Here is a 72,089-nt window from a genome sequence, read left to right as displayed (position 1 = left end):
TGAATCAAGATAAACAGAATGAGATGACAAGTAAACTAATTAAACTATTATTGATAATAAGACAGCAGTTCATCCAAGTCCAAATACAAATACATCATTATATAACAAATCTATTTTGAGTTCACACCACCCTTACCAATGATTGCTCCAGCCATGGAAGCTTCCACACTGATATTGGCAGTGGCACCAAAAGTGATGCGACCAAATGGGCAACCAGAAGTGCTGAAAAAACAAAACTTCAAGCAATCCCTATTTTTCTTTATTACTTGCCAAAATTCTTATTGAAAACACTTGGCCCAACCTTACACAAAACCTGCCACAAAAAAACCAGTCCCTGCAACATTCATAAACCAAGTCTACATGTTATCAAAGACACTTCGAACCATTAAACCAAAACAATCATGTCCAAATTGCTACTATCACCTATATCCCAAACCATACTTATCAATTATACATAATCAACCATACGGACCACATTCATAAACATACCAAAAACCAAGTGCCGCAGTGGAGTCGCCCGTCCCCTATATACCTTAGAACAGTCATACATTCAAACAGTCTCTCCGGAATGATTATTAATTCAAACATCTAGCAATTGAATTTTAAATTACCTTCCAAATTAGAACCAAAAATAAATGAGTGGAATAGATGTTGCTCCAAATCAAACTGGAACAGGTATCCGTGAAAGGGTTAAAAACCAATCATTATTCAGCGTTTTGATTTTTTCAAATGCATTTCAGATCCGACCACCATCACCTCCAGTGTTCGGTATCGTCCAGTTCAGCACGAGGAACCCTCTCTAATACTTGGCGCTTCCTGTTTATCTGTAGTCGACCTAACTTTATTCCTGATAGCCTGTTGTCTTGACTGTCCTTGCAAAATCATAATATTTACCATTATAAAACCAATGTTGATTGATTTAAAAGCTTCATTCATAGCACATTCGTTCAAAGAAATTATGTAATAAGCAATTGTGAGAGTGTACAAAAGTGCGAAAGAGTTATACCAATATCCAGACAAAGAAGCTATTGCATGCCAAACAACCGGTTGAATTTACAGCATCAACACAAAAAACCGGTAAATGAAGATCCTTCTCAAACGTTTCCATCACCCGTTCCCTATATACATTTTTTTCACCGACAATTACGACAACCTGCACAACAGAAATACACATGGAACAGAACTATCAAAGTTGAGAAATATTGTATCATAAAAACTGACAAAACTAATATACCATAAAGACCGACAAAAATAAAATTATTGTATCAATAAGGTTTTTTCTCAGAAATGTCTATGTCCACCAATATGTCTTCACTATATTAACAAAGCAATCAGATTAACAGAGCAAATTAGGAAAAAAATAAGGTTGAAACCTAACTTATTTTTTAATTAATCACCGGCGGCCACCATGATCGAACACATAAGATAAATCCATCACCAAATGAGTGATTTTTGAGATCTATAATAATAATATCAGATCTATAATAATTAGTTCAGATCCTGCACTTTCTACAAAAGAAAGTTAATAACGAAACCTAAATTGAAAATGTCATACATAAACCTTTTCGAATCAGACCACCACCACACTCGTCGTCGGAAACCCATTTCCACCACCACCACCACACTAATCGTCGGTAACCCGTTGATGCCGCTATAGATCTGAATGTTAAAACTTAAAAGCAACCGGTGAAAACCCTATTCATATTTTTGTTAGCAAGATGAAAAGAACAATATACCTTACTGCAGAAACAGAAAGAGAAGAAAGAAACAATCTCCTTTTTCGCGCATCTTCCCCCTTTCCGCGTGAGCCAACAGAATCAAACCTGAAACAACAAACACTAAATCAGAAGAAATTAGAAAAAGTAGATGAAACCCTAAATCACTATCCAATTTATTCGCACACCATAAATCAATTTGCACAACATTCTTATTTCGGTGTCATACGAATATACCAAAAGAAGGAGAAAATGATGGTGTTGATGTTGTTACAGAATGAAGGTGAGGAAGAGGAAGAAGATGGGAAGGTTGAGGAAGATGACATGTTGGAGTAAAGCAAACAGTAAAGTTGGGTTTTCAAGAAAGATAGCAAATGAAAAAGATTTGGGTTTGTTCAAGAGTGCAAGTAAGATAAAAAAGAAAAAAGGAAAAGAAATGGTGGAAGTCGTTTCCTGTGGCATAGAAAGAGTAGGTATCAAAGAATTGCAAAGAACCCATCCACGTGGCTCACCATCTAAGCAAAGGGGCATTCTGGTCCTTTCCAGCACATCAAACTTTCTTATATTGTAGATTTAAAAAGTGATATCATAAAATAATCTATTTATATTGTTTTTATAATAAAAAATTATACTATCAATGAATACGAATTTGTTTGGAATTTTCTTATAAATTCTATACTATGCATTATCTATGTCAACATTGTATTTTTTTGGCTACACTGCCGCGCCATAGTAAATGATTATTGGAAAATAAGTTAACACAAGAATTTCTTTTAGTTTGCAGGGAAGTTATTTGTATCAAAAGTTATCATTTACACAACTTACTTTTTATTTTACGGGTCATTATTAAATTATTACTATTATTTGATGAAAAAAATTTATTTTCAAATGTTAATTTTTTTTTCTTTTTCAAGACACAAGTTTTTTAAATTATTTCATAACAATTGAGTTTATATAATAATAATTTATTTTACAATTATATAATTCAATTTAAATTCACATATGTATTTAAATACATTATTTGTCAAATTTATCATTATACTTTGTATAATCATATTATTTGTTATAATATTTTAATTTTATAATTTGTTATTATACTATCTCAATAAAAATGAATTTTTTATTTATATATCTAAAAGAAATTATTTCGTCAATATTATAATAAATTCACCCGTGCGGGAGCACGGGTATCTTACTAGTAATGTTAATAAATAGTAAAGTAACAATTGGGCTCGGTCGGATTCGGTCACCAATGGGCCTAATATTTCCAACCGAACCGAACCAAAATAGCCCATTAAAAGCCGAAGCAATCACCTGTTTGACCCGGTAACCCGAAGCGGCCCGACCCAAACAATATATTTAGCTTCGGACCGGTCGGATTTTCTCGGATCGGCTTCTTTTGTCCAGCCCTAATACGGGGCGTGTAGGATTTGGAAAACAAGACACTCTCCGCCTATATAAAGTTGAAGGACAATATATTTGTAAGACCTACTGCGACGAGAATTTAGGAGACCCTTGATATCCAAGGAAATGTTGGAGTGGAAGAAAACATCATACTTGTTGGGTTTTTGGAAGAGAGCGGCGAAAATGAGCGCGTGATCCATTGTTGTGATGGACATTTTGCATTTTCAAAAGTATAGAATTTTAGAGAGCTAATCAATTTATATATATAAAATGGATCCATGATTATCTATAAATATATAAAATGGATCCATGATTATCTCAACAAATCTCAAAAAAAATTATATTGATTACTAATTCTTAAATATTATCTCTCAAATATTAGTTACAAGTTCTTAAATATTATCTCTAAAATAGGAATAATATATATATATATATATATATATATATATATATATATATATATATATATATATATATATATATATATATATATATATATATATATATATATATATATATATATCTTTTAATATTAATTTTTAAAACTATTTAAATTTTGAACTTTACATACATATCTTAAACTACAACAAACTTCAGTAAGATATACATTTTTAAATATTATCTTTCAATTGGTTTTCACTTCTTTATCTATTAGTTTTACAATATTTTAAAACTATTTGTTATTATTTAATTTAGCATAAATATCTCAACAAAATAAAATAAATTACAAAAATTTAATTTTTAAATTTTTTTTTGAGCAAATAAAGAATATATATTCTAAAAAAGACATGAGAGTACAAGCTGATCCAAGGATCCAAGCCTCAAGATGACAAAAAAGAAACAAACAAAAACAATCTAAAGATGATTACAATATCCCCATAGCTTTCTATCTAATTTAGCACGTTCAAGAACCACGTCTTTTCTCGCAAGGAAGTCCAACTCTTGTTCATTGTGAGGTTGAAAGGCTTTCATATTCCTCAAGAGCCACACATGATACGTCGTTTCAGCAAGACAAAGCTTCAGCAGTTTAGCACGATAGCTTTTGCCCCTAGTGGCATCAATGATCCAATTTAACTCAACTTTCCAGTCCTGCGGAGTGTGCACTATATGCATCCACACTAATAATTGCATTCAAATCCGGCTTATATCCCTGCACACAAAAAATAAGTGATCACAGGATTTAGGCTCACCGCAAAAGAGGCACTTGCCATCCGTCACAGTACCGAATCTGTTTAATTTGTCCTTGGTGAGCAAGCGATTTTGGCAAGTCTTCCAAAGCACAAAAATGGTGTAAGGTCTCACAAGACCCCCCCTTATCAGATTCTTCCAGGGCACAATAGGTCTATCACCCCTAAGCTCCAAATACATAGTCCTTGTCTTGTACCTTCCCGTGACACTAAAGCTCTGCCACGCTGCAGTATTAAGAAGAATATCCTTGTGTTTGAACATGGCTTTGATGGTCCAAGACGCAGTTTACTTTGGCATATATGTACTGATGTTATCCTTCTTCATATAAAAATGATTAACTCAATTAATCCACAAACGGTCCTTCTTGTGACAGAGATCCCACAACATTTTACCTAAGGTAGCACGATTCCAAACACCTAGGGCAATGACATTAAGCCCACAACATGCTCCCAGGAGATAGGGGCTTTCCTACTATCCGTATCCTGACTAGTCTACAAAAATCTCCTACAAAAGCTCTCCACATGGGTAAGAATATTGTTAGGCAAGGGAAAATTTGGGGCCAATAGTTAGCAATAGCAAACAATATACTTTTCACTAATTGAAGCCTACCAGCATAGGATAACAACTTAGTGCACCAGTGAGAAAGTCTGCAAATCATCTTATCTATCAAAGGTTGGCAGTTAGCAATAGTAAGTTTTTTACTATCCAACGGTACACCAAGATACTTGAAGGGAAATTTGACTATTTGGAAGCCCGTCTCCTGCATCAATAAGTTCTGATTAGGGATATCCACTCCGCCAAAGTACAGTTTACTCTTAGGTTGACAAAGGCCTGTGGCTTGAGTGAAATCTCTCATTTTACTCATGATAAGCTTAATAGATGGAACATCAGCCCTGAAAAACAACAAAATTTCGTCAACAAAACATATATTAATAATCCTCAACTTAGCATACTTGGGGTGGAATCTTAAATCAGAGGAATCTTTTAGGGTTTGAAGAAACCTGTACAAATATTCCATGATCATCACAAAAAGCAGAGGGGATATAGGATCCCCCTGCCTCAGCCCTCTCTTAGCTTTAAGAACATCACTAGGTTCACCATTGAGGGAGAACCGGTAGGACACAGAAGTAACACAGGCCATGGTCCAATTCACAAAAATATGGGGAAACCCGAGGGAACACATAATTTGACTCAGAGCTGGCCACTCAACAATATCATAGGCTTTTTGTATATCCATTTGGATCATACACCTAGGATAAATATACTTCCTACCATACCCTATAATCAACTCCTGAGCTAGCATGATATTGTCGTGAATTAATCTACTAGGGATAAAAGCAAATTGGTTCTCATTGATAGTGGAATTTATGATCTTTCCCAACCTCTTAGTCATGATCTTAGAGAGGATTTTATATAAAGTACTCCAGCAAGAAATTGGTCTCCAATCCTTAATGGTTATAGCCTCTCCAGATTTTGAGATCAGAGTAATCAGGGAGCAATTAAGAGCTTTATGCATTCTACCAGTCCTGAAAAACTTCTGAATAGCTTCAATAACATCAATCTTCACAATCTGTCAAGACTCCTTAAAAAAGAAGGAATTAAAATCATCCAAACTAGGGGCTTTAGTGTTACCTATGCCATCAAGGGCTTCCTAAATTTCCTTCTCAGAAATTGGCTTGATCAGGTCAAGGCCATCCTCTCTGGACAAGATTTTACCACTCACAACACAGGGTCTATTAATGCCTTTCAGGTCCATGGAAGCAGTTCCCACTAAGATTGTGTAGAAATCCAAAATCTCCTTAGCTATAGCCTCCTTATTACTAAGAATGCCTCCATTGAGAGAGGTAAGAGTCACCATGCTATTGTATTTGTTCTTCTCTTTAATAGAGTTTTGGCCTTCTGCTTGAGAATGCTCTCATCCATTTGGTTCAGCTCTAAAACTCTACATGTGCAACTCTTCAACTTCTCAATAGCTCCACTATCAAACATATCAGCCAACAGCACACGATGTGCCTCATTCATCTCATGTCTAGCTTGTTGGATTTTGTTCACTTATATATCCCTTATTTATCTCTTAGTATCACAATTAGATTCAAATTTTAACTATAAATAAATAATTCTTCCTATACAATTCATAGTATATATTTAAAGTAAAATTTTATATACTCTGTGTCACTTTGAAGTTTATTCTTATTAATATTTTTTTAATTTTATAAATGTGACAATTTTTTATTTAACATAATTTTTTTTTTTAATCAAAGTAAAATTTATCATTTTCAAATAATAAGAAAAACTGACCCTAGCAAATTCAGGTAGAATTCTCTATCCCTATAATTTAGTTTTATTATATTATAAATTATTTTATTGTTATATTTTATTTAATTTAATTTTTTAAATGAATTTTGGATGGAATTTGAAATTTGAGTTACATATCATTTTCGAGTAGCAATTTTTCAAAACTTTCAAAATTATAATTCTTTTATTATACACATAACAATTCACTCATAAAGAAAAAGTTTTTTTTTGTAACCTTATCTATTTTTTCGAGAATAAAGATCTCAACAAACTATGCATATTGATCTCCAAACTATTTTATTTATTTATCTTTATTAATGTATAACTTAGACGGATATTTTTTTTTTAGTTTTCTTTTAACATAATTTTCTTAGTAATTTTAATTATTTAATTATTAAAAAATTATTTCCAAGTGTCACTTTCAAATTAAATTTTTCTTATATTAATTTTTATTTGACATAAATATCTTAATAATTTGTACAAGAATTTAAAGGTAGTGCACTGTAGTGTAAAATAGTTTTACACGGCCATCCAATAGACAATCATTAAAGTTTTTTTAAAATAAAAGAATACTTTAATTGGATACATGGTGCTGATTGGTTGACAGTAGAAAAATATTTTACACTGCCAGTGCATGACCCATTTTCTCTATGTACATGTCGACAATGACTATATCTATTAAATACTTTATTCATTTTTTTATTAACTTCTAAGTTTATTTAAATTAATTCTTTAAGAAGTAATTTTTTTTATAATTTTACTTTCGATCTACTTATTTTTTTAATGCACATATATATATCATTGCTCATATTGTTTTTAAATTAAGGGGGTGTTTGTTTTAAGAATTCCTAAATGATTTTAAAATATAAATTATATATAAATAAAAATATTAAAATATAATTTCTAAATATATATTTTTTAAATATTTGACAGATGATATATATATATATATATATATATATATATATATATATATATATATATATATATATATATATATATATATATATATATATATATATGACGTTTCATAGGATAATGACATTTTTATATGAGAACATGAGAATGAATCTGAATTATTGGATTTTAAAATAAATGGTGAAGATTATTTGTCAATTTTTTTCTCTCCTCCCTGATTTATTTTAATAATTGAGGATAGAGAAGAAAATTTGTCAAATAATCTCCCCCATTTATTATAAAATCTAATGGTTCAAATTCATTCTCATATTTTCATATAAAAATGTCATTCTTATATAATACGTTCTCATATATATATATATATATATATATATATATATATATATATATATATATATATATATATATATATATATATATATATATATATATATATATATATATATATATATATATATATATATATATATATATATATATATATATATATATATATATATATATATATATATATATGGGGACGACTCAAGTGAGAACACTTGGTTATCATGAGAAATGAGAACAATAAATCACGACCATTAAATTTTGATTTTGTTGATTTTAATGGATTGGATTGATTTTTTTATGTTGATTTAAAATAAATATTAAAGATCATAGAAAGAGAAATCAATCCAGTCAATTTCTTATAAATTTTGATTTGTTAATCTTTATCATTTTAACAACCAAATGAGAATCTGAAAGTTATTGAAGGCTATTTTATTCTCATGAATCTTTATAACTAGGTGTATTTTTTTTCTAACATTCTAACAAATATTAGTATAATTAATTCCAAGTTATTTTTCATTGGAAATATAATTTTATAATTAAAACAAACGCCCCTAATAGTTGCTTTATTTAACAATATTATTTGTATTATCTTGCTTAAATATCTCAGTGATATATATATATATATATATATATATATATATATATATATATATATATATATATATATATATATATATATATGGGGACGACTCAAGTGAGAACACTTGGTTATTATGAGAAATGAGAAACCAATCTAGTCCATTAAAATCAACAAAATCAAAATTTAATGGTCGTAATTCATTGTTCTCATTTCTCATAATAACCAAGTGTTCTCAGTTGAGTCGTCCCCATATATATATATATATATATATATATATATATATATATATATATATATATATATATATATATATATATATATATATATATATATATATATATATATATATATATATATATATATATATATATATATATTTTATGATGTTGTTAGACACAATTTAGCATTTTTTAGAATAAAATACCTTCATGGAATTAAATTCTAAATCTAAATAAATTATACAAAAAGATAGATTGCGAAAGGCTCTTAAAGCTCAAAAGCTAGACAATCCAATCCAATCCAACGACAAATAAATAAGCGAAACAAATTACAAATCTATCATAATACCAAAAAAAAAAAAAAGAAAAACAAAAAAACTTCAACCTTTATCCTACTCAAACCATTATAATAAAAAATTTAAAAAAAAAAAAAAAACTTCAACCATTATCCTACACAAACTAGACTAAACATAAAAGTAGATTCATCCTAAAGCTAAATGATTAGACAATTTTATGCATGCCAATTGTAAGAAGTACTTAAAAAAATGATGACTAAGGATATCGATACTGCAAGTCATATTCTAAGACAATTTCTTTGTAGACCATTTATGGGAAGAATTCTTGTCGAAAATTTTAAAATACTCTTGTTTTGGATATGCATCTTCGAAATATTTTTTTTTCTTTAGATTTTTTCAGAATTCGGAGATGCATCTCCGAAAATATTCTTTTTGTGGTGTTTTCATATACATTTTTTGTTGATTTTTAACGTTGATAACGTCGCTTAACTCTCTTTTGCAATACCCGGAAAATCGGAAGGTTGTCAAGCTTGAGTATCGCTCGCCTTCGCTTAACGACGAGGGAGACGTTCAGTTCACCCCATTTGAAGTCAAGAACGACGAAGATTTAGCGGTTTTGTGGACAACTTTCGATCGATTTTCTTCGAAGGGTATAATCGAATGGGATGCGAACTTCAAAGATCGAGAGCCGACGTTATCAAAATGTTGACTCATCCTCAACTACCCGTGTTTAACAATATGTAACTTTAATTTCATGTTATGTGATGTTTGTAATTCTGATGCTTTATAATAAATCGAAGCGTTGTTCGTCTGTTTTATGAATTCTGAATCATATAAGATTTCGGAAATATATCTCCGAATTATTCCAAGGGGGTGAATTTAGAAGGCATCACCGAAGTCACCTTTTTTTGGAAAAAAAACTTTATTTCGGATATACATCTTCGAAATCACCTTCTTTGTGGTGTTTTCGGAGATGCATCTCCGAAACCAGCTTTTTTTCATAAAAAGATGACTTCGAAGATGCATTTCTGAAATATGGGGGCAATTTAAAAATTTCGTCGCGGGTGACCAAGAAGGGTCTATAAAGAAATTGTCTATTTTAAAACTTTCTATTCATGCAGGGCCGGCCCTAGCCCTAGGGGTGGGCCACTAAAGCTACCGCCTAAAACCTCAAAATTTTAATTTTAATTTCTATGATTTTAATAAATTGATTTTTTTTAAAGTAATTTTTTTTAAAATTGTTTTATATATAAATTTAATAATAACACCAATCTGAAATATATAATAATAATAATAATTATTATTATTATTATTTGTAATGTGTATTATTTTATTTGTTAATTTAAAAATTAAGTATATAGATAATAAACTTTTGAATTCTTAAGAGGATATTATTTAGTATCTAAGTATTTTTTTTTTAAGAATTTAGTACTGTTTATTGTAATTTTTTTAAAATAATGAGAAGAGTATTTAGATATTAATTTTATTATTAATTAAAAACAAAATATTAAATGAAATTAACTATAATAATTTAATGCTTTTACATTCTAAAAAATCTTAAATATATTAATTTTAAAAAAAATATATAATATATTAAAAAAATTAATTTTAAATATTGTAAGCCTGTATTGGACCGGCGCTAATCTAGTGTTATAATACATCAGATAATAAAATGATTTGAACGAGTTGATCCGCAAGCACCCATAAATTTATAGAACAAACTCACCTTATTTAAAAAAAAAATTCTTTGAAATATTTTTGGACAAAAAATATCACATGCAACTACCTAGAATAAAGTTATAAAACAAACTGACCTTATTTTTTTTTAAAAAAAAATCTTTGAAATATTTTTGGACAAAAAATATCACATGCAACTACCTAAAAGGGATTACACATTTATCTAATTTTTCCAAAATCATTTAAAATCTTGGTCTAATATAATTTTTTTGGCAAAATATTCTTTTTTGTCCTTTAATTATACCCTAAGGTTTATTCTGGTCTCTTATCTCTAAAAAGTATTAAAGTGGTCCTTTAATTATTCAAAAAGAACCACGTTTGTCCTTTCTGTCAGCTCCGTTAGTTAAAGTCTCTTAAAAGTCTATGTGGCAGTGACATATGGATCTGACCAAGTACTGTGACGGATTTAGCGTCAGAAAAACGGACGCTGAAAGCTATTACTCGATTTTAATTATTTTTGTTCATCTTCTTTCCCAAAAATTTTATTTAAAAAACCCAAAAATTTGGTGATAACAACAAAAATAACAGGTTCACAATTTCCTTTCCACAAACACAATAAGCATATAACAAAACATGAAACATCAAGAAACTTCATGTTTTTTCACTTCTGCAGTAAGCACTTCTGCAATAAGCACTTCTGGGATAAGCTTAATGCTGCATAGATTGAAATGGAAATTACAAGAATGTTAGTACTATATAAAAAAGAGAAAAAAAAAGTGAAATTTCCCGCTTGTGAAAATCGAAATGAAAGAGACAAAAAGGAAAATTCAAATTGTTATTATTCCAAAAACGTTGTCTATGAAAGTAGAAACTGACATTGCTGTATAAAAGAAAGAGCTTTTTGCAGTGGTAGTGTTTTTTTTCTACTATAAGTAAGTATATAATTTAAAAAATTAGGTTAAAATTAAAAAAAATTAAAAAAAAACACGTTTGAATTTCAGCTTTTTGGTGTTTATTTATTGAGTAAAGTGAAAAATATCGATGAAATTCAAATTTTGTATGAAGAAAAGTGCTGGTACTTACTTACTTTGGTTGTTTGAAAATGTAGATCTGAGTTAAAGAATGTGAGAGAATGAAGAGATGAAAAAGTGAGAAAAGTGGGTTTTTATGGTGGTGAGTTTTAACAATGGTTGTTAAGTTTACGGTATTATTTGGTGTGGTGGTTGTAACGGTGTTGGAGAATCGGAAGAGATGGAAATAACTGGTTGAGTAGTAGTAGTGGTTGAGTAATTGGGTTTAAGAAAAATTTTGGGGAAGAAGATGAACAAAAATAAATAAAATCTAGAAATTGCTTTTAGCGTTCGTTTTTCCGACGCTAAATCCGTCACAGTACTTCAGATCTACATGTCACTGTCACGTAGACTTTTAATAGACTTTGACCAACGGAGCTGACAGAAAGGACAAACGTGGTCCTTTTGAACAATTAAAGGACCACTTTGACACTTTTTAGAGATAAGGGACCAGAATGAAACTTGAGGTATAGTTAAGGGAAAAAAAATTATTTTGTCAATTTTTTTCTCAAACTAAGATTTTTTGTTTATAAAAAAAATTAAGTATATACGTCAAAATTCCTCAATTCGTATTCCTTTTACACAATATTGCTCTTTTTTTCAAAGATATCTTCTAAAATTTTCTTCAAACTCTTAAACAAACTATAAATATAATATTTGCATATTTTATTTTTTGTTTTTATTTTTTTCAGGTATTACTAACATTTATTCTCTTTCTCTTTACATAAATTAGTTAAAAATTTGTGTCTATAAAATTTAAAATCAATCAGAAATTATCTGACATGTCAACGAGATACATAAAAATTAATGTCTTACAAAATTTTATGAAAACCATTCATTTTTATCATTCTCTTTAACATTTCAAATGATTTTTTATTGATGTCAAATTTTATAGGTGTGGTCTATATGATAATAGTTTTTAATCCAACAATGAATTTTATTATACGGACATGGAGTGAAGAGTTATCAAAGATGTCATATTGTTAAGTTTGACTCTTTGATGTCATTTGGCTAGACAAAGCCAAGTCCGCTTTTGCACCCAGAACGACCCTATAGTACCGGCCCGACAGCTGAGGGCAAAGGGAAGCACTTTTCCTCCTGCCCCTTTGTCGAGGATGTATCCTCACTTGGCCAGAGGCCTAGAAAACCATCGTTATCCTCGGTCAAGCCCCCACCTACGCCAACACCAAGACATCCATTCAGCCTGTTGTCGAGGACAAATAGTCACATGTTTGTGGGTGTTCAATTACGGTCAATGTGGTTGCAAGGATGCACATTGCAGTTGTTGGAGTGTGGATTTTAATTGAAATGTTTGAAACATACTGCCAAAAAGTACTTAATATTAAGATTGAAACATATTGCCAAAAAGTATTTAATATTAAGTTTTTTTATATTTCAGAGTGTTAAGAGTCTCACATTGAACAATATATGGCATGAGCCCGTGCTTATAAGTTGTATTAAAGTATGATGTAACTCTTCTTTACAAAATCTACTTGTAAGGTGTAGGGTGTCACTCTATATAAACTCTTAAATTGCGGGACTTAAGATTTTCTCAATACCCCCTATGCTCAATATTCTTTTTTGGGCTTGGTGTGTGGATATAAAAGGTGGACGACACATGGTCCGATCGATAGACTCGGATACCATATCTACCATATAAGAAAGTTAATGGCTCTGGAAAATACCATTATACCCTTGCTTCTTTCACAATGAGACATGTCTACAAATTCCTAAACTTTTCATATCCACACTTCTGTTCTACCTACTTTTATTCTGACCCATCTTTCTCTTTTTCTTTTTCAAATATGTCTACCTCAAATTTTCTTCCTTCTTTCTCTTTTTCATCCGCCTTCTACGTTTTCTTCTTCTTTCTTGCTTTTCTTATTGAGGAAGAACACGGTTATGTGTTGTTTAAGAGAGCTGACTTGAATCTCGCGAGAAGACTTGACCCGTCGCTTTTGTGAACCGACATCCACCGTTTGGGTTATAAATAATCCACAACTGTTGGTACAATGGTAGGTTTGAAAGTTATGAAATTTTAACTTTAGGGTTTTCTTTCTTTTTGGTATTTGAATCAAGGATTATTCGTAGGTTTTTGCGGAGAGGTTGTCCGAGGAAGAAATGGATGGTTTGAAAGACTAGGTTCTGCACTACGTCGGTGTTGGCTCATGGCGGGTGACGATTACTATTTCAAAACAGAATTAGTTTCAACTTTCTCTTTATTTTCTTCTAATGTTATTTATATGTGCAGATTTCAAATTTGGAGTGGTATGTCCTTTTAATTCATAACTCAAACACCAGGTAATGGTTAGTTTGGAGTGACTTTGTAATTTCTAATTTTAACCTATATTTGATTTTTGAAATGAACATATTATTGAATATGTACTGTTATTAAGAATTTATAAGATACATAAATAGAACTCATAATTTTTTCTGCAATATATCATTTAAATCTATATTTCATATTATGTTTCTTCAAACTTTATGAGGTCTAGATGGGTCAGTTTCTGGTGTGGTGTTATCGCCTTTGTCGATCTTGTCTTCAGGTCCTTTTTATAGCGAGTTTTCATCACAATAGCAAGGGTAGGGGTGGGAATAGGCTAGGCTAGGCTAGGCTTTATAAGGCATGGGCCTGGCCTACGATAAACTTATAAGGCCTGAGTCTGGCCTATGGCCTACTATAGGCTCGTTTTTTCAGCCTGGCCTGGCCTTTTTAAAAGTCTGGCCTGGTCTGAAAGCCTGTTTAAAAGCCTCTTTCTTATTAGTGTTTTCAATTAATTCATATTACTTAAGAAGTCTTATAGGCCGCATATATATGAACATTTAGACCAACCTATTTAGCATTTTTTTTCTAATATATATGTATATATAGACCAATCTATTTAACACTTTTTCTAATATATATGCATATATAGGCCAACCTATTTAGACTAATTTTAATATATATGAAAATATAGGCCGGCCTACAAGGCTTTATAGGCTTTTTTAATAGCCTGAGCCTGACCTATTTTATTAAATAGGCTTTTAAAAAAGCCCAAGCCTAGCCTTTTTATCAAATAGGCCTGGCCTGGCCTGACCTTAAGTAGGCTAGGCTATAGGCCCCTGTAGGCCGGCCTGGACTATTCCCACCCCTAAGCAAGGGAAACCGAAGGGGATTGAGTTCAAGCAGGCGATAAAAGTTGGAGAAGAGGGAAACAAATGCCAAATTGAAGAGTCAAACCTGAAAACAAACATATACTTAGTCACTATTGGAAGATGTTGAAGTTTTATCTTTTTATAATGAGTAGAAGTGATTCAATTTATGGTGGCCAATGGCCGGGACTGTATGGAAGCAGATTGGTAAATATGGTTCAAAATTTATGTTTTAGTAAAAAAAGATTATTTTGCAATTTTCTATTTATAGCTTATCCTATTTAAAAAGTTAGTTTGCAAAAAGTAAAAACTCTTAATCTGCTGTAGGAATTCAAACTGGCGATGCACCAATACATTGTATCTAACATTGAGAGAAAACGTAACAAACTCTCAATGGTGAAAATTTTAGTTATGAAAGTTATGAAAATCTGTTACACCAAAGTGTTTAAATACACCAATGAAACATCTCACGTAGGCAAAGTTAAGGAAGCTAAAACAAAGCTAAACTCTCACGTAGACATATCGAACTTTTACTAAGACTTCGAAGCTAACAACAACTTCTGACTAACAACAACTTCTGGAACAACACAGTTTTTGAGCATGGATTACTTCTAACACCATCCTTAATTCATATTCAGCTTACTAAAACCTACAACACAAATTTCATCTCTTAAATGGATAAAGTGTTCAGTCTTGACAGCTTTAGTTATCACATTTGCAAGTTGCTTCTGAGTATTATAGTGCATAACTTCTAGCATTTTATTCTGAACTTGATTCCTCAGAAAATGATACTTTCTGTTAATGTGCTTGGTCCTTTCATGTAGCACTGGATTCTTGGCAAGCCTTATAACTGATTTGTTATCAATCATCAACCTCACAGGCTTGCTCACCTTAATCTTCAGATCCTGAAATAACTTCATAAGTCAGACAGCTTGACATGCGACAAAGCACCTGCAATGTACTAAGCTTCACTAGTTGACAAGGCAACCACATGTTGCTTTTTGGAGCACCAAGAAATGAAACTTCCCAGATACATGAAAAATATCCAGAAGTACTTCTTCTAACAATTCTATCTCCACACCAATCAGAGTTTGAATAACATATCATTTCTGAGTCAAATTTAACACAAGAAGGCAAAAACTCTCCATACCTCGGAGTCCCTTTAATGTACCTCAATATCCTGACAGCAGCTTGTTAATGTGACCATTTTGGTTTATTCATAAACCTACTCACCATTCCAAATGCATATCAAATATCAGGTATAGTGTTACAAAGATATCTCAATGAGCCAACCAAATGTTTAAAAGTTGTAGCATCTACATCATCACCCTCAACATCTGAATCCAACTTGTGATTTGTCTCAGTAGGTGTGATTGGTTGTATTTGATGCGGTTGTGGGTGCAGTTTCCGCGATGCGCATTGTGGTCGTTGCGGTTCATGGACGAAGTTGTCTGATGCAGTTTATATTGCAGCTAGACGCGAGATTTTAAATCATGCTGCAATTGCGGTCCAATGTTGTTGTAGAAGCTAATGCATCAGTCCAATGTTGTTACTAACGCATCAGCGGTCCAATGTTGTTGCAGAAGTTAACGCATCAGCAATATTGTAATCGTTGTTGTGATTCATGGACAAAGTTATTTTATGCAGTTCATAATGCTGATGGACACATGATTTTAAACCACACTGCAATTACGATCCAAACCACATCAAAAATACAGTATTGCGGTTCATAATGCAATCGGACACGTGATTTTAAATTACGCTACAATTGTAATCAGAACTACATAAAAAAAATTATTGTAACCAACCGCAATTTAAAATCTTAATCTCTTTACTCATATTTTTTATGAAGAAAAATGTGTCATGTGAATATACATAACAACTATTTAACTAGTAACAACATTCAAATAGAAAACCAAGACCATAAATATTATGTGACAACAAACATGATTGATGATTGATTGAACTCTACAAAACATCCCTCCACTATCTTTTCTACCAAATACATCTTTCTTCCATTCTTATTATCATCTTCTCTTTTTCGTTTATATTTTTGTTTATTGAGTGAAAAGTACTTTGTCTCTCTAACCTCTTTTAGATTGATTATTTATTAAATTGAAATTTTTTCAATAACTCAATTATACTTATTTTAATCTTCTCTTTTATTAGAAAAGATTGTTTAAAAAAACATGATTTTTTTAAGTTATCTATCATTGAAAATGACATTTTTGTCTCCATTCTTTATAGAAGATTAAAATACACTTGTTTTGTAGTTGTTGATATTGATCAATGAAGTGTGCATAACATTATTAATTTGTTTTTTATATTATTATTGCATAGTTCTTGCAGACATGAATGTCTATAAGAGATTTTCAACTTCTTTATTTAAACTCTTGAGATTTTATGTCTTCTTTGATAATGTGGTGTTATATACTATCAAATATTAAAATGATTTTGAATAAGTAGATCCCAAACACCAAGAAACTCTCAAAATAAACTCAGCTAGTATGCTAGAAAATTTTATTATACCTTACCTTTTTATAAAATCGTGTAAAGTTTTTTAACATCAAACTAGTCAGAGACCCGTGCTGTCGCACGGGTGTATTATTTATGATGTAATATTTTTTGAATGATATGAGAAAAAATATGAAATAAAAGTTGGACCAAATTATATATATAAAATAGAAATTAACCATTAGAAAAAAATTTATTAATAAGATTTTCATAGTCAATTTCACAATGTTTTGCAATTTCAACAACATATATTTTGAGGATGGATAATTTAATTATGATATTGTGTAAATAACTAAAAAAATATGTAGTAATTTAGAATCTTCAAATATTAATCATGAATATATTTTGGGGCGACCGTTGTTGAACTATCGCAAATTTCTTTTAAGGGCAGTTGGGCCTACAACCGTCGTAAAATGTTTCAGATTTTTAAAAAATTATGTCGCAACCTATATGTCGCAATTTTTTTTTCTTGTAGTGTGAGATGGAGAAAAAGTTAATATTTAAAAATAAAGATTTTGTCTCTTGAATTAAAATAATGATTGATTAACTAAAATAAATATTGTCTTGTTAGTGACCCGTGAGATAAATACATTTTTCATCATGCTAATTAAATTAAAAAAATAAATTATACAAATAAATCTAAAATGAATTACTTAATTATTCAATAATTGTACAAAGAAAAAAATGATTCATGAGACGGAAAGAGAATAAAAAGAATTTTAACATTTAAAAAAATAAATAAAATATGTATTATGTTGATAGTGACCCGTAAACTACAACATAATATCATGTAAATTTATTTAATATTATATCATATATATTTAAAAACATGTAAATTTAAAATGAATGATTCAATTATAAATGAATAATAATCATAAATATGCAACTATATTATATTTTCAATTGAAATTGTACTTTATAAAGAGAAAGGAAATGAGGTAGTGTATTATGTATTTAAAATTAAAAAAATACATTATACAAATAAATTTAAAATGAATTACTTAATTATTAAATAATTAATCAAAGAAAAAAATTGACCCATGAGACGAAAAAAGAATAAAAAGAATTTTAACATTTAAAAAAATAAACAAAATATGTATTATGTTGATAGTGACCCGTAAACTACAGCCTAATATCATATAAATTTATTTAATATTGTATAAAATATATTTAAAAATATGTAAATTTAAAATGAATGATTCAATTTTAAATGAATAATAATCATAAATATGCAACTATATTATATTTTCAATTGAAATTGTACTTTATAAGGAGAGAGAAAATGAGGTAGTGTATTATGTTGTAGAAAGTTGGTGGACCAATGAGAGTGAAACACTTGTGCAAAACATAAAAAAGGTGAAGGGTTATTTTGTTAATTACCAAAATGTCCATTTTGTAGTGTAAATTTATTTTGAGAAAAGGGCAATTTAGGGAGTTTGGTCAATCTTTTAATATATGTTAGATAGTAGATAGTAGATAGTAGATAGTAGATATCACATATGCACCTACAATTGACTATAGATTTATCTCAGTATTCTAAAATCTTTCAAACTTCTTCTCTAATACCGTTTTTTAATTCACCAAACAAAATATTTTTGTATTGAGAACTATTATATACATTGGGTCTGTTTGGTAAAAATAGCGATTGACTGATAAGCTAGCTGATAGCTTATAGCTTATGACTGATGGCTGATGACTGATGACTTATAGCTTATAGCGGATGGTTGAGACTGATACCTTATAAGCTAATTGAAGTGTTTGGTAAAATTATCGGTTCAATTAACTTATAAATTTAAAATGACATAAAAGATATTTAATATATATTTATTTTATTTTAGATTAAAATAAATTATAAGGGTTAAAAATGAATTTTAATTAAAATAATAAGGTTAAAAAAGGAAGAAAAAATATAAGCTATAAGACATAAGCTAACGTTATTTGAAATAACGTCTGGAAAATAAGCTATAAGCTAGTAAAATAAGCTATAAGCTCGTGATGAAAAGATCGTTACTAAACGGGTCTATATTATCATATGAGCTTATAAGACATAAGACATAAGTTATAAGTTCGAAAACATGGCTTACCAAACAGAGCCATTATATACGTAGGAATACTTTAAATACAAAATAAAAGAACACTAGATTTAGATTAAAAGTTGGACTAAATAGGAAATAATAATAATAATAATAATAATAATAATAATAATACATAATAATAATAATAATAATAATAATAATAATAATAATAATAATAATAATAATAATAATAATAATAATAATAATAATAATAATAATCTTTCTCTTTTAAAAAGACTTTCTTGTTATTTACTTTGAAAAAGTGTTGTTGCAAATCACTATAGCCACCTACGGCCTAAGACATACGGAATCCGTCCTTAATAAAAATGATGAATTGGATAGAGAATTAGAAGGTTGAATTAACATGCGAAGAAATATCTTCTAGAATTAAAGAAGATAGTTTTGTTAAAAAACTAAAATTAAATGTCTTCTAAAATTAAAGAAGATAGTTTAGTTAAAAAATTAGAATTAAATAAGTAATCTTTCTCCAATAAAGAATTCTAAAGTTGATCAATTTGTAAAACAATAAACTTAGGGTCTGTTTGGTTCAAATGAAGGGGAGGGGAAGGGAGGGATTTTAATGGAGGGAAGGGGAGGGGAGGGGAGGGATTTTAATGGAGGGAAGGGAAGGGGAGGAATTTTTTGTAATTATATATATGTTTGGTTCAAACCAGGGGAGGGGAGGGAAGAGATTTAGTTTAAAAATATGTTTGGTTCACGAGGGGAGGGGAGGGGAGGGATTTTAATAATAATTTACAATTTTACCCTTGTGATTTTATATAAGTGATATGATATTCAATTGTAAAAATTTCATAAATATTTTCTTGGAAATAATATTTGTATAACTGAGTGATTAAAAAGTCATAACTTATAGCATAATATTAAAAAAATTGAGTGCACTTGATTCGTATTATAACGCTCGACACAAAATAAACTATGCGTTGATAACAACTCTTGGATACATAAAATAAATTATAATAAAAAACAAAAAACTATAGTAGTTATAATTGTTATTAAATATAAAAAATAAAAAATAATTTGAAGGTGCAGAATAATTATAATAAGTTAATGGAAGACTTGGAAGGAATAGAGAAAAAATTACAAAAAGAAAAGTAGGAGCATGAAAGAAAATAATATTTTTAAAATAATAAAATAAAATTGAGGATATTTTAGTAAATATATTAATTTAATTAATATTAAAACTCAGATCCCCTCCCCTCCCCTCCGAATCCCCCCGATTCGGGGGAACGTAAAAAGTGTCATTTGGAGGGATTTTGCTCCCCTCCCCTCCTCTCCCCTCCTAAAAATTGAACCAAACACATTTCATTTTAAATATTCCCTCCCCTCCCCTCCCATCGCTTTACCTCGAACCAAACACACCCTTATTAGATAAACAAAAATAGATAGAAATTAGAAGATTAAAAATAATCAATGTCAATAACAAGTTAATTATTTTTAGTTACTCCTTTTAACTTTTTATTTATATTTTTTATAGCATGTCTAATTTTAGCTTTTTTTTATAGTGGATTATAAATACATCTAGATGCTTATAGAGTTAAAGAAGATAATTTAGTTCAAAAACTAGAATTAAAGAAGTAATCCTTCTCCAATTAAGAATTCTAAAGTTGATCCATTGATAAAAAAAATAAACTTATTAGAAAAACAGATAAATATAAGTTATAACATTAAAAATAATCAGTCAATAACAAATTATTTTTAGTTACTTCTTTTTACTTTTTATTTATATTTTTTTATAGCATGTCTAATTTTAGCTTTTTTTATAGCGGATTATAGATACATCTAGGTGAAGGTCTCTTTGAAAAAAGTTGACAAATGCGTTTATATATGTGTGTGTTTGTGTGTGTGTGTGTTTGAGATGAAGTACAAAAAAATTGAAAAATGTTGGTTGAATTTGAATCAAAGTCAATGCATGTAATGAGTCAAATGAGCAAGTGAATGAAATAAAAGAGGTTTAGAATTTTTGATCCATTTGCAGTTGATTCGAATCAAGTGCAGTGTGTGATTCGAATCATTGCCTTCGTGATTTGAATCATGTGTAAATATTGATTTGAATCAAATGCTCCAGGGATTAAATGAAAGTTCAGAAAAAGTTGCATGATTCAAATCATGTGCAGAGTATGATTTGAATCATGTGCAAAGTATGATTCGAATCAATTTGGATAGAGGTGAAAATAAAATGTATGATTCGAATCATGTGAAGACCCTAATTCGAATCAAATGGTTTTAGAAAGATTTTGGTCACTCCTGTTTGATTTGATTCGAATCAAATTTCATGTGCAAATGATTGATTCGAATCAAATACCTCAAAATCTATTTTTCATGTTTTTAAAGCTTTTTCTTGCACGTGATTTAAAAAGAGGATGCAAAGCTTTTACTCCACAAACTTATACACTTGACTGATATCATTTTGAGTAAATTCGAATATAACCAAGATTTATGCATGCTAAAAGATATATGAATCATGTGTGTGTAATCTATGAGGGAGACTTAATAAATATAAAAGATGAAAGCAATAGGCCAAGCAACAAAACAAAACATAACTATATCGGAATTTCTCCCCTACATATGATAAGGGTGTGTAACAACAACTCCCCCTAGGGATATGCAGCTACAGACTCCTTATGCATGAAATCTTCTTAAACGACTATTTAAGAAGCTGAATATTTAAAGAAAACTAAAACACTACACCTTGACAATTAAAGAGTTGTTACTCTATCAAAACAATAACACAAGCTTAAATTGGGATTTCTTAACACTTGTATATTTTAGAAATTCCTAAGTCTTAGAGTCTTTCTGTGTTTTATTTTGTTTACACGTCTGATTGTATATAAAGTATAATACTCAAACAATCTTTTTTTATAAGTTAGATTGTAGAAGTCTTTTGCTTTTATGCTTGAGCATCTGGAAGACGCTTGCCTGTGTGCTTGAGCATTAGACATCTCTTGAGGGTTTGAGCATTAGAAGTTTCTTTCTTGTGTGCTTGATCATCTGAAAGTCTCTTGCTTTTATGCTTGAGCATTAGAAGTCTCTTACTTGAGGATTTGAGCATTGGAAGTCTCTTTCTTATGTGTTTTAGCATTGAAAGTCTCTTGATTGTGTGCTTGAGCATTTGTAATTAAATTTGGTTATAGTGAAAATCCCTTGGAAGTACAAGGGAAATAGACTACTCCTGATTTGTGGGAAGAACAATGATAACTACTTATGTCTCTTTTTCTTTCTTCTCTTCCTCTGAACTGTTTTAATCCACTGCTAGACACTTAACTCTGATTCAGATTCTTGACCTTATGTTCAGAATCTGATAAGAGATCTTTGAAAAGAAAGAAAAAGTTAACACAATTCAACCACCCTTCTTGTTTTTTTCTCACCTTCAGTCTGAGTATTAATCCCGGAGCTTATAAAATGTATAAAGACCTTAAGAAGATGTTTTGGTGGCTAGTTATGAAGAAGGATATTTCATATTTTGTGTATTCTTGTTTTACTTGTCAGAAGTCAAATATTCAACATCAAAACTCGTCTGGACTGATGCTACCGTTGAGCATTCTTGAGTGGAAGTGGGACAGAATTTCGATAGATTTTGTGACGAGCTTGCCTAAGACTTCTAAAGGAAGTGATTCATTTTGGGTTATTGTAGATAGATTGACTAAGTCGGCTTATTTTATCTTGATAAAGATTAGTTATTCTTCATAGAAGCTAGCTGAAGTTTATATTGAGAAGATTGTTAGTTTGCATGGTATTCCTTCCAATATGTTTCAGATGGACATTCGAGGTTCATGTCAAGATTCTGGGAGAGTTTGCAAGAAGCCTCGGGAACCAAGTTGAGGTTGATTTATGCTTACCATCCACATACGGTCGCTCAGAATGAGAGGATTATCTAGTATTTAGAGAATTTATTGAGAACTTGCGTTATGAGGCAGTGGGCAACTAGGAAACACGATAATATTTATCAATAGAAAAAGTGGATATGAGAATATTTTGTGCTTTCCAATCGTAATCCTATTGTGATTATTGTCATCTCATTGTGCTTCTGATTTAGGTATGATGACGCCATTACCATCGACCATGGTAACTTGAGTTGGACCATGCATAATGGCATCCCATACACCCTTATCATATGAATTGATATGAATGTGCATAAAATCTTTCCAATAACTATTGTTTTCACCAGTGAAAACAGGCGCTCTATTGTACGTCCCTTTAGGTTCGGTAGCCATTATCTAATAAGTGTTTGAAGCAGGGAATGAACCATAGCTCTTGATGCCACTTGGTATATGTTGTTTGTATGTATGCATAGATACAAGGTTAAAGATGATCAACAATCTTAGTATGTGTTTATAGTTTCATCGTGTTTGAAATGATGCATGTATGAGTATTTATAGTAATGCAAGTTGGAGTCAAAAGGGAAACCTAGAAATGTGAAAAAGAATGCAAATTTTCAAAAAAATAGCAGCATGTGTCAACACATTTAAGTCATGTGTCGACCTATGGTAATGCATGTGTCAACCTATATCAGGCCATGGGTCGACACATTCAAACAGAAGCTACAGGCTTTAAAACTGCAACACATGTGTCAACCTGAAAATCGTATGTATCAATACATAGAAGTAATTTCTTCAGTATGTGTCAACCTAAAATGTTGTATGTGTCGACACATGGAAACGAGAGTTACATGCTTTATTATTGCAGTACATGTGTCGAATTATGAAAGGTATGTGTCAACACATACACTTGTATTTCGAGCAAAAAGTGATTTTTAAAGCTTGCAACTGATTTTTAATGCTATGTAATTCATTTTTGATGTATGATACATTTTTCAATCATGTTCTAGGTGCGTTATAAGATCCCTAATGCAAAGCTGCACAAGATGAATCCGATATATCATTCAATGTACATAAATGCTAAAGTTTTCCTAGTTTTGACATCATTCAAAACATCTATGGGCAAGTGCACTCACAATTTGGAGCGAGAACTACTATGATTTCCTTATGTGTTGTGGTATATGGTTTAAAGTGAAACTAGTGGTGTCATCGCACCTGTATGTTGTTGTATAAGTCATGCATCATGTGTAACGTGTTGAGAAATGACGAGTCGTTGGTTAAAAAGAGGGCATCAGTGGTGAGTTTGGGTTTGAAAAGGAAATGTGTTCGAAGAGGAACCACAATGAATGGTTGAATTTCATTAACATAACTCTAATGCCCATAAAATGGTACCACGTGCACCGAATCAAGATGTTATTTGCATTACATACATAAAAGCATTGTGATTTGATTGTTGATGTGAATGAATTGTGTGTTTGATGACTGTAATGAATATGCTACCCTTGCTATGTTTTGCACCCATAATATATTTGAGCGTATTTTCACCCCTCTTTTGTTTGTTTTGTGGTGTTTTGTATGTTGTGGTACATATACTCAGAAGGAGCAATAGCTACTGTGAGTTGGAAGGTAGCATTAAGGCCTTTCATTGTTTTATTTATTATTTCTGTTATTTTAGTTTCGTTGCTCTGATATGTAACATTGAGAGGGAGTCGTTTTGTTAATGTTTTGAGTTGATGTTTTGAATTGTTTATTTAATTGAGTACTTTATTTTGAAGAGATAATTTAAAGTATGAATCTGTAGAATTCTGCTGCAGTGTTTTATGTTTTAACTTGAAAGAGTAAGCATGTTAAGAATGTGTAGCCTCTTAATTGTGAAATATATTGCTTATCTTTTTAACGTTAAAAAGTCGGGTTTTATGGTGTTACGCCTAAAGATCAATAAGCTGTTATAATTGCTCTACTATATAAAGAAGAAGCATACCATTTTTCAGGTACAGTTAAAATTTAAACTTCATTCACTCATCTTAATCTCATGCTAACTTGAGCGTTAAAGTGTTAACCTTGTATGTATGTCCCTCTTCCACCGTACTAGAAGCTCGAGTTCACCGTTGTAATCCGCAACCGCTGATTTCCAATCAATTTTGGTTTCCCCATGGAACAGGTTCCATCATTAAGATTTCAGACATGAAGAAAAAACTTGAAATTGTCTTTGATATTATGAATGAGGGGGTGTAACACAAAACACAATGGAATGACCTTAACAAGCCACCTTGTTGCACTCTAGTGGCTGACAAATTATGTACATCCCCAATATACAACCTCTTTGTCTGACCGAATTAAACCCATAAAGAAATATATATGAATTTCGCCATCATCTAGCGTAGTAAGTTTGATCATTATTCTATGTTGAAAGCATTAGAGAACTCTACCTTGAGCATAGCCAAAATACCATATATATGTCGCTTACTCAACAACATGGTTGTATCATGCAAAATAGCCTTAGCACCATCGGATACCCCAACCCTAAACTTGAAGTCATTAAGATATTGTACCATATATTTACCGACTCCTTTCATAGAAACCATGAATACTAGACGCCTCAAAATAAAACCTACAAAAGTAGGACGTATCTTATTTAATAACGCAATCAAAGGTGCGAGAGCTACAAACTCTATCAAATTCATCCCACGTATTTCTCATAGTCATAAATTTACGAATAGAGTTAGTTCACATAACAAATCTCTTTCCAAAACAAAACCTTATTCATACAACATACCTAATATGTGTTGTGCTCACAAACTATCTCTACTACATGATGGTCATTTGGAGAACTATTTAATACACTTGAAAATGGTCAGCATTATAAGGGTTACTCTATATGACATGACCCCAACATTTTAACAACCACTTTGTAGTAGTCATATGCAACTTTAGATGAACATCATTTAATAATGCTGCTTTTTTAATTACACAAAATTAGTTTATATGAGAATTCATTTATCCATTATAGTTATGTCATGTTTTAATATTATTTTATTTTAAAATATATTAAAAGTTTAAATTTATGTAAACTAAAAGCCTCAATATGAACCCAAAACTAATTGGTTTCAAAGAACTTAACTTTTATTTTTGACAAAAAGTTAGTAACTAGGAATCGAACCAAATAGATACGCAAGATAACTAAAGTGGCACATTACATTAAGGGCACGTTTTTGACAAAAGTAAGAAAAAAACACACCGTGCACGTGCTCATCCACATCACCGGCGTCACTTAAACCATACCCAAGCTCCGTAAGGGCACAATCGTCAAATAATCTCCCTCTCCAACAACCCGTAGCCGCCACAGCACCTTTCCTCCGCCGTCACTACGATTGCTTCTTCTCCGTCACAATTTCGTAATGGCCATAACCGCTACCATTTCAGTACCTATTACATCACCCACTCGCCGCTCTCTTGCTTCCTTCAATTTCTTCCAATCTTCTTCCCGTTCCATTTTGTCCACACCACGAAACTCTTTCAAATACCCTAACTCCCGCCTCGTTGCTTCCTCCATGAAAACCGAAACTCCGGCGAAGACAACAACCTCCTCCACTTCATTCCTCCACCAAAAGGAGTCCGGCTTTCTTCATTTCGCGAAGTATCACGGTCTCGGAAATGATTTCATTTTGGTGAGTTCATACTTCATATTCCACTCTGATTGATTCCCCTCATTGAATTACACTTGTGTTTACGTTTCGATCATGTTTGTTGTTATGAATAGATTGATAATAGAGACTCTTCTGAACCAAAGATTAGTTCAGAGAAAGCTGTGCAACTATGTGATCGGAACTTTGGTGTTGGTGCTGATGGAGTTATTTTTGTCTTGCCTGGGATTAATGGCGCTGATTATACAATGAGGATTTTCAACTCTGATGGTAGTGAGCCTGAGGTGATTGTTTCTTTAGATTATATTTGTTCAATTACAAATTGTGAATTGTTGTTATTGGTCTTCATTAACGGACTAGTTTGATCTGTTTCTTGCATTCACACTTTTTTTTTTCTTAGATGTGTGGCAATGGAGTGCGGTGCTTTGCTAAATTTGTTTCTCAGCTTGAGAGTTTACATGGAAGGCACAGGTATGTTCATTTTGCAGAACCACTTACCATAAGGCTTGTGGTATTTTTTGTTTTTAAGTTTAGTTTTCACAAATAATTTTTGTCCTTTTATGATACTATTACCTACCAGTAATGATAATGAATCGTTTGGGATTTTATTACCACTGCCTAGTAGTCAGCACAAATTTTATTCTTGAAAATTTGTCTTACATTGTATTTTCGTACGTTGTAGTTTCACAATACACACTGGTGCTGGGCGGATTGTGCCTGAAGTCTTGGAGGATGGAAATGTATGTTCTTATTCTTAGATGCTGCAAATGTTTGTTAAGAGGCATCATCACGGTGCTTCTAAGCTTCCTTTTTATATACTGTTGTGAAGTTTTGATGTGATTTAATGTTGTGAAGAAATTTGTTCTATATTTATAGCTTGATGGATGATAATGTAAACTGATTCAGGTCAAAGTTGATATGGGGGAACCAGTTCTTAAAGCATCAGATGTGCCCACTAAATTATCTCCAAATAAGGATGGTGCTGCTGTTAAATCAGAGATAGACGTCGATGGAGTTATCTGGAATGTGACTTGTGTTAGCATGGGAAATCCACATTGTGTAACCTTCAGTAGAAAAGGAGTTCAGGTCATTATTCTTGTTGTACAATATAATAACTATTTCATTCCCTTGCACATATTGTACAATGCATTGTGGATTTATTTAAAGGAATGAAACACTGTATAGTGTATAGGAGTAGGAAGAAAATACATTGATCAATAAGATGATATTACAGACATTTTCACACACAGTTGAATGTATAACCATATCAGAAGAAGAAAAATGCCTATGAAATTTTGTTATTTTGTTGCTTTACCTATATATTTTAAATCACATCTTCAAATGTCAGCTTTTATCTTTGTATTTACAAGACCTTACATTTTTTTTTGCTTTTGCCACATGTCATATTTTGTTTGATCTCTATTGCAACAGAATTTGGTTGTTGATGAATTGAAGCTTGCTGAAATTGGCCCAAAATTTGAACATCATGAGATGTTCCCTGCACGAACTAACACAGGTCAGATTAGTCTTACTTTTATGATCAGAATATACCTGTCAACTTTATTTTGATATTTAAGCAATACCCGCATCCTCACATTTTCATATCGGCTGCAAGGGCTTTCTGGGCAATATGTTTCTGTTACACATTCTGTCAAGATAGCGATTTACTGACACAGCCATTAAATTTAATGTTTGTGGGACTAGATCAGACTGTATGTCTTGCTAAGCTTTAGTAGGGGTGCTTGTGCCTTCCTCTAGTTCAGAAGCGTACAATTTTAATCCATTTTGTGTTATTCATTCCCCCAACATACTGTCTTCCAGATTTTCAACCCCTATTGTTCTTATTCCTTGAACTTGACCCGAATGACTTTAATGACCTGTGAGTGGAGTATCACTTTGACTCTGTTGCAATTCCTCACTCTTTGTGTGTCTTGTGATTTAATGTGCAGAATTTGTGCAAGTTCTTTCTAATTCCCACCTGAAGATGCGTGTTTGGGAGCGCGGAGCAGGTTAGAACATCTAGTTTCTTGGCTGTGTTTGATTGGTATTGTTAGTGTGGTTAGGAAAAGTCTGAGTTGTCTCAATTTGTGTGGGAAAGCTTTTTTGTTTTTGTATTAACTGTTTATATGCAGCGGAAACTCTCGCTTGTGGAACTGGAGCTTGTGCTACCGTTGTTGCGGCAGTTCTTGAGGGTCGTGCTGGGCGGGTAAGTTTGCTATTTGATTGCAACACTAAAGACTACTGACTTTTCATTAAAAAAAATCAGAATATGGAGTTGTTCTGAGGAATTGTTAACAGGAAATTCCCAAGATAGCTCAATTGTAACTAGAAAGGACGAGGTCTTGTAGAGACACTCGGTAGTTATTTCTGAGTTCTGACGTTATTCCGGAAGATGGTTTTCATTAAACACTTCCGACAGTTTCTGATATTCTGATGTCTATGTCACTGGAATCGAAGTGTCTTAGACTCAATCTTGACTGGTGCAGTAGTGTCTTTTATGGTTTAGTTCTTGTACAAGACAGTTGATATTATTTTCCTTGCTTCATATATGGTATCACCTTATCCTTGTCCCATTTGGGAACAATTGTATAGAGATGGTAAAATCATGGTCAGCTAGATGGTACTGGCATTGAACCAATTGTTACAAACCCGTGTTATAGTTCTGCATCATATTATTTATGGAGAGCTAACTAAACATTTTTTATTTATATTACTTCCTGTGATTTGGTATTTTATGGGTGGTATAGACCTACTTATGTATATCAAATGCACAATCAAAGAATGTTTGGGTTCTCACTTTTTTTTTATATTACTTCCTGTCATTGAGTTTTTGTTTGAGTCCTTTTCTTTTTATTAAGGGAGTATGTTATGTTTACAAGGCAACGATTTCCTTATTTTTTTCAATCTGTCATTTTGTTACAGAACTGCACGGTTGATCTACCTGGAGGGCCTCTTCAGATTGAATGGAAGGGGGAAGATAATCATGTCTATATGACTGGTTCAGCTGACCTAGTGTATTATGGATCTTTGCTCCTTTGAAGTACTGCCCCTAAACTAGAAAGTTACTTCACCCACCTCCATATTTCGGAAAAACCACTCATGATTTCAGAAGTGTACTTCTAGGCTATAAGTACACATCCATGTTTGTGCTTTTCATCATATGTGTAATTCTAAGTGACTTTGGGAGTGGGAAAAATTTCACCCTGAAATTATTGTGCAATTCAATACTTTGGATAGTTGAGTTTCTTAATAGTTGTTTTACAAGAGATTAATAAGTGTTGTACAAGAGAGTGGTGGACTTTTATCTTTTCAATACTTTGGATAGATGAGTTTCTTAATAGTTGTTTTACAAGAGATTAATAAGTGTTGTACAAGAGAGTGGTGGACTTTTATCTTTTAGTGAATGTTTTAACCAAGGATTTATTGACTTCCATTTGATTAAGAGTATGTTAATGGTTGAATTGGTAGTATGAGATGCAATGAATTGAAATGGTAAATAATGAGATTCTATTGTTTGAATTTGTAAATAATGGATGAAGTGAGATGAAACATGATGAAATTCATTATATTCCATACCATTTGATTCTTTTAATTTTCATTCTATTTGATTTGGGGTGTATGCAATAAAATGAACTAATTAATTCAATTCTGTTCCGTCAAATTATTAGAATTACACAAGTGGAATCTATGTTCCGTTTTGCATCAATTCATTCCATCATGTTTCATTTCACTCTGATGTTTCATTCCACCGCGATCCTTTATAACTCATCCTTCAAACATAGAGCCTAAGTACTTGTTTGGTATTGTGTTGCTAACTCATACATACATAGCCTAAATGACACAATGATTTTGTTAGTGGATCAAATTCAATTATGAAGTAAAACTTTTAGTTAGTAGAGTAATAATAATACGAAGGTTACTAGCTCAAAACTACATAGTATTATCTAACAAATAGTCTGAAGGCTACTAGCTCAAATGAAGGCTACTAGCTCAAATAGAGTAATACAATTTACTATACTTTAACCTAAGCAAACAAGCTACAGGCTGTAACATTGGGAATAATACCTAACAAATCAGTTACTATTGAAATATTTTATTTTATCCTTTTTAAAAGCAACCATTTTTTTCTTCTTATTTTATATATAATACTTCCTATTCAATAATTTATTTATACATAAAATAATATAACATATGTTTATTAAATATAATATATTCAAATAAAAAGATATATATATATATATATATATATATATATATATATATATATATATATATATATATATATATATATATATATATATATAAAATTCGAATGCAACGTCAGTTCAATCCGATTCAACCTTAAAATCTTAAATCCTAATTTATACTGATTTAATACCGGTTTAATTACCATTATTATCAAGTTATTTTTAATAAAATGACAATAAATAAAATTTAATAAGTGACAATGCACGTACTATATCATTACTCGTACGAACGCACGGACAAAATGTGTTTATTTATGTTACAGATATTTATTTATATAATTAAAATAATATTTACAAAAACTATGTTTTAGATAATATTTATAAAACTAAATTATTGCAAAAATATTTTTCAAAATAATGTCAAAACAAAAACAATATTTACATACAAAAAAATATATTGTTGATCAAAATATTTGTATATAAGAAAAAACTATATTTATGCTCCAAATATAAAAAATATATATGTTCTTCTTTTAAAAAGAGATGCACGTAACACACCAATACTCGTGCGAATACTCGGATATTTTTTAATTATTTATGTTACTAATAATTTTATTTTAAGATTATTTTTAGTTTCAGATACAATATTTTATAAAATAATATATGAAAAATTAAAAAATATATTAATGACGTAAAACAATTTGTATTTAAAAATATGTCTTTCTTTTAAAAAATAATAAACTTTTTTGGTAAAATAATTTTGTTTTTCTTATTTATATTTTTATTACATTTTGAAAATAAAAGCGTGCGTACAATACTAGTTCCTATGTGGACACACAAGTATCCCACTAGTTTGAATAAAATCATTAAATACAGTTCTTACCTCTTTAATTTAGAGAAAACCATGAGAAATACAATTTATTTATTTTATTATTTATGTGTTTTAGTTTCATCAATAATATCTTTAACTGAGTGAAAAATAGTTTTCTTAAATACAATTTTAAGAAGTATTTATAGACAAATCAATGGGTTTTATGAGTGAAATTTTAACTTAGAAAACAAAATTAAAAGGGAGTTTCTTAATACATTCTTATGAATTTTTAAGGGTATTTGGCAAAATTTCCGCAATACCTCCTTAATTCGAATATACATATCCGAACTCACCACATTTCAGTTTTTTATCAAATAAGTTCGGAGATGCATATCCAAAAACATCAAATAGTAGCTTTCGGACACACATATCTGAAATAATTCAAGTTTTTTTTTTAAATGAAGGTTATTTCGGATATGCATATCTGAATTATGCAGAATCATAAGAAATTTCTATTTTAGCAGAATCAGTACCATAGAAATATGAAAAAAATTAAATCGGTAAAAGTAAATAGCGGTAAAATGTTGAATAGATATATTATATATGTATTGAATCATATAGAATTTACGTTGTGCACGACAATACATTAAAAAATGGTTCGATTCTTCTATTCAAGTGGGAGGAAAAAGACTTGCACGCTTTATGGTCTGAATTCAACGGATCTCAAATTATCCATTTCTGAGCTTCAAGCCACATTCTAAAATGCACCAAATAAATTGTCACTGCTTAAATCTAAAATTGGTTCTTTCTTCGACTTTTCCTTATTTGATTCTCTCTCAAGCTCTGTCAATTTGGTGAACTCTGACATCCTTTCCAAAAAGTGATTCGGCAAGTTTCCGCCTATTTTATAGAATGTGTCATCCACTCTACTAATGTAGCTGAAATATTACACCCCAGTTTCAAATAAACATGAACAAAATGGAGCGATCTAAGATACCCAATACAAATGATGCGGCCGAATGGGTCTTGAGGTGGACGACTCTGAAACTCAGCATCAATGCAAGAAAATGAGAGGTGAAATGAGGAAAATTTATCTTAAATTACAGCTTTCTATGCCCTATTTGATATGATAAAATGTAGCACCCTTCTAATCCCTGCGGAATACAAAATAATTTCAGAGTAAAACATGTAAAAAGGATGCTACAACTCCTCAATAAAATTTTAAAACCATTTGTCATGCTTTTCTGAGGAACATAAATCAACATTATTCACCAAAAACATGTTTAACGCAAACGGAATAGAATTTCATAAAATTGAATAATGTTAAACATCGACTACTAACACCAAAAGGTCACGGCCTCATAACTCAACCAAAAGTTATCCAAATAACGAAAATAAGAGTTTATTAAATAACTCTAAAATAAAGAACGTTCCCCAATGTTACAAGACCAGAGCATGACACTCGACTCAACCGAAAACTAAACGGATTAGCTTTACAAGCTATCCTCACCAAAGGAAAGCCATCTCACATTTATGGTAAAAAGGGAAAACTAATTGTGATTCAAGTCATGAGCAAGTTATGCAAAAAGAATGAGTAATATGAAAATTGTACAAATGAAAAATCTCCTAAACATGCTATACTATAGAAAGCGATAAACGAGTACCTTGCTATGTACAAATTCGATTAATCATTACCGCACAACCGGCATGTTGAAACAATCAAAATCAGAGAATTACTAAATGCGACCACAAGCGAACGGGCCAAAATTTGAATCTAAACAACAACAAAATAATTAAAATTATAACTATAAAATACAATACTATGTAAGTGGGGAAAAGGTGAGCCGAGTGAACCATTAAAAAGAATTCACTGGCCAAAAGTTGCAGGGCGCGCGACGCGCCCTCAAGACCGCGCGACGTGTACTACACCAGAAAAAGAAAAACCAGTCCTGAAAACCAGAATTTCCAGTGCAGCCTCCACTTATCACCTACACTACTCGTTTACAGAAAAACAGAAAAATAAAACGGTTGGGGTGCCTCTCAACAAGCGCTCGTTTTACGTCGTTAGCTCGACGCCTTTATTGTGCATGGTAGTAGCTTCCCCTACGATACGCCAACGCTTTCGCCTCAACGCAACCTAAAGAAAATGTCCTAACCACACACTTGAACAAACTTTACGAAACAATAACAATTTACAAAAAAACATAAACAACACGTATGTGCACATACTTAAACAATAATAAAAACACAATTTACAACGGAATGGTGAAATGACTAAACAAGTTGAAAAGTGAAGATATGTAATTTTAAGAGCTAATCCGAGTTCAACTTGTTTAGTAAGTCCACCAAACAAAACGAAACAAGTATAACTATACAAGTATACAAGTATGCGACTATGCACAAAATATACGATATGGACATATTTACGAAACTTAAAACGTGAAACCATCGCAATGCGATTAATCTCAAAACCAATCCCCGGCAACGGCGCCATTTTGTTGACGCGGTAAAGCGGAAAGCAAAAAGTAATATGAATTATTTATTACCGGGTGATATAGGTTATATCGTATCGTAGTCCGCAGAGATTGGAGAGAAAACTGTCGTTCGACTACCTCGTGTTCTAAGTTTCATGATTGGGTGCGGAAAAATAAATGCGGGAAAAGTAAATAAAAGCAAATAAACAATCTATTGTAACTTAAGAGAATTCAGTCTGGAATCGTATTTCTACTCAACCCGTCTAATACTTAAATCTGAAGATCTATCGCTCAACACTCACAATACGCATCAAAATCATCAGGCATCATTCGAGACGCTGCATCAGTGTCCATTTCTGCAACACTGACGAAAGCTCAACCGTACTATTCACATCAGGGATTTCTCCATCGACACAAACAACACAGAGGCATTAAAATCGATACCCATTACGGTTATTAGCTCTAAATCCTGTCTGAAACCTAGAAAGTAACAGATATCATTCCTAATCAAGATCTATGATGTCAATTTCTGCAACAACACAAATCCGAAGCATTTAAGCAAAAAGATCAAGAACAACAACAATGATGATTTGTAAAGCGAATATATAAACGATCCCAAGATCAACAAATATACATACAAGAGAGGAAAAATATACATACAAACCCCACAATTGGAATGGGTCACAAGGAAGAAGAAGAACAAGCGGAAACTTCTCATGTTTGACGGCACAATCGGAGACCACCCGAGCTAAATCAACATGATGAGACACCTAATAGTGTTGCTTGAACCTCTAAACTACAAAGAATAGATCAGAGCTCAACTTTGTCCAAGAAGAGGTGATAAAAACCTAAAAACACAAAGCTAAACTATTTATACAAAAACAGAATTTCATTGTGGGCGCGTCGCCCCTAAGTCGGCGCGATAGGCCCCGTACTAAATGTACCAAACCGCCCTAGCGCACGACGCGCCCTAAGTCGGTGCGACGCTCCCTCATTTCTGCCAAAATGATTTCCTTTTGCTCCTACAGCGCGCGACGCGCCCTTCAGCGTGCGACGCGAGCTACACCAGAACAGCATCTTTATTTCTTCAAAATGCATCCGCAGCCGTGTCTTCGACACTTTATTCCTCGAGGCTCTGAAAACGCAAAAATACCTACATAAAGACAACAACACTATCAAACGGTACATATTTATTAGCACAAGTTTCAAACAAAGAAATTTCTATCCAACTTATCTCTTCATCACAAGTTTCACACCAAACACAATACTTATTAGCACAAATCTTATTCAACTCTTTTTGTTATTTTCTTTTTTAAACTTTTTCTTTTTTTTCTTTCTTTTTCTATTCTTTCTTTCTCATATTCTTCTTTTTTCTTTTTCTTTTCTTTCCATAACCTCATACCAATCACACTATAAATGAGAAAACATCATCTTCCCAACTTGAATTCAACCACAACATCAAGTGAATACTCCCTACTTTCTAAGGCAAGGTAAAAATCCAACCAAACATCATAGGTGAAGGTCAATAAAACAAAGAATCAAACATCCATACACAAATGAAAACCAAACGCTCATAGACAAACATTAAGCAAAAACAATATGGATATTGACAAAAAGGCTCAGAAAGGGTTACTAATGGCCACACACTCACAAGGTGAATTGATATTTGGCTATGGTAGTTGTGCTCAAAATAAAACAAGTGCCTTGATCACTTTCGTGCATTCACAAAATCAATACAAACGAAAGATTAAACATAATAATATCCAGATAAAACAAGAATTGTCGGTCTCTCGCATATATATATATATATATATATATATATATATATATATATATATATATATATATATATATATATATATATATATATATATATATATATATATATATATATATATATATATATACACAATGGAAAGCCACCTCACATTTATGGTAAAAAGGGAAAACTAATTGTGATTCAAGTCATGAGCAAGTTATGCAAAAAGAATGAGTAATATGAAAATTGAACAAATGAAAAGTCTCCTAAACATGCTATACTATAGAAAGCGATAAAAGAGTACCTTGCTATGTACAAATTCGATTAATCATTACCGCACAACCGACATTTTGAAACAATCCAAATCAGAGAATTACTAAATGCGACCACAAGCGAACGGGCCAAAATTTGAATCTAAACAACAACAAAAGAATTAAAATTATAACTATAAAATACAATACTATAAAGCCTTGGTGTAAGTGGGGAAAAGGAGAGTCGAGTGAACCATTAAAAAGAATTCACTGGCCAAAAGTTACAGGGCGCGCGACGCGCCCTCAAGACCGCGCGACGCGCGCTACACCAGAAAAAGAAAACCCAGTCATGAAAACCAGAATTTCCAGTGCAGCCTCCACTTATCACCTACACTACTCATTTACAGAAAAACAAAAAAATAAAACTGTTGGGGTGCCTCCCAACAAGCGCTCGTTTTACGTCGTTAGCTCGACGCCTTTATTGTGCACGTTAGTAGCTTCTCGCACGATATGCCAACGCTTTCTCCTCAATGCAACCTAAAGAAAATGTCCTAACCACACACTTGAACAAACGTTACGAAACAAGAACAATTTACAAAATAAAACATAAACAACACATATGTGCACATACTTAAACAATAATAAAAACACAATTTACAACGAAATGGTGAAATGACTAAACAAGTTAAAAAATGAAGATATATAATTTTAAGAGCTAATATGAGTTCAACTTGTTTAGTAAGTTCACCAAACAAAACGAAACAAGTATAACGATACAAGTATACAAGTATGCGACTATGCACAAAATATACGATATGGACATATTTACGAAACTTAAAACGTGAAACCATCGCAATGCGATTAATCTCAAAACCAATCCCCGGCAACGGCGCCATTTTGTTGACGCGGTAAAGCGGCAAGCAAAAAGTAATAGGTATTATTTATTTCCGGGTGATATAGGTTATATCGTATCGTAATCCACAGAGATTGGTGAGAAAAACTGTCGTTCGACTATCTCGCGTTCTAAGTTTCATGATTGGGTGCAGAAAAGTAAATGCTGGAAAAGTAAATAAAAGCAAATAAACAATCTATTGTAGCTTAAGAGAATTCAGTCTGGAATCGTATTTCTACTCAACTCGTCTAATACTTAAATCTGAAGATCTATCGCTTAATACTCACAATAGGCATCAAAATCACTAGGCATCATTCGAGACGCCACATCAGTTTCCATTTTTGCAACACTGACGAAAGCTCAACCGTACTATTCATATCTGGGATTTCTCCACCGACACAAACAACACAGAGGCATTAAAATCGATAATCGTTACGGTTATTAGCTCGAAATCCTGTCTGAAACCTAGAAACTAACAGATATCATTCCTAATCAAGATCTATGATGTCCATTTCTGCAACAACACAAATCCGAAGCATTTAAGCAAAAAGATCAAGAACAACAACAATGATGATTTGTAAAGCGAATATATAAACGATCCCAATATCAACAAATATACATACAATAGAGGAAAAATATACATACAAACCCCCATCATTCGAATGGGTCACAGGGAAGAAAAAGAACAAGCGGAAACTTCTCGTGTTTGTCGGCACAATCGGAGACCACCCGAGCTAAATCGACATGATGAGACACCCAATAGTGTTGCTTGAACCTCTAAACTACAAATAATGGATCAGAGCTCAATTTTGTCCAAGAAGAGGTGATAAAAACCTAAAAACACAAAGCTGAACTATTTATACAAAAACAGAATTTCACAGTCGGCGCGACGCGCCTTGTACTAAATGTACCAAATCGCCCTAGCGCGCGACGCGCCCTAAGTCGGCGTGACGCGCCCTCAGTTCTGACAAAATTATTTCCTTTTGCTCCTACAGCGCGCGACGCGCCCGCTTGCGTGCGACGCGAGCTTCACCCGAGCAGCATCTTTATTTATTCAAAACGCGTCCGCAGCCGTGTCTTCGACACTTTATTCCTCGAGCTCCGAAAACGCAAAAATACCTACAAAAAGACAACAAAACTATCAAACGGTACATATTTACACGAAAACGTAATAAAACACAAATGATACAAATATACACAAAAGGGGGAATTATTCAAACGGTATTAACAAAAAGTATCGATAAGTGCCACTATTTACATACACAAAATAACTATATTTTGGCACTTACCATTAATATGAAAATGGTCAACAGTAAGGGTGGGACATATTCACAATTAACATATACTATGAGTTCATAAACGACAAAACATCATATATAAAGTGTTCACCCTATTGCAACATATTTTAGATTTTAGAATATTCAACCAACAATTCACAATTGCAATCAACCACAAGTCACATCACCGCATTATAACATTGAAATTCTTCCACTCATGTTATAATTAACATACATACTAATGCAATGAGACACTATGCATGTGGTACCAAAATTATGGGATTAACCCATCTCACCGATCCAAAAAACACCGGGATACGGCCACCGCCAATTCACTAATTTCACACGATGGGAATTAGCTTCCACTGATCCAAACACCACCAGGATACAACGACAATTATGATTATGAATGCATGCACCACATCTAGCATACTAATCATCAACACCAATCAAGATGAACAATATCATCACAAAATGACTCACCGAAAGCAACATCGAGTATAATGTATTCATGATTCAACACAAATAAAACAATCACATCATACACAATTTCACACCGAACGCAACATTAACATTACGATTATGTTGCCACAACATCACATATTGTCACATCCATCCAATTATGCACACAATATACAAGAACACCATAAACGAATTAAATCGAGATTTTCAAAATAAAATCAGATCACTGTCCGTTAAACAAGTTTATTAGATATAATATTCGATTATCTTTCCAACACCTAAAACGGCTACTAAAACGGACTTACAGTTTGAAAGATATGAGTTTTTAAAATTTAAAACAAAATATTTTTCAAAAGCTTCAGTATAAAGGTGTGCCATGGATAAAACATGTACCTTTAATCAACCGATCCTCGGGAGTAGTCTCTTACCCAGACAAAGCAAAAACCTTCCCACTAGATTGGTTCTATTTTGGCTTAGTACATTGTGGACTGATATGACCTTCTTCACCGTAGTTGTAGCAAGTCACCTTGTTCACTCTGCAATCAACAACAATATGACCCGCTTTACCATACTTGAAACACTTTTTCTCTTCGCTCTTACACTCATGAATGTGATGTCCAGACTCACCACACTTATAGCACCTAACAGGAGCACTAAAGTCTCCCCCACTAGGCCCTTTCCAACCACCAGCTTTCTGATTGCCTCTGACATATGGTTTACCTCAATCCATATGTTTCTTTCCTCTCTTGTCAACCAACTCGCGAGAGTGGGATAACTTTGACTTGTTGATATCTTCCTCGAAGATCCTACTACAATCAACCAAATCAGCAAACCTACGAATTCTCTGGTATCTGATACCCTGCTTAATCTCGTCACGGAGGCCATTTTCAAATTTGATGCACTTAGAAAATTCACTAGCTTCATTTTTGTTGTAGTGAGTATAATACTTAGCCAGCTCAACAAACTTGGAAGCATATTCACTAACAGGCATGTTACCCTATTTAAGCTCCAAAAATTTAATCTCTTTTCTTCCCCGAACATCTTCAGGAAAATACCTCCTTAGAAACTTTCTTCTGAAGACAGCCCAGGTAATTGCTCCACCACTAGCTTCCACTTCAGTCTTGGTAGCAATCCACCAGTCATCAGCCTCCTCAGCTAACATGTGAGTACCATATCTTACTTTCATATTTTCAGCATAATCGATCACCCGGAAGATTGTTTCAATTTCTTTTAACCATTTCTGAGCACCTTCAGGATCGTATGTGCCTTTAAACAATGGAGGGTTGTTCCTCTAAAAATCTCCTAGTTTCCTATTAGCACCAATTCCAGCTTCGTTGGGATTTCCTCCCAGCACACCAGCAAGCACTCCTAAAGTCTCAGCAAATGTGTCATCATTTCTTCCACCTCTTCCAGCCATTGTTCTTATAATTCACAAAACAATCTTCATTAGAACCACAGTATCGGCAGTGTTAACTCACACTAGCCATATACAAGGGAATAATTAATAATAAGATACTGACCACAATGACCAACCAGGCTCTGATACCACTATTGTAACACCCTTCTAATCCCCCGCGGAATACAAAATAATTTCAGAATAAAACTTGTAAAAAGGATGCTACAACTCCTCAATAAAAATTTTAAAACCATTTATCGTGCTTTTCCAAGGAACATTGTAATACGGTGAACTAACTTTATATGAATGTACGGTAAGCAAGAGTCGCCACCGACTTTTATTTTATCCAATTTTTAGAAAGGCTAAAAGAACAGAAAAACCTTTTTAAAAGACTTTGAGTTCGGGGGGTAAGTTATACAAAGGGAAGGTTAAAAGCACCCTTTGTATCCATGGTTTTCCATGGGCTCTTGATTGCTTAGCTCACTTGTTTTCAAAAAGTTTGAATTGTTTGAAAAGTGGGGTGTGAATAGGAACTTGAATAAGAACTTTAGCTTGTAAATAAGCGTAGTCTTTTTGAAAAGTATTTGAAAATTAGTGGGGAAAAAAGAGTTTGAATTTTGAATTTGAATTGAGCAAGCAATTAAAAACTACCTACCCTAAGATCGTCTTTTTTGTTCTTTAAGTCTTTCGGGCGAAAGGGTCCATCCACACCATGAGAGGGCAGGAAGTCTTTCAATTGGATGTTTAAGGGTCATCGAGAAAAGTATCGTTCGCCATAAGACTGTCCCTTTCCATAAAGAAGGCAGGTAGTCTAAGGGAAGGATTTAATAGTCATTAATATTTTTAGGCATCATGCGAGGATACCTTAGCAACTGGGACAATCATCTTTTACCGAGGCAACTTCGAGGGACTAGATGATTTTTAATCTCTTTAGGAAACCTTGCTTTAGGTATCCTCAGAATCGAGGGACGTGACTATTTAGTACAATTAGAGGCAACAGGCAACAGATAAATAAGGCAACAAGGTAACGAGAGGGATTACCCTAAAGGTGTGTGGGTGCGACAATCACGTGATTAATTCAGATATTTATCTTATAATTAGTGAGCTAATTTACTTTGAACAAGGCTTGCACTCCCTAAGATTACTAACCACGCAGTAAAAAATAAAGGCAGAAATTAAAGGCGGAATTTAAAAGTCCTACGCTATTACAATAAACACCTGTGGGCAGAAAAATAAAGGCAGAAATGTAAATCTAAACTATTACAATAAACATATGCAGGCAAATATGGAGAAACCCTAAGCTATTACAATGCTTTGGGGCAGTTACAATATAGAGGAAGAATTAGGCGCGAAAATAAAAAAAAACCTCAACAGTTATAAGGTAACAGATCAAAATTAAAATGGTTAAGGAAAAATAGCGATTAATAGTCATGATGAAAAATGGTTAGCCAAAAATAAAATCAGGGTTTGGACCTAAAAATAATTAATTAGCCTAAAATTAAATTATTTTATTAATTTAAAAACATTTTTAAGTATTTAATTAATTAGCCTAAAATTAAATTATTTTATTAATTTAAAAAACATTTTTAAGTATTTTATGAAATAAAGGAAAAAAATAGACTTTATAAAAAACCTATGTTTTGAATGAAGTATCATGAGTTTAGTTAAAAAGAAAATAAAAAAAAAGAAGAAAATAAAAAAAAGAAAGCAATTTAAGAAAACAAAAAAAAAGGAAATAAATAAAACAAACTAAAAAAACCTGGCATGTGATCTTATGTATCAAGTTTCTGAAGGTACATGATGCAACTGCAAGCTGTGGAGCGTTGGATCTGGAAACAGAATGATCTGAAGGCTGGAAGGTGGGGCTGCATCGTGAGGATGCATGTGGTGATTGTACCAGACCTGGAGGTGTGAACTTGCAAAGAAAATTGAACAAAATATTGCTGGGGCTGAGGATCGAACTTAGGCCCTTCACTTGGCACACTTAAAATGCCCCTTGCCATCTGTACCAGACTTTTTAGTTGACATTAAAATAACCCAAATAAAATATAAAATAAATACAATGGTTAGTGGGGGCAGTCAAAACAAGTTCAGAGTGGGTCCCATGTATTTCATGCGCAGCCAATGATGAATGGGGAGAGAGTCTGCCAAGTTTGACCTACGAATGAACACACGCCACGCCATCAGTCAAAGATTCCAATATCCACGTTAGGGGTGTTCGCGGTGCGGTTTGGTTCGGTTTTGAGCATAAAAGTCATCCTAACCGCGAGATAAAAATGCATGCGGTTCAGTTTGGTTCGGTTAATTTTTAAGAAGTCATCCAAACCAAACCAAACCAAACTAATGCGGTTAGGTTCGGTTCGGTGGGTTGCGGTTTACACCATAAAATAAAAATGTACTGAAATAAAAAAAAGGAAAATAATTCATTATTCCATACATATATTACATATATTACAGTACCATTAAAAAGAAGTTTTTCATACTAATTACACCAAAATAATTCATTCTTCCATATATGTATTTTACACCAAAATTACTACCATATAAGTGTATCATGTATTTTACAGTATCATACTATGTACTTTACATATACTACATACTAAATTACTAATATAACTTCAGTTATTCATACTACATACTATATACAATTTTTCATACTAATAAACTACATACTAACTAATAAACTACATACTACATATACAAATATCAGATAACTTCAGTTCTAAATATTAATACAACATTACAACTTCAGGACTAAATATTATCAGTACTACATATACACCAAATGCTTCTCTATAATGAGTGAGAGAGAAATCAGAGAATGAAGTTGAAATGTTGAATAGGAAGGAAGAATGAAGGAATAGTGAGTCACGTAACGTGAGTGTACAATATTGCAATTGGATTGAAAATATAATAAATTAATTATAGAAATTCAAAAGTTTAGTTAAATATGCGGTTTGGTTCGGTTTTGTGAAATGAAAACCGCAAACCGAACCGTGCGGTTTGGCCCAAAAATCATCCAAAACCATCCAAACCAAACGCGGTTTTTGCGGTTTTCGGTTTGGATTGGTTCGGTTTGCGGTTTTCCTTTTGGATTGGTTCGGATACGATCACCCCTAATCCACGTCGTCGTCTTCAACCTCCGGACCTATGGAATTTGTTGCGAACTTTATTGTGGATTTACCTGCGGATTTTTCCGTAGGTAATTTGTTTGCCATGGCTGCCTTTTGGTACCTGCGAAATCACAACTAAACAAAGGCCAAGGCTGCCCAGATCACATAAATAAGGTGCTACGAATTCAATAGCATCGTTGTTTTGGGCTGAAACGCACTGTAACATGAGATACGAAGCAACGTGAATAATATGCCCTAACAATGGCATGTGTTCGTTCCTACACCAAACCTTACCAACGATGATTCTAACAGGATCTAAACACCATGTTGATCATAATTATATGCATAAAACTCAATTATATTGCTTGGATTAAAGGTTTGAAGTTTGAAAAACGCATACCAACTTGTGACGGCTAAGGGAGGTGGCTGAACGAGCTTCGGGCTTCAGTGGTGGTTGGGACAGACTCCTGGGATCTCCAGGAGGATAGCTGAATGCTTAGCTTTGGCTGAAACTTGCTGAAGTCCCTCTTTGTGTTGTGCCCTAGTTTCAGAGAAATATTTGTCTTGTGGAACCCTATTCCTCTTGGCCTCCTTATTGATTTTTTCGTTCTCTTTGTATTTGATAATGTTGTCCTTATATAATGAATTAAACTAGGGTTAAAAAGATTTGAACAAAATCAAATGATTGATAAAAAAAATATGATTTTGATTTATATATTCAATCTTTCTATTTTGAGTTTCATGCTATTTTATGCACTTTTCCAATATATCTTATTTTCATAATTTTATTCACATTATTTGATTTTTAAATAAATAAAAAATCAAATAAATAGGATATTATCATAAAAATAGATCTTAGTTAGCTCTTGGGCCTCCATTAGACTTAGGAACACGTGGGAAATGTGATTTGGCAAGCCCATTACTCAAAAACACTCATTTGGCCAATTAAAGTTTTGTGCATTTTCACCAATTTTTTGCCAACTTGCACAAGCCATAACTCTTTCAAAAATTATCACATGAAGGCGTTATAGGACTTTTTGGAAAGCTCAAGATGTCCTCTACAAGCCACTTTGAAGCTTTTTTGCATTTGAAGATTTTATCTTGAAGATATGGCTCCTGGAAGAAAACAGCTTTTTGCGAGCTTCTAGAAGGACCTGTAATGTTTTGGCTCATATCTCTTATGCGGAAGCATTTCTTGACCTTAGGCCCAACATCAAAGTTGTAGAGACTCAAATTTCCTTGAGAATGAGCTTTGGTTGGGGAATTTCTTTTATCAAATGATGAATTCTACTTCACAATGAGGATGTTGACAAAAAATCAGGAATTTTGACTGTACTTTGACCATAGCTAACTTTTAGGTCAAGCTAGTCGACTGTTGATCATTTGAACAGCTGACTGAGCAATCCTATGAATCAGAGCTTGAAACTTGGCATGAGGACCCTTTGAAGCATATGAGAGGCCATGGGATCCATTTGAGGTCTTAGAACTTGATTTTACTTTGAGAAATACAAAACCCTAGTTTAGAGGTTGTTGTTTAGGAGAGAGACTGCATGCTTCCTTCTTGTATATCTTTGAGCATTTGAAAGTCAGATGGACTGAAATATGAATAAATATGATGGGCAAATTTTGGGGTATGACAAACATAAATCAACATTATTCACCAAAAACATGTTTAACGCAAACGGAATAGAATTTCATAAAACTGAATAATGTTAAACATCGACTACTATCACCAAAAGGTCACAGCCTCAAAACTCAACCAAAATTTATCCAAATAACGAAAATAAGAGTTTGTTAAATAACTCTAAAATAAAGAACGTTCCCTTGTGTTACAATACCAGAGCATGACACCCGACTCAATCGAAAACTAAACGGATTAGCTTTACAAGCTATCCTCACCAAGCACAAAAGTTGTTACTCATTAATCTGAAAATGGTCAACAGTAAGGGTGAGACATATTCATAATTAACATATATTATGAGTTCTAAAACGACAAAACATCATAAATAAAATGTTCACTTTATTGCAACATATTTTAAATTTTAGAATATTCAACCAACAATTCACAATTACAATCAACCACAAGTCACATCACCACATTATAACACTGGAATTCTTCCACTCATGTTATAATGAACATGCATACTAATGCAATGAGACACAATGCATGTGGTACCAAAATTATGGGATTAACCCATCTCACTGATCCAAACACCACCGGGATACAGTCACCGCCAATTCACTAGTAACACACAATGGGAATTAGCTTCCACTGATCCAAACACCACCGGGATACAACCACAATTATGATTATAAATGCATGCACCACATCTAACATACTAATCATCAACACCAATCAAGATGAAAAATATCATCACAAAACAACTCACCGAAAGCAACACCGAGTATAATGTATTCATGCTTCAAGACAAATAAAACAATCACATCATACACAATTTCACACCGAACGCAACATTAACATTACGATTATGTTGCCACAACATCACCACATTGTCACATCCATCCAATTATGCACACAATATACAAGCACACCATAAACGAATTAAATCGAGATTTTCAAAATAAAATCGGACCATTATCCGTCAAAACAGTTTATTAGATAGAATACTCGATTACCTTTCCAACACCCAAACGGCGACTAAAACGGACTTACGGTTTGAAAGATATGAATTTTTAAAATTTAAAACAAAATATTTTTCAAAAGCTTCAGTATAACCGGTTTCCAAAATGGCATAACCGATTACACATAACGAAAATCATTTATTTTTCAAAAAGGCTTCAGTGTAACCGGTTACCAAAAATGGTGTAACCGATTACAAATGAGGTAAATCAATTCGCTATTCTCAAAATTAACACGTAATCGGTTACGGCCCCGAGTGTAACCGATTACCAGACCAAAAAACCCCATTTTTAGTTATTTTCCGCTACTGTAATCGGTTACGACCCTGAGTGTAACCGGTTACAACGTACCAGTAGCAGAAAAATCCCATTTTTGACAGCATCTCACCTTCTCCAACTCAAACCAAAATATACCAAAACGTTTGCAACATCAAAACAGTGCCAAATTCAATATTCTAACACATTTCTATCATGCTTTGGGGTTGTCTAACATCAAGTATAATCCATAATCATTCAATTTCATCAAATTCATCCAATCTACCCTATAGATTCCAAAACCCCAAAACCTCTAATACATTCAATTGGGAAGAACAACACACCTAATCAATTCTATCATTCACAAACCAATAATATAGGCTAAAAGGAATTAGTCCCACTTACCTTAGCCAAAAAAATCTTGAGTGCTTCCTCTTCCTCTGCTTTTCACGTACGTTTGATTCTTCTCCCTTCTCCTCTTTGTTTTCTATTTTCATTTTCTTTTCAAATTCCCTCAATATATGAAAAATAAAAATTAATTTAGTAAGGCCTACTTGCTCACACCTCCCCTTTACTCACTATCACACTAGGCCCGATTATTTTATTTTTCATAATTTTCCAATAAATCACCAAAACTCCAAATAATCCAAATTAATAATTTAAATTCCAATTAAATCAAATAATGGAATTTATAGGATGTTACATAAAACACTTGAAATTTGGTTTGGAGACGAAAAGTTGATTGAGAATGGTTGAAGTTTTGTGGTAGGTTTTGGCTATGGGGGAAAATGAAGATACTGAAATAGTGGTAGGGGTTATCATGCAGTAAGCTGGTATAACAATAATATTTTCAAATATGCATATCCAAAAATACCACTGAATGTTTAAATCCAAAGTTCAAATAATAATAACGTGTAAACATGTGTGTTTTCGAAACACTTTAAAAATTGATTTAGAATGTGTTCAGAGATGCATCTCCGAATAATATTTTTGAATTTTCAGAGATTTATTTTACCCCTATAAAAGTGTATTAAGAAATTCACAATTAAATATTGTTCTCATGTTTTCAATTCCATTATTGTATTTGATAGATAAAAATGACACATAAAAACATAAAAGCAACGTATCAACATGATATTTTTATATTTATGAAAAGGAAAATGCCAAAGAGTGCTTCATGGGAAAAATTTTAAGGGTTTAAAAAGGTATGCTTTGTTTTTCCATATTTTTATTTAGTGCATTGGAAATAAAAATAATTGAGTTTTTAAAAAATAAAAAGTATGTTTTCATGAAAATTCTTGAATGCATTGGAATTTGAAAAAATTGTTTTTTTAAAGATTCTTTTCTTTATTTGGGATCTTTAAAGAGTATTTCTGAGACACTCTTAACATGACATTTATAAAAAATCATCCTATATTATATTTAAAACTTGCAAATATACATGACAAGTACCAAACTACTTGCAACATTCGAATAGAAAAACGAAACAAGATAAATATTATGTGTAAACTAAATGATCTATTCCTTCGATTTTTTGGAATAATCAAGGGATAAAATAATCAAATTTTACTATAAAAGCATTCATTAGAGAGATTTTACTCTAATCCTAACTTAGATGTAAGCATCTCACACTCATATGCATCATTCTTTTGAGATGAACTGCAAGACAAAAAAATCTTTAATGTTCTTCTATCTTGAACAAACATTTTTTTTTGTCCTTATAATATGTTTCACATAATGGTGTTGATTTTGTTGTTGTTGTATTTTTGGAATAACCTTTCAATGTTGTCAATAAAAAAAAACATCAATCATTTTTCTGAGTTGACAATATTGAGAAATTTATTTCTGAATAGTATAAATTGCATATAAAAATTTAAATGAAGACATGTCATATTATTTTCAAATTTTAATCATTCACCATTTTTTGTCATATTTGTATTTAATGCATTTCCGAAAATAATTGAATTTTTTAAAAAATAAAAAGGTATATTTTTTTTGAAAATTCTTGAATACATTAAAATTATAAAAAAAATAAAAAAATATTTTCCTTATTTAAAATCCTTAAAAAATATGCCTGGAGGAACTCCTTAGTATGACCTTTATAAAAACCATCCTATATTATATTTAAAACTTGCAAATATACATGACAATTACCTAACTACTTGCAACATTCGAATAGGAAAACGAAACAAAATAAATATTGTGACAATAAACACTATTAGTGTGTGATATAACTCATATAAAAAGAATACGGTTCCTCCACCTTCTCTACTTCATTAGTTAAGTTTACTCACTATGTGTCGTTTAATATTTTTTTTACGTCAACTTTAAGATTTTTTTATTCTTTAATTTAAAAAAATTTATATTAATTTCTTAACTCATAAAAAATATTATTTTAATTCCTTTCATCTAATTAGTTATGGAAAAATTCAAAAATCAATTATTAAATTTGTTGTTAATTAGATGAAAATGATTAACATGATACATTTTGAAGACTTAAAAGATCAATATTAAATATTTTTAGATTAAAGAATCAAAATGAACCCCAAAATTAAAAAAAAAAAATTAAAGCTAATATTTTTTATTTTTCATTTATATTTCTATTTATTTAATTACTTAAATAAATTATTTGTTATATGTTAATTATTTATTTATGATGTAGTCTATGAACTTATTTAGTTGTTTTCCAACTCTTTCTATATATATTTCAGCAGAAAAGAAGTTGTCCAACATTGAGGTTTAAGGCAAATTTTTAAATTTAATTTTTTTTAATTTTTTATTTAAAATTATTTTTATATTTTTTACATGCAATGATTATTTATTAAATTATATTATGTTGAGTTATGTATATTTTAACTAATAAACTGCTTTTTATGTTTTTGATTGATTTATTCAAATATTTTATTTAATATTACATTAAACCATAAAAAGAATATTTTACAATATAAAAATATAAAAAATTATTATTAAAAATTACAAATCAAGATTAAATGAATTTTTTTTATAAACTACAATTTGATTGTCAAGATATAATGTTATAAAAAACCATCATTCCCCAAAATAAAATTGTTGATAAACTTTATCAATAAAATATGAAATTAAGAACAATATTTAAAAAAAAAACTTAAAATTAATCTATTTGCTAAAAATAAAATTAAAGACATACTGTATATCCAATTCAAATTCAAATCATTCCGGTTTTTAACTTAAAATAATCACTAATATCAATTCAAAAATAAATAAAAAAAAGTTAAATATTACTAATTATATAAAATTATTATATTTATTTTCTCCTTAATTCATAAAATTAAATAACAATTAAAATTTTAAAAATAGAATGTGACGACACAAATGTCAAAAGTCTTATAAATTAGCCATGTAGCTCATCACATTTTCATATAATTCACACACAAAAATTAAAGGCAAGTCTTGTTCACCTGAACAAAGTTTGGCAAAAATATCTTTGCTTAAAAAATAAATAAAAAAATTCTTCTAAGAAACTTTAAACATTGTATAAATAATTGTTTTATATTTTGGAGAAAAATCTCTCTATGTTACTGATCAAGTTTACTATAATATGCATCATATTTGAACATATAATTCAAATTTCTTATTCTCTTTATCTCTTTGATTTATTCCCTTTATCTCACCAAGTTTAATGTAATATGATTCCTATTTGAACATATAATTCAAATTTCTTATTCTCTTTTATCTTTTCGATTTATTCCCTTTATCTATTGATTGTGGGATAGGTATGATAGTAGTGTTACCATCCTTTCCCAAATCCAATTCTTACTAGACCCTATGATATTATTTTGGCCTAATATGTATTTAATGGAAAAAAAAAAATGTATGATTTGTATAAAATAAATATGAATGAAATAAATAAATACTATTGAAGTTAACTTTTATTTTATAATTGTTAGATTAATAATAAAATTTTAATGATTAATAGAAACATTAAACAGTTTAAATTATGAATTGATTAATAATAAAATTTTGTAATTAATTTGGTCATTAGAGTGCTAACTTGACAGGTCCACCCTGCACCACTGTATCAGTGATCAGCACCACTAGTTTGGCGCCGTATGTGCGAATTAAATCCTAATTCCCGCAAAATTTTCATGAATTGATCATTTTCGATCCAAGATGGAATCTCTACCATAGTCACCAAGATACAAAGTCAATCTTCTCCTGGATCACTCCAAGATCTTGATCAATCTTCCAATTTCACATCTCTTTAATTATCTGTCATTGATGAGATCTAGATCATAAGAACTTCTAGCGTAGATATGCTACAAAAATACCTTCTCCATATGACGAATAACCGCCAAATGACAAGCAAAGACCATACCATACACAGATTCCTATATCACAATAACATAAACAAAACTTCAAAAGCAGAGGTGATAAAAGGTCAATGGATCGAATCGGAGCAAGAAAGGCCAAAAATCGAGTGAAAAAGGGCTCTTCCCATACAAATTTTTTGAGACCAACACGACATGGTTGTATCCCATGACATGGGACGTGTTGTCCCCTTGTCACCTCTCCCATACAAGCAAACCAAGGCTGACGATCATCTTGTGTCCCTGACACAATCTGTGTTAGCACACAGGAAGTTACAAACTCTTGATTTTTGATCAGTTTTTGTGACCTTTTGGCATCCATAACCTCCCAAGAATTAATGATTAGTGTTTAGTAATAGTGTCATACCCCATTTTTTGCCCCTTACCTTTTTTTCATCTGATGCGTATTTTTGTTTTTTTTAAGTCAATATAAAAGTCATTCATTTTGCATATTTTTATTTTTTTAGTTCTTCATTTTATTTAAAAAATTATTAAAAGAATATTATATGTTCATTGATTCGTTTGCATTTATATTTCATTCAAAAAAAAAAAATACATGGTTACATTTATGCGTTTTGGTTAATATAAAATTTCGTTCATTTACTAATTTTTTAATTTAGATTTTAATTCAAATTTAATTTGGAATTTAACTTGAATTTTTATCAAAATTTAAAATCAATTGTTTTTGTTATTTTTGCTTTATTTTGTTTTATTTTGATAGGGTGCAATTAACAAAGCTCATGTTCAAGTCAAGGCCTACATGCAAATTGATCCAAGACAATTTGAAGATGTGAAGCCATGTGAGCCAATTTCATTTGAAGCCATATTTGCAAACAAGCCATGGACTAAGTTGGGACCACATCAAGATTACTTCTCACGTGTTTTTTTAGAGAGAGAGGCTCCAACTTCTCTCTAAGAAAAACTTATCGTGTCTTTTCCCCTTCCCTTTCTGCTTTTAGGGTTAGGGTTCTCTTCCACCAGCCTTCTGGTTTTTTTGCCCCAAACCTCTTTTGGGACCATCCATACCGTTTCTGGTGTGTTGTATTCCTTCTCTTGTAGAAGCTTTCACAAGGATAGTGCTCTTAGGTTTTTTGCTTTCATGGATAAGTGGAGAGAGATTCCATTGTCAAAAGAAGAGGAGGAGGGTGTTATAGCTGAAGAAGAAGAAGTATGCGGCGAGGAGATTTTCCAAAGAACCCTGGCAGGAAAGCTTTGGACTGATAACAGTTTCAACTCTAGGGCTTTCACAAGTACCATGACTGGAGCCTGGAAGTTGAAGAACCCAGTGGAGATCCAGGAACTCAGTAAAAATCTATATCTATTTCGCTTCGCCACAAAACGAGATCTGGAGAGTGTACTGCGAAATGGGCCTTGGAGCTTCGATAGGAATTTGTTGATTCTCACTCGTGTTTCTGGCGAAGAACAACCATCAGCGTTAAACATGCATTTCGGAACTTTCTGGGTCAGGATCTACGAGTTACCGTTAATGCTCAGAACTGAATCTATGGCAAGGAAGCTGGGGGGAATACTGGGTTCGCTTGAGGAGGTCGACCAGAACGAGGCTCACAGGAATGGAAGGTTCCTCAGGATAAAAGTTTCAATTGACCTCAATCAGCCACTGAAGAGGGGAACGATGGTTAGGTTCAAAGAGAAGAACTTAAGGATTTACTTCAAATATGAGAGACTCCCGACGTTTTGTTTTGTGTGTGGGAAAGTGGGACATCAACTGAAGGATTGTGACTCGGTAGAAGATCTGAGCGAGGAGGGGTTTGAAGAGCTAGATGAGCAAGAGCTATCATACGGAACATGGCTTAGGGCCTCTCCATTGCCAAAAATCACGGATGAACAGCGGAAAAAAGAGACAAAATCCAGCTCATGCAGTAAAAGCCTTTTCAATGTTTCCTCGGGACAGAGTGGTTGCGGGTCAAAAAATAAAGAAAAGGAAGGTGACGGGGAAGTAGAACAGAAGAAAGATGAGAATGGAGGGAAGGGGAAGGAAGTGGTGCAGGAGAAGGCTGCCAAACCTGGAGTTCAAGTTCTGGAGATTGAAGCTGTAGCGGAATTTCTAGGAGCAGTAGACATATCAAATATTGGCAGTGGGAAAAACCTCATTCCTAAGGGCTCGGGTGCAAGGAAGAAGAAGTGGACAAGAAAGTCAACAACGAGAAAGACTCTATGCAGGCAAGAGAAGAAATTAGAACAGGAGATAGGAAAGCGACCTCTAGTTGATGTGATGATAATTGAAGGGAATGTCGATGAATGTGGTAGTGGAGAAAAAAAGAGGAGGAGTGAAGCGGTAGCAACAAATGCGAAGAATGAACAGAAGCTCATACCAGAGGTGGTGTTGGAAGACCAACACCGCCTTACCCAATGAAAATCGTCAGTTGGAACTGCAGGGGGTTGGGGAATCCCCGTGCAGTTCGAGCCTTGCTAAGGCTCAATCGAATTGAAAATCCCGACATCCTTTTTCTGATGGAGACACGATTAAAGGAAGAGGAGTTTCAGGCAATAAAAGTAAAGACTGGTTTTGATTTCTATCATTTGGTGGAGTGTTCTGGTTCTGGCAGGGAGAGAGCTGGGGGACTGGTTCTTATGTGGCGGGAAAATACCCCGATTAACATTGAGTCTTTCTCGTTAAATCATGTGGGGGGTTCTGTGGTAGATGAGCTCGACGGTCAGCAGTGGCATTTCTTGGGTCTTTACGGTTTCCCCGAAGACCATAACAAAAAGAAGACTTGGGAGCTCCTGCAGAAGGTAGTCAACGAAAGTGGCAGCAGATTTATTTGTTTCGGGGACTTTAACGACATTCTATGGGAGCAGGAGAAACAGGGGGGTAATGCTAGGTCTGCAAATCAGCTAGCAGTGGGGAGAAGCACGATGGATGTTTGTGGCCTTCAGGATTTAGGTTTTGAGGGGTACCCCTTTACGTGGTCTAATGGTCGGCATGGCACAAGCAACATTCAGTGCAGGCTTGACAGGTGTGTCGCCACCGAGGCTTACATCAACAAATTCTCACCAATCCAAGTAAATCATCTCTCAAGGTACGGTTCTGACCATGCGGCGGTGCGAATTGAAACGGAGGTTGACAGGGGTAGAGGCAGGAAGAAACGGAGGTATATTTTCAGGTTTGAAGAGGTGTGGTCTAGAGATCCTAAATGTGAAGAGTATGTCAACAGAATCTGGAACAATCCTTCCACGAGGGGACACCACAAACTTGCTGCTATGAAGGAGCTGGAGGTTGTTTTTAAGGACTATAAACTTGGCTCAATCAGTAAGGAGATCCATAGGGTAGAGGAGATGCTGTCAGACGGAAAAAATTGGGATTCCAATGAGGAATCAATGGTCCATTTCAAAAGGCTTGAGAAAAGGAAGGATGACCTCCTTCATGTCGAGGAAATTATGTGGAGACAACGGAGTAGGGCCTTATGGCTTCAACACGGTGATAGGAATACCAAATTCTTCCATGGGAAGGCAAATCAAAGAAGGAAAACAAACAACATAAAGAAGCTCAAGGACGAGGCTGGCTGTTGGAGAAAAGGAGAGGAGCATTGCGAGAGGATATTGGTAAATTACTTCTCTGAATTGTTTGCTTCTTCTTTACCCACGAATATCCAAGGTGTCTGCTCAGTGGTAAAAAGGAAATTGAAGGAAGAGCATATCCGGTGGTGCGCAAACAGCTTCACAGCATTAGAAGTTAAGGAAGCTCTTTTTCAAATGGCCCCGTTGAAAGCTCCAGGGCCCGACGGGCTGCCAGCGCTCTTCTTCCAGAAATATTGGAGCACTGTAGGTTCAGATGTTACCAACCTGGCTCTTGAAATCCTTAACAATAATAAAAACCCAGGAGTGATAAATGATACTCATATTGCATTGATCCCTAAGTGCAAAAACCCCTCGAGTCCAAAGGATTTCCGCCCCATAAGCTTATGTAATGTAATTATGAAGGTGATCACAAAGACTATTGCAAACAGAATTAAGTGCATCCTTCCAGAGATAATTGATGAAGAGCAAAGTGCCTTCGTTAAAGGCCGGCTTATTACGGACAACGCTCTTGTGGCAATGGAGTGCTTCCATTGGATGAAGAAGAAGACAAAAGGCAAACGCGGCGTTATGGCACTGAAGTTGGACATGTCTAAGGCCTATGACAGATTGGAATGGGACTTTGTCACGGAAGTCTTGTCCTCGATGGGTTTCCCTGCCAGTATGGTCACTCTGATTCGAAATTGCATCTCCACTGTCTCCTACAAAGTGCTCATCAATGGCCAACCAAGTGTGACTTTCTCCCCGGAGAGGGGTCTCCGACAAGGGGATCCCCTCTCTCCCTACTTATTCATCTTGTGTTTTGATGTTTTTTCAGGTTTAATAAAGCATGAGGCAGCGGCAAACAAAATTCATGGAATCAGCGTGGCTAGGAAGGCTCCTGTGATCACCCATCTATTTTTTGCAGATGACTGCCTTCTGTTTGCACGGGCAAATTCTAATGAAGCTGGCAGCATCCTTAATCTCTTGCAGCAATTTCAGGAGTCGTCGGGACAGATGGTTAGCCTTGAAAAATCAGAACTTTCGTTCAGCCGGAACGTCCGTGTGGAAGAGAAAGACGCTCTATGCTTAAGGATGGGAGTCAGAAATGTTATGCATCACTCGAAATACCTTGGGCTACCTGTTGTCTTTGGAAAGTCTAAGAAGGAAGTTTTTGCTTTAGTGATTGAAAGGGTATGGAAAAAGCTGAAAGGGTGGAAGGAACAATTTCTGTCAAGGGCCGGTAAGGAGATTCTGATTAAGGCTGTCGCGCAAGCAATCCCGAGTTATATAATGAGCTGCTACAGGTTGCCGGAGACAACGTGCAAGGAGTTAGAAGCAATGCTAGCAAGTTTCTGGTGGGGCTCCAAGCAGGGAAAGCGAAAAATCCACTGGATGAGCTGGGAGAAAATGGCACGCAGTAAGCAAGCAGGAGGTATGGGATTTAGGGGCATCAGTGAGTTTAACACTAGTTTATTGCGCAAGCATTACTGGCGTTTGTTGGATGGAGATCACACTCTGGTTGGGAAGATTTTTAAAGGTAGATACTATCCTCGGTGTTCCATTGACGAGAGCTCGGTGGGGTTTAACCCTAGTTATGCATGGAGAAGCATCTTAAGTGCTAGAGATTTGATTCAACATGGGGCTAGATGGAGGATCGGGAACGGGGAAAAAGTAGATGTTCGCAAAGATGGTTGGCTCCCTGATAATCCGGGGTTCAAAATCTCTGGCAGTGTTAGGAACTTAGCTCCGGATGCGAAAGTGAGCAGCCTCATTGATAGAGACCTTGGCATTTGGAAGAGAGACTTGATTTTCAACAGTTTCGATACGTGTGTGGCAAGCCAAATCGTTAGTATTCCTCTTGCCCTTAGACAATCGGAAGATACCCGTATCTGGCATCATGAGAAAAATGGGGAGTACTCAGTCCGCTCTGCCTATCACATTTGCATGCATCGCAAAGCAGCAATTTCACCGGGTCCTTCGGGTAACTCTCAACAGCGGCTCTGGAAGGAAATATGGAAGGCTCCCATTCATAACAGAACCAGAAATTTCTTGTGGAGGCTAGCACGTAACATCCTGCCGTCGAAGGAAAATCTGAGAAAAAAAGGCATTGCCCTTGACTGCTCCTGCGCCTTTTGCCACCAGACAGTCGAGTCCTCGCACCACCTTTTCATGAACTGTGACTTTACAAGACAGGTATTCTTTGCTTCTATCCTATGCTATCGTATTCCTACTGAGGTCGATTTAAATGTCTGGCTGTTAGACCTCTTGACATGTGGTGACATGTTTAGCGCCCAGCTCAGCGCTTCTCTGCTATACAAGATCTGGTGTGCTAGGAACAAACTGATGTATCAACAAAAGGCCCAACACCCGGTGAAAGTGGCGAATGAGGCCCTTGACAGTACACTGGAATATAACAGATGGAACGTTCCGGCCAGTAGAACTGGCAGTTCCCTGATGCAGCCCGAAACGGTTTCTATGCCGGTGGATACACAAATCTTACAGGTGGATGCAGGTTTAATTGGTGAGGAGGCTGTATCCTTTGGGTGCGTCCTAAAAAACCATGATTCAAGGATCACGTTTGCCGCTAGCCACAGAGAATGTGTTTCGGTCGAACCTGCTGTTGCGGAGATGTTGGCTATCAGATGGAGCCTCACTGTGGCAAGCAAGCTGAGTTTGCAGCGTCTTATTGTTCAGTCGGATGCAAAAGTGGTAGTGGATTGTATCAATGGTACAATCAATTTGGCAAACTTAGAGCTGTTGGCAGATGACTGTAGAATGCTTCTGAAGAATTTTGACTTAGCTTCTGTTTTATTTTTAAATAGAAATTGTAATTCCGATGCTCACAATGTTGCTGAGCTAGGGAAGTTATATGGCTCAAAGACTTGGATTAATGGCTACCCTTTAATGGAGCCAATCTCTGCTGTATCTGTTGTTTCTTCTTAATTGAAATGGTTTTCGCATCAAAAAAAAAAAAGTTGGGACCACATCCAAATTGCATTACACGGGTTTCACATCAGGAGAATTTTCAACCAAAATTCAAATCCACAAATTTACATTTCATTTACAAGAAACACACATTTAGCATGAATTTCAAACTGAATTCCATAACAAATTTCTCAATTACATCATATCCATTTATTTAAAAATAATCAAAGGCCGAGAATTTACAGAATAGCTTCACACAGATCATATTCATACTCCTCTCTAAACTCAATTTTCAACAATATTGATCGTCACCATTCAATTAGTTTAATCAAAGGTCCAGGCAACACCAAGAATGCTCACGCGGATCAAGAGTCAAAACTCTTCCAAATTCAGTTTGTGCAACAAACAATCCTCCCAATTTCCAACTGAAGTTCCCTCCAAATTTTCATCCAAATTTATGCATCTCACTGCTATATAATACATGCCTCAGATGCAACACATGTTAATACTAATGATTCAACATCATAACACAATGTCAAGACAGATGTTATGACATATATTCCTGATACATAACAATAACATCAAACTATAAAATATGCAGAATAATTGTAAGTATCAGATATGCCTAAGAGGGGGGGTGAATTAGGTTTTCAAAAAATAATCGGTTTAATGAGAATACTTCTAATAATTTTGGTTAAGTGTTTGAAGGTTTTGGATGGTTCTTATCTTTTTCTTGGTAATGGTGATGAAAGCGATAAAATGCGGAAAGGTAAAGAACACAACGATATATACTGGTTCCCCTCACAATCCGAGAGTACTTCAGTCCCCTTTCAAACACGAAAGAGATTTCACTATAGTTAGAATGATTGTACAAGTCTATGCTTACTATCTAACCTATAGGGTGATCAAAGGTTCTTAACACCTTTAAGATCAAGCAACACTAATGTGAATGAAGAACAATCCTCTTCAAACACAACACTTACTTCCAACAATCCTGGATAGTAAGGAAAAATATTCTTTTAAATTTATACAAGAGTTTATGATGAAATATGTAGAGCAATATCAATCTTGGATTGATCTTCTTCTTCAAGTAAACAATTCCCAATAGGTATATAAGTGTTCACAATGTATGCATGAAACTTAGAATGATTTCTCAATGATAATGTGTATGATAAGTTTCACTAAAAAATTCTGATTTGAATGAACACTTGAAGATATTGAAAGATGAAGAATTTTATGCTTATGAATTGCTAATGAAGAATGTGAATAATGAATATGAAAGATGTAGAATATATAGTGTGTTAAACACCCTTTTGAAAGGTCATTTTTCCATGAAACAATGCAATGATTAAGTGAAGAAAATATATTTTCGTTTGGGTGAAAACATGCAAGAGAAAAAACACACTAGTTCAGTAGGAACCGGTTCCTGCCTGGGACAACCCGGTTCCTGTTGAACGTTACAGCAGAAAACTTGAAAATTTGAACATGGGAACCAGTTCCCAGATAGGGACAACCCGGTTCCTAGTAGTAAACCACAGAACTGAAGAAATGCTGCAAGCTGGAACCCGGTTCCCAGCTAGGGAGTAACCGGTTCCTGGAACCTTTACTTAGGATTTTGACATTGAAAAAAAAATGTTTCAAAGGTAATTAATGTATGAAACTTTGTAGTATGTTATGAAATGCATGTGGAATATATTTGTGAACATTTATATATCAAAGTGAGAATTATTTATACCTTTGACGCTTTAGCTTGATATAAAACTTCACAAATCTTCAAGACTTGAAATGATGGGAATTTGCTTAAGACTTGATATTCTTTTTGCACATCCTTTATGAAAGTTGATATCCACATTGTCTTCAGCAAAACCAAGTATGATTCAGAAGCTTGCAATTACAATAATAAATAACATAGCAGATTGTTAATCCAGTTCGGTGCAACGTCACCTATTTTGGGGCTGCCAAGCCAGGAAGGAAATTCACTATGATATGAGATCCCCCTATCACTTCCCACAACCACCTCAATGATTAAAAACAGTTTCAATCCCTGTTACTGTTTCAAAATAAGTCACGATCCCAGTGACAAAACAAGTCACAATCTCAGTGACAAAACCAATCACAATCCCAGTGATTAGTAACCAAAACAGAACATTACACTTCCAATACACAATACTTAGTCAAGAACCTCAACTATGAACAATACTTGATCTTTCTTAAATGCTTCAACCAAGAATAATACTCAACTCTATGCTTAATAGCTTTAAGAGTGAGAACAATATTTGACAAATAGTAAAGTAACAACCAGTCTACCACATGGTATCAAACGATACATGGGTGACTTAAAACACAAGAGACTCTTAAAATCTAAGACTTCTAACCTTTCCCTAATTTTACAATTGTGAAAGACTTAGTTACATTAGGTCTATGTCCCTCTTTAAATACTATTCAGCAGTCCATGGGCTTCGAAATCTTCACCCAATATTACTTGATCTGCAAGCGAAGAGTGGCACAACTTATGTAGAGAATCTCCTTAAATCTTGGAACCAAACATTAAGTTTCCTAAATTATCTCAATGTTCAATTTTTGAAACTTATGTACAGCTGGAGATTAGATCACTTGTTCCAGATTAAATCTTCTTGACCTGCAAAAATTATTGAGATATATCTAAAAGAAATATCACAAAATCAAATCAAATCTGTTAAGATTTAAAACAACTTGTACTGATGTTCTAGTTCAGCATGTCACAACATCTGTCAAAACATCTGTCTTTAATGCAACCTTCATACTCTGCTATATCAGCTTAATCAAGATGTTATGACATCTTGCTCAACATCTGTCATGAACCATATTTTATCAAAATTGTTGCCAATCCTAAAACCATGGTACTAACAATCTTCCCCTTTGACAAATTTTGGCTAAAACAACCAAAGCACAATTAATTCTAGAGATAGGAATAAAACCACAAACAACACAAACACAAGCTACATGAAAACATGTAAACTTTGTAAATTCTGCAATCATATAATTATATCTGAGATTACATGCAGTTACATTTTCAATACATTAACACAACTCAATAGCTTGTACAATGAGATAATTTCTTATCAACACAACTCAATATCTCGTGCAATCAGGCATGTCCATCTACTCCCCCTATCATACAAATCCAATTCTCCCCCTCAGAGAGAAAGCCCAAAGCATAAAAAAAGTCAACCTTGAACTTCAGGGGGGAAAATCCAAAGCACGAGAAAACCAACTTTACATTCAACCTTAAATTATCCTAGTTCACACATTAGAAGAGCATGCAGCAGAAGCAGCATACAATAATAATAGGTTAAAAACATAACATCAATTGTGAAGTACAAGATCAACAAAATCAACGAAATTAAAGAAAAGAAAATCCAACAAATAAGATAAGATATAACATAGTATGTAATCAACAATTGCTTAACTAAAGTGATTTTCACACAATAAATATACACGGTACAAAAGACGTCAACATTAAGCATGATACTAGTAATCTTGACAAAAAAATCAAAAAATGAAGGTCAATTCCATAATTAAAAAATCATTGAAACCATTTAATTTTGATTAATTAAAAATAAAAATTAAATAACTATAACAATAACAACCAAGTCTTATCTCACTGAGTGAGGTTAGTTACATGGATCAACTTTTGCCATGATATTTTATCAAGAATTATGTTTATAGTCTTTATAGGTCTTTTTCTTTCTCTAGTTGTTTGACTCCTTTTCATATAATCTATTCTCATTACTACAGAATCTACAGGTTTTCTGTCTATATGCATAAACCACCTAAGTTTATTTTCTACCATCTTCTCTAATATAAGTGTTACTCCAACACTCTTTCTAATATTTTCATTTCTAATCCTATCCTTTCCAGTCTTACCACACATCCAACACAACATCCTCATCTCTTCTACACTTACTTTATTCTCGTGTTAATTCTTAAGCGCTCAATTATTAGCCTGAGAACTTGAACTTTAATTCTCGACATAAAAAAATGTGAGAAATGAGTGAAAATGTTAAGTACAAGATGACCAAGTTAGAGTTTCGACATACAAATCATCTCAACTAAGGTGGTGAATTCGACTCGCCTACTGAGCGTGATGAGACTTAGCGTATTTTTTATTCCATGGATTAAAATGGCTTACTGTCTCGACAAAGTTTGGTTTAGAGGAGTCTCAGAAACAAATCCACAAGATTAATATCACTTTCTCTTCAAAACATGTCCAGAATCTTGAAAAGGCTTGTAATGACTTAGCGTATTTGACATGGGTGTCGTACCCTAAATTTTGTCGGCATATGTTATACATTTAGTAGCATTTCAAAAGAAAAAATAAATAAAAAGTGTACGTCAGCTCAATTGCTAGCTGGGCAAGGATGTCAAGTATAAGGTTGAGGGTTCGAACCCCATTGCATTTCTTTTTAATTGTTATTTTCAGTAAAAGGTCAAAAGTCAACATTTGGAGTATTTTAATATTTTTTTTAATACGCATTTTTTTAATTTGATTTTTATTATTATCCATTTTTAATCATAAAATAATCAAAAAATCACAAAAAATATATAAAAAATAGAATCTTTCCTAATTTGTCATCCCTGTTTCTAATTGATCGCAATTTATCATACTTGTTTTTAATTGGTCGCAATGTGTCATACTTGATTCTAATCGGATGCAATTTATCATACTTGCTTTTGATTTGTCATGATTTGTCATGATTTTCCAATATAAAAAATTTCCTTTTTTATTTAGCCTAATTTTTGAACTATAAATATACAACATTTTTCATAATAATTCACAATAAATCTCCCATTAAAAATCCTACCAACAATTTTCACACAAAACCCCACACCAATTTTTACACTAGCCAACCCTTATTCCTACCTCTCATCTTTTCTATCCACTATAACTGAAACCTTAATTCCTACCATCTCTAATCTTCACAAATTCAACAAACTTCCATACATCACCATTAACAACTAAACCACTAACCTTTTCAATTTCATCACCAGTTCAAATAACAACAATTTAACTCAAGCAAGAAAAGATTGGAACGAAAAGAAAAAAGGAAGAAGAAAAATGCAGCAACTGCCGACTGTATTGCCACTTCTGATATCCACCCCTTTTGATCAGTTTGGTTTTTTTATGACTTTTGATCTTTGTTTTAATGATGTTTGAGAGAGAAATAGGAAGAAGTTGCATATCGTTATTGTTGTTGTTCTTTGTGAGAGAACAAAAGAGAAAAGGGAAGAGAGTTGGAAATTTGATCCCACTTTTTGATTTTTTTTATTCAAATGTGTTTTTTTTTTCTATTTTTTATTTATTTTAATTCATTTAACGTGTCACATGTCACAAGCTAGAGGAGGATATTTTAAAAAGAAAAAATAGTGAGACAGTTAGGGGTGTTCAAAACCAACCCAATAGAAAACCGCAAATTAAATCAAATCAAAATCGCAAAAAACTGCATTTGGTTCGGATTAGTTTGGGTCATCTTTTTACAAAACCGCACGGTTCAGTTTGCGGTTTGTATTTTTTAAACCGAACCAAACCGAATCAAACCGCATTATGCTACAACCTAATTTTTACTTAACTCACATCCAACCCAAACTTAAATCTATTACACCTTAACCTTATAATTACGAACAATTTTCTCATCCTTACACATATGATTTTAGTCCCGATCTTCTCAAATCTCTAATAACATTATCGCGTCTTCTTTGCCACATACATCTTCCCTATTTTTCTATAATTTCTACTCTCTTATATTCTTTCTTTTTCACCTTCTCATTTTCATGCAAATGTTCCATATTTCAGTTTCGTTTTTATCGCACATATTCTTCTCTAATCTCTCAACTCTTTTGTTTTTTCTTTTTCACCTTCACTAATCTCTCGTCTCTTCTATTTTTTTTTTATTCTAATAATTTGTATATTGTTTTATACTATTATACTTTATGTTTATTATTCCACTTTTGTCTAATTTAATTTTTACGTATTAAATAGAAAGTTGTTGTCAAAATATGACGAGTTTTGTTGTTATTTGATAGTGTATGAATGTGTAAATACAAAGTTATGTTGTCATCTATATGTATATGTATGGCTCAATAAAATATTTGTAAAAAACTGAACCAACCGAACCGAACCGAACCGCATTAGTTTGGTTTGGTTTGGTTCGGATTTTTTTTAAAAGCCAACCAAACCAAACCAAACCGCACGATTTTATCTCTTGCGGTTCGGATAATTTTTTTCGTCAAAACCGTCAAAACCACACCACGAACACCCCTAAAAACAGTGTTGAGATAGGGGGCGGACCAACCCTTTCTCTCTTTATTTTTATTTTTATTTTTTATTTATTACTTTTTTAATCTTATTAGGTTGTTTTTTATTAGTGCTCATTTTAATTGGGTTGGACCTTAAACTTTTGTGCTAGTTTATCAACCCTAATTTCACATATACCTTCCTTTGTTTTTTTTTAAATATATTTTTTAGTTAATTGGTAGATTAATTTATTTATTGTCATTTCTATGAATATTAAAAAAAAAAACTAATCTCCATTATGTAAATATTAAATCTTATTTTATTTTTCTAAAATAATAATATGATTTAATTAAATAATTTTGATTAATTATTTAATAAAAATTAACCTTATCTAATCCTTTGTTAAGAAAATCAAACCTTTTTCATAACAGAATATAGAAAATTCTCAAATAAATTAGACGAAAAATGATCTTTTAGACGTATGTCTCTGTGGATCCTGAGTATTTGGATACGATCTGTATAGCTCGATGTTCAATTATTCGTATTCCGTTTAAAATACGGTAAATAAACGAATTTAGTTTCATTCTTTCACCGATAAAAAAGGATCTCTTGGACGTATATCCCTGTGGATCCCCGAGTATTTGGATATGAGTCGTATAGCTCGTCGTTCAAATGTTTTTATTTCGTCAGAGAATGGTGACTAATTTCATCTCATATATTTTTCATTAAATGAATGAAAAATAATCTCTTGGACATATATCCCTGCGGACTCCTGAGTATTTGGACATGAGTCGTATAGCTCGCCATTCGAGTACTCGTCTTTCATCTAAAAATAATTTCAAGAATTAAAATCAATCAACAAACAAACCTTTTTACCCAAGAACTACTAGGCTTTGATTTTCCCATTGCACCTAGGAATACATAGGCACGAGATTTTTTGAAATTTTGTGGAGCACATTAATAAAAAAACTAAACATTTTCCCCTTTTGTAAATATTTTTAATAGAAATAAATAAAACAGCAAAAACTCCTTAGTAAACATTTAACCCTAGCCTATTAAGAGGTTTCCATTGAGTAAAACGGATGTGAGGGGTGCTAATAAATTCCCCTCGCATTATCGACTCCCAAACCCGATTTGGTTGAGATGACCATTTCCTCCTTAAAAGGGTTTTATCAATGTTTCTCTTTAAAAATAAAACTTTGGTGGCGACTCTGTAGTTTATTTCGAGCGTTAGTATGCTCGGGTACTTTTCACGCCATGATAACTGGCGACTCTGCTGGGGAGATTATTATAGGGTCTAGCCTAGTTTAGTTAGTTTTAGGTTTAAAATGTTAGCTTTTTATATTTCCTCTTGTGTTTTCTTACTATCTTGCTTTATTTAATTACTTTATATACATGTCCTATATATTTATCATGTGATGGTTTCAGAAATGTTGCCCGAGTGAAGCTCTATACCCGAGCTTGGAGGAAAAACACAAGTTTAAGTTGGTGGTTGTGTAGTGTCGACCTTCTTAACGTATGTCTCGTTGGGTTGGCGCGAAGACCCTGCCTAGAGTAGATCCTCTTAAGGGTATAATTGTCTTACGAGTATTTGTTATGGCTATTATATTCTCAAATAGGATTTGTGACTCTAGGGACCTTTTGTCTAGAACCTTAAACGTGTTATTAGGATCGATGATTGTGTAGTATCGGCCTGCAAGATGTATGCCTTGTTGGGTTGATGTGAAAACCTCACATAAGGTAGATCCTCTTGAAGGTATTATGGTCTAATGAGTATTCGTTATGTCGACAATACTTTCAAAAAGGATCCATAACTCTAGGGACCTGTTTAGAAACTCTAGAACGTAGAGTCATCCTTTGTGAGGGGTTGGGTAGAAAAACACCTAGAACTATCCTATCTTAGGGAGCCCTCTTATGTAGGTTGTTCTATTGTCAACCTTTCCATTTCTAAACCTTAAATCATGCATACCATTGCATTCATGGTAAAAAGATATAGCATGTGTGTTCTTTTTTTAAGGGCATTCAAAATATAAATCTACATCAACATGCATACATGCATCAGCATGCATTCTCATCCCATTTTCCAAAACTCATTTCATCTCTCTTCACTCCAGACACACCAAGATATTTAGCCGTGCAAACTAACTCTCTGACATCCCTACAAGACTCGTAGTAATCGTCGAAGGATCATGGAACAGTTGGAACGAAATTAGGTTTCTCTAAGAGAATATATGGATGAGATGGAGTGCAAGATAGACAAGCTTGTGGAAGCCATGTTAGCTATGGCAAAGGAGAAGGACAACCATCTACCATCTGTGAATGCTGCTCTACCAATTGGCTCTACCTCAAACCTGCAACTTAGTATGGTCATTAAGTGGCCAGAGTTTGGCCTTACTCAGAGGTATACTCCACCAGAAGCTGATGACCCTACTCAACCTTCACAAGGACGTAGTATGAATGAATGCCCTACAAAAGAAAATCCCGCTGGCCAAGTCGGACACGTCTTACTCCATCCTACAAATGAGGATCTTTAATAATATGAGTTGAATCCTCACCCATTGGTAAAAGTTGAGTCTGCTGAGAAATATCGTGCTCTAGAAGAATGACTAAGGGTTGTGGAAGGTTTTAATGCATTTGGTATAGATGCTCTGGGCATGTGTCTGGTTCTAGACGTGGTTATTCCCCTGAAGTTCAAGGTTCCTGACTTCAAAAAATATAAAAGTCTCAATTGTCTTAGGAACCATTTACGGGTGTTCGAAAGGACGATGGTGGCTTATGCTTGCAACGAGAAACTGGAAATCCATTGCTTCCAAGATAGCCTGAGTGGGGAATCCTTGGATTGGTACACGCAACTGGAGAGAGCCCATATCCGAACATGGAATGACCTTGCTAATGCTTTCTTAAAGCAGTACAAGTACAATCTCGATATGGCTCCCAACCACATGCAGTTACAGAACCTTACTCAGAACAGTGAGTTTTTCAAAGAGTATGCCTAGAGGTGGAGAGAATTGGTTGTTCGTGTGCAACCACTACTCCTAAAGGGGGAGTTGGTTGACATGTTTATGGGCACTCTACAGGGTCAATATTATGAGAGGTTGATAGGAACCGTCTCATCAGGATTCTCCGATCTGGTGATAATCGGGGACCAAATCGAAAATGGCTTGAAGAACAGCAAAATACGTATAAAGTACCTCTAGTGGTCAAGTTGGCACAAAGAAGTTCTCTAACAACAATGGCCAGAAGAAAAAGGAGGACGAAACTAATGTTGTTAATAGGTACCTTCAACTCAAGCGCCTTATTACCAATATTCTTATGTGGCAGCAATAATCCCAAGACAGTATCCACAATAGGCATACTTCGCGCCTTTGCTCCAGCAACTTGTGGTGATGCCTAAAAAAAATCAACAACACCCACAAAATAGACATCCATAGAGGAATCAATCGAAACCTAGAAATAATGTTCGCTTTGATCCTGTACCTATGTCATAGAGTCAAATCTTGCCTTACCTAATTAAGAAAGAGATGGTTACACCCAAGAAACAAGAGAATATAATTGTGTTTTAGTTTAGTCTTTCAAATCTTCTTATTTAATTAATAATATATTTAATTTCTTATTCAAAATTGTTGTTTTAATAAGATGATTTAAGTATTTCTACTTTAAAAAAAGGTCACTATCCGAATTCATCAATGACAGCATTGTCAAAACTTTTGAGAGAAAGTCTCTCTCCATTTTACTTCAACCGATTCAAAGTCTCTACAGTTATGAGAACAATATTATTTTCTTTTTAAATGACTTTTCAGTTAAAAAAATCCCTAGCCAACGATTTAAACATGGCAATACATTTTGTCATTGCTTTTTGGCAATTAAGTGCTTAATGATTAACGACTTTTGGCTTTGCTATATGCAAAAGTGATTAAGACCCTTGGTGTGTGTGGTGTAGTCATCAAGCATATGTCATTTTGCATATATATGTTCTCTCATTGGCTTGCCTGCTATTTCGTTTAGTTTAGTGATTAAATTCGAGAATAATTCTCATCATGCTTGGACAACAAGGATTAAATATGTGGTATTTCACTTTCATCCTAGGATCATATTTTTTAATCATATTCCAATTTCCAATTTCCAACCCAATGGGAGTTCTTTTGATACACGTTTATTTATTTTTATTTTTTTGAAAGTGTGTCGATTACTATAACATTTGTTGGCGGATTGAAACGCGACTATACTTTTTGGAGAGGAATAAAATGTTACTCTTGGAATCTTTTGAATATGAAGTTTGGTTGGCGGATTGAAAATGAATTCAAACCAAAATCCTGAAAGGATGCTGTGGCTTCCAAACATGGAGAAACTCTAAGGTTATGTTTGGGAGTTTGGAGGGGAAGGGAAGGAAAGGCTTTCGAAAACGAATTTTTAAAAAAATATAGAAAAATATTTGATATTTTTTGAAAAAATAATTTTGTTTAGAATGATAAAAAAGTCATTATCATTACAAAAATTTTAATTTTCAAAATAGTATAACAACCTAAAAGATATTTGGATAATTTATGTAAGCCCTTCAAAACCCTCCTTCAATATAATTTTTAAGTTCCCCCAATTTATGGGGTTTTTGGTGTTATGAATAAAACCAAACCCTCCAAAACCCTCCTACCCAAAATTCTTTTATTCTTTTCACCTAATTCTTCCTATTTTCCAAAGCCCTCCCTTCCCTTCCCTTCCCTTCCAAACTCTCAAACATAGCCTAAGTGTTGTATATTAAGAGTGAGAAAAAGTAAAAGTAGAGCAATTTATAAGTGAGAAGATCCATAGACTCAATGTCTTAAGATTTTGGATTAATATGTGGTGTCCAATTCATTTAAAGTGAGGCTTGAAAGGCCGAAGTAATGATTATCGAACTCCCTCATGACCCAACACCATGGTCATTATAAATTTCTAGTAATGTCATTTGGTGTGACAAATGATCTAGTTGGTTTTATGAACGACATGAATTGTATATTACATCCATGATTTTATAGGTATGAAGATCACTTCATGTGAAATATTGGATCGAATTCTAGTATGGTCGAAGGATAGCTTCTTGGTTCGACAGAATTAAGCATGAAATCGAAGGTTGTTCACATACTGGTGTCGAAGATGCTAGGGTTGTTAGCATGTTAAATTAGGTTTTAGTGTTTAAACCCTAATTTGTTAAGTTAGCTTTTTTATTAAGTTTGCTTGTGTAATGGACCGTGTGGAAAAAGCCCATTAGTTAGTATGTTAGGTTTTACTATAAATAGCATACTAGTCTTTCATCATTGAACACAACAAATCCTAATTTAGGGTGAGAGAGGTTATTTGTTATTCTTGTAAACTTATAATCTTGTTTTCTAAAAGAAAGTAAAAGAATAGCAGTTATAACCAATTCTTGTGTTTTTCTTCTTCCTTGTCCTTTATTCTTCCCTTGTTTTATACTTTGTTATTGGTATTGAATTCACAACAAATTGGTGCGGTGAGTGTGGAGAAGATGCCTTCAACAAAGTATGAGATTGAAAAGTTTACCGGAGTGAATGATTTCAGTCTATGGCACTTGAAGATGAAAGCCCTACTTGTTCAGCAGGGTTGCTTGGAAGCGTTGAAGGGAGAGGCAACCATGAATGCTGCATTAACGGCAGCGGAGAAGACGACTATGATCAAGAAAGCACACAGCGCAATTTTGTTGAGCCTTGGTGATAAGGTTCTCAGACAGGTATCAAAGGAGACGACGGCATCAGGGTTATGGACGAAACTTGAAAGTTTGTACACGACCAAATCACTGGTAAATCGACTCTACCTGAAGTAAGCTTTGTATTCATTCAAGATGATTGAAGACAAAGTGTTAGATGAGCAGTTGGATATGTTTAACAAGCTGATTCTTGATCTTGAAAATATTGTTGTGAAGATCAACCGCTGTTATTGTTATGCGTTTTGCCTCGAACACATGCTCACTTCAAAGAATCTCTCATTTATGGAAGGGAGTCCCTGACCTTTGAAGAAGTTCAATCATCCCTGTATTCTAAGGACTTGAACGAATGAAAGGAGCATAAACCTTCGACTGTTGGTGAAGGTTTGGCCGTTAAAGGAAAATTCTTGCGAAAGGATGGTAAGTTCGAAAAGAAGAAAGGCAAAAGTCAGCAGAAGTCCTATAGTGGCGAAGCATATGGTATTCGATGCTATCATTGTAATAAGGAGGGTCACACAAGAAAGGTGTTTCCTGAACGCTTGAAAGATCATGGAGGTAAGGATAATGGCAATGCAACCATTGTTCAAGATGATTTCGAATCATCTGATGTCCTTGTGGTTTTGAGCAGTGACTCTAGGAAGGAGTGGATTGTAGATTCAGGTTTCACTTGGCACACGACTCCAAACAAAGATTTGTTCGAGGAATTATGTGATCAAGATGCTGGATCAGTACTGCTGGGAAACAAAAAAGCTTGCAAGATTGCAGGTGTTGGATCTGTGAGATTCAAGCTCCATGATGAGTCAATAAGATTGTTGACTGAATTCAGGTATGTTCCTGATTTGAAGAGAAATTTGTTTTCTCTTGGTGAATTCGACAAGAAAGGATATGTTTTCCTAGGAGAGAAAAGTATCCTAAGATTCATGAAGGGGTCGAAGGAAGTCTTGAGAGGCGTGAAGAAACAAGGCTTGTAAACCCTTGAGGCTGAAGTTGTAAGTGGTTCGACAAATATTGTATCCACGAAACCTTTGTCGAACACAGAAATCTGGCACATGAGATTAGGCCATGTCAGTGAAAGGGGTCTAGTCGAATTAGGGAAACAAAATCTGCTTGGTGGAGACAAAGTCGAAAAGCTGAAGTTTTGTGAACTCTGTGTACTTGGAAAATCTTGCAGATTGAAGTTCAACAAAGGCAAACAAAGAACACATGGATCCCTTAATTACATCCATGCTGATATTTGGGGGCCTGCAAGGTGTTCATCACATTCTGGAGCGAGGTGCTCATCACATTCTGGAGCGAGGTATTTCCTATCCATAGTAGATGATTATTCCAGAAAATTATGGGTATTCATCCAGAAGACTAAGGATGAAACTTTTGAGAATTTCAAAAGTTGGAAGACTCTGGTCGAAAATCAGACTGGCAGAAAGGTCAAGAGGTTGAGAACCGACAATGGCCTTGAGTTTTGCAATGAGGCGTTCGACAGTTTTTGTGTTTCCTCTGGTATTGCAAGGCACAGAACTACTGTAGGTACTCCACAGCAAAATGGTTTGGCTGAAAGGTTTACTCGAAATATTTTGGAGAGAGTCAGATGCATGTTGACTAGTGCTGGGTTAATGAATGTGTTCTGGGCTGAGGCTGTTTCGACAGCAACATATTTGATAAACAGATGTCCTTCGACAGTGTTAGATATGAAGACACCTGAAGAAGTTTGGTCGGGACATCCACCAGATCTCTCCAAACTGAGATTATTTGGCTGCGTAGCCTATGCTCACATTAGGCAAGACAAGGTCGAACCTAGAGCTCTAAAATGCATGTTCATGGGATACCCTGAAGGAGTCAAAGCTTATAGGCTATGGTGCCTAGAGCCATGTCACATGAGGTGTATTACCAATCGAGATGTAGTTTTCAATGAAGTGGAGACGACTTTTAAGAAAACCGATGATGTTGGTAGAAATGTAGAAACATCTGACGAAGAGCTGGAACAGGTAGTGATTCCTGTTGAGGTTGAGCATGTTGATGCTGAATTGCATATCCCTGATGAAGTCGAAGAAGAAACAGAAGATGCTGAGGAATTTGAGGAAAATGTCGATGACTACCTATTGTCAAGAGATAGGTCGAGAAGAGTCATTAAGCCACCTCAGAGACTTGGGTATGCAGATCTTATAGCTTATGCCTTAATCTCTGCAAGTGAGGTTCAAGACAAAGAACCTAGAGACTATAAGGAAGTTATGAGGATTCGAAATAAGACTGAATGGCTGAAGGCCATGGATGATGAGATGAAATATCTTCATGATAAACACACCTGGGAACTGATCAAGAAACTTGTTGGGGCAAGGTTAGTTAGGTGTAAATGGATTTTCAAAGTTAAGGAAGGAATCAAAGGAATGACTTCGAAAAGATACAAGGTAAGGTTGGTCGCAAGGGGTTTCACTCAAAAAGAAGGTGTCGACTTCAATGATGTGTTTTCTCCTGTTGTGAAGCATAGGTCCATTCAAATGTTGCTTGCCATGGTGGCACAGTTCGACCTTGAACTGGAACAGATGGATGTGAAGATTGCGTTCTTATATGGTGATTTAGATGAAACAATCCTGATGAAGCAACCTGAAGAGTATGTCGAAAAGGGGAAGGAAAATTATGTGTGCAAGCTAAAGAGATCTTTATATGGGCTGAAACAATCTCCTCGATAGTGGAATAAGAGATTCGACAAGTTCATGGGACGCATAAGTTTTAGTAGAAGTCAGTTCAACCACTACGTTTACTTCAGATTTCGACCTGGTAATTCATTTGTTATTTTGTTGCTTTATGTGGATGATATTCTCATTGCAAGCAATAATGTCGAAGATGTAATGAGGGTGAAGGCTGAACTCAATAAGGAGTTCGATATGAAGGATCTGGGAGCTGCTTCCAGGATTCTTGGAATTGACATT

The 72,089-nt window shown here is 33.4% G+C and overlaps 2 protein-coding genes across 2 annotated transcripts; both read left to right on the top strand.

The window, feature by feature from the left end:
- Nucleotides 1-26,439: 26,439 nt before the first annotated feature.
- LOC131609453 (diaminopimelate epimerase, chloroplastic) lies at nt 26,440-30,308 on the top strand. The gene is made up of 9 exons (XM_058881146.1): nt 26,440-26,913; nt 27,006-27,173; nt 27,290-27,360; nt 27,572-27,629; nt 27,796-27,975; nt 28,321-28,405; nt 28,839-28,898; nt 29,022-29,095; nt 29,812-30,308. The coding sequence occupies exons 1-9, from the start codon at nt 26,644-26,646 to the stop codon at nt 29,926-29,928; spliced, it is 1,083 nt and encodes a 360-aa protein (XP_058737129.1). The 5' UTR covers nt 26,440-26,643; the 3' UTR covers nt 29,929-30,308.
- A 21,543-nt stretch (nt 30,309-51,851) lies between these two features.
- Nucleotides 51,852-53,126, top strand: LOC131614267 (uncharacterized). Its single transcript, XM_058885878.1, has one exon. The coding sequence runs from the start codon at nt 51,852-51,854 to the stop codon at nt 53,124-53,126; it is 1,275 nt and encodes a 424-aa protein (XP_058741861.1).
- The last annotated feature ends 18,963 nt before the right edge of the window (nt 53,127-72,089 follow it).

Source organism: Vicia villosa, linkage group LG6, assembly GCF_029867415.1.
Source record: "Vicia villosa cultivar HV-30 ecotype Madison, WI linkage group LG6, Vvil1.0, whole genome shotgun sequence".
In the NCBI taxonomy this organism is placed as follows: domain Eukaryota; kingdom Viridiplantae; phylum Streptophyta; class Magnoliopsida; order Fabales; family Fabaceae; genus Vicia; species Vicia villosa.
The sequence above is the reverse complement of the archived record's forward strand: the minus strand, read 5'-3'. Positions and strand labels throughout refer to the sequence as shown.

Excerpts from the sequence above, each read along its gene's own strand:
- LOC131609453 (XM_058881146.1), top strand. The coding sequence starts at position 26,644 with ATGGCCATAACCGCTACCATTTCAGTACCTATTACATCACCCACTCGC. Across the intron at positions 27,361-27,571 it reads AGTTTACATGGAAGGCACAG|TTTCACAATACACACTGGTG; the intron begins GTATGTTCATTT and ends CGTACGTTGTAG. Across the intron at positions 28,406-28,838 it reads CCCTGCACGAACTAACACAG|AATTTGTGCAAGTTCTTTCT; the intron begins GTCAGATTAGTC and ends TTTAATGTGCAG.
- LOC131614267 (XM_058885878.1), top strand. The coding sequence starts at position 51,852 with ATGGATAAGTGGAGAGAGATTCCATTGTCAAAAGAAGAGGAGGAGGGT.